Source organism: Cinclus cinclus, chromosome 9 (genome assembly GCF_963662255.1).
Source record: "Cinclus cinclus chromosome 9, bCinCin1.1, whole genome shotgun sequence".
NCBI lineage: Eukaryota > Metazoa > Chordata > Aves > Passeriformes > Cinclidae > Cinclus > Cinclus cinclus.
The window spans coordinates 4,485,048-4,556,941 of NC_085054.1; the positions used below are offsets into that span (position 1 = coordinate 4,485,048).

The 71,894-nt window shown below is 41.7% G+C and overlaps 3 protein-coding genes across 3 annotated transcripts in view; all 3 read right to left on the reverse strand.

The window, feature by feature from the left end:
- LOC134047390 (inducible T-cell costimulator-like) overlaps positions 1–10,571 on the reverse strand; it is a 10,639-nt gene extending 68 nt beyond the window's left edge. The window contains exons 1-6 of the mRNA XM_062498494.1: positions 10,493–10,571; positions 4,792–4,830; positions 2,925–3,263; positions 1,354–1,463; positions 660–750; positions 1–128 (exon numbers count right to left, since the gene is read on the reverse strand). The exon at positions 1–128 is cut by the window's left edge and continues 68 nt beyond it. Coding sequence (XP_062354478.1) covers positions 661–750; positions 1,354–1,463; positions 2,925–3,263; positions 4,792–4,830; positions 10,493–10,571 — 657 coding nt within the window. The 3' untranslated portion in view covers positions 1–128; position 660. The remainder of the gene's footprint in view (positions 129–659; positions 751–1,353; positions 1,464–2,924; positions 3,264–4,791; positions 4,831–10,492) is intronic.
- Positions 10,572–28,511: 17,940 nt separating this feature from the next.
- CTLA4 (cytotoxic T-lymphocyte associated protein 4) lies at positions 28,512–32,234 on the reverse strand. Its single transcript, XM_062498524.1, has 4 exons — positions 32,177–32,234; positions 30,642–30,992; positions 29,611–29,720; positions 28,512–28,682 (listed from the first exon to the last, which is right to left on the reverse strand). Exons 1-4 carry the CDS (start codon positions 32,232–32,234, stop codon positions 28,512–28,514), a joined length of 690 nt encoding a protein of 229 aa, XP_062354508.1.
- A 30,358-nt stretch (positions 32,235–62,592) lies between these two features.
- CD28 (CD28 molecule) overlaps positions 62,593–71,894 on the reverse strand; it is a 9,866-nt gene continuing 564 nt past the window's right edge. The window contains exons 2-4 of the mRNA XM_062498496.1: positions 65,778–66,131; positions 65,404–65,522; positions 62,593–62,733 (exon numbers count right to left, since the gene is read on the reverse strand). Coding sequence (XP_062354480.1) covers positions 62,593–62,733; positions 65,404–65,522; positions 65,778–66,131 — 614 coding nt within the window. The remainder of the gene's footprint in view (positions 62,734–65,403; positions 65,523–65,777; positions 66,132–71,894) is intronic.

A 71,894-nucleotide genomic window follows, 5' to 3' on the forward strand; every position in this document is an offset into this window, starting at 1 on the left:
GAGCACAGGGCCTGCATGAGAGCTCAGGGAGGCTGGGAAAGGTGGGGAAATGCTGATTTCCCATTGTCCAAGTTCATGTAGCTGGAAAACTCTGCTCCCAAAATTTCCATGCCACAAGCAACTTATCCCTAGAATAGAAATGGAGAATTAGTTTTGTGCAGCACCCTTATATCTGAATAAGTCCAAATTCTGCTTCTGTTCTGTATCCAAAATTGCTTGTGTAGTAGCTTCTGTAGGGCTTAAGTAATTAGGAAGTTCCTCGTTATCTACAGAATATTTCCCCTTAGCCAGTAACACTCATAAATTTAGTAAATCACTTCCCCACAGAGGTTTTGGGTACCATGCATCATCTCAGGAATCTGAACAGAACAGTTGTGCATGTCTTCCTCATGTGTTAGATCATTACTTTGCACAGATGTGAAGCAGTGGCTTTTCTAGGAACCAGCCCACCACTATGATTCAAAAGGTTCCCAGAGATTTTGCTTTTAGTCTTGTCTTCCTTTGACAAGGCAGCATGAACTCCATTAACAAGGTGTTGTAACAATCCCACCTAATCACCCACCCACCCAGAATCAGTGGCAGACACGGCAAGCAGTTCTTCCCCTCCCAGAGAAAGCCTCAACAGACACAAGCAGAGGTACAACTGGGCTTAACACAACCTCAGATTCTTGTTTTTTTAGCTGCGTTCACTGCTGCCATGGGCATGTATTCACTGTTGTACTCATGGGAGCTGGATTCACACTTCTGATTCTGCCAAAAGAGAGAAAATGCCATGAATTTAATTTGTGGTCACTTACCTTTGACACTCCTGCCTTTGTTCATTAAGTAGGGCAGTTATTCTGTTTTCAGTGGGAACATTAAGGTCAGAATGGACATGTCAAACTCACATAGGAAACTTGGAATAAAACAAACTGAAAATTAAAAACACATATTGCCTAAAAGAATAGCTAATGTCCGTGGTCTTTCTTCTTTCCTGAGTCAAATCTAAGTGGTTTTGAAGGAGAACAGTGTTGGAATTGCTCCACTGATGATTGTTTCCCCATCTTAAAGAAAACAATCGGGTGAACTGCTTACCAAAGTAATTTTGCTGACCTGTGCAGCATTTCTCCTCTTTCCTTTGGTTCCAGGCCTTTAAATCAATAAACAGTTCTGTGTCAGAAAAACTAAATCTGAGCTACTATCATCGGTGACTTGAATTCCAGTGGTCAATTAACAACTCAATCTTTTTGTCAAAAAACACAGCACACAGTGAATGAGTATGTGCCTGTTCCACTCTCTAAACCTCATTAAATCAAGTTGCCTATCCATTACCTTTGGTAGAAGGGTTCTGAATAACCTCATATATTTGCTTACCTTGTTCCTTAAGCAACAGGCCACAACACAGCAGACACAGGAAATGGCAAAAATGATCAGGCCGATAATTATCCATGACACGAGTCCAAGTGAAAAGCAGTCCTCCTTATCTGAAGATAGGGAGGGAAAAAAAAGCCATTACTGATAATTTTCATTTTTGCCTTCTACGTATAACTTTAATTCTTTTCGCTCTTCATATTAATAAATTAGCAAAAGTGAGCTCTGAAGAAGGATTTTGCTGAGGTGAATTGCCACCTTGGTGAAGTGTATTCAGTAGGAAGCAGAAGATGGCATTTTTTCAGAAAGAGAGGGGAAACTTGGTACACAGTGCTGAAGGTGTAGACTGAAAAGAAATCGATCCAGGCTTGAGAGTATGATGAGAAAGAAAAGCAAAATAAAAAAACAGAAAAATCCCAACCTCCAACATGGTGTTTCATATCTGAACAAGGTTTAAGCTTATATGCAATAAGTACCACGGGTAATTTAAAGGGCAGTCTGTTCAAGAGAAGGGTAGGACTTGGCAGTTGTGTTTAGATAGGGAGGCAAGCCAAGGTACTCAAGATTGCCCTTGCCTGGATATGGGAGAAAATATGACAGGATGTGAAACATTTAGAAAAACTCTGAACATCTGGCTATCCATACAAGTGGAAATGGGCACTGGAGACAAAAACAAGTGTCACAGCTTGTTTCTGAGTAGCTTTTTAAATACAGAGAGGATTGGGAGACAACTTGACTCAACCACGTAATTGCTATAGCATTTCACCTTCTATCTCTGTTTATTCCTGGTGTTGGGAGAGAGGAGAAAGAAAGGGAAGGACAATAGGCAGCACCATGCTACAACTGAACTGTATGCAGAAACAAGAACTGGTGTGAGCAAAACCACTATTAACTCTTTCAGTTTAGTATACTAAAGAGCCACTGAATGAAAGCCAGGATCAAAATTAAAACCTGGGCAGTTAGTCTTCTGGAGTTAGTCCAAGCCCTTCTCAGTAAACAGCCAAAAATTCTCAACAGCTGTGGATCTCTTCTGCTCTAAGAAGGCCCTAAAGCTGAAGGTCTGCTTCACAGAGGTGAACAGTATCTTCTTCACACCTCAGTGGCATCCAAGAGTTCCATATACACTACTAGTATGGATATTTGAAGATCAATTTTCTTTAATCCTAGGCTTTTGAAGATGGCTCTCAGAATGGATTTTTTTTCCCACTAGCTAGACATAATCTTAACATTTATACCCGGCAACTTTAAAAATGGACAAGAGAAATTGCTATTGCAGGCAAAGGAGAGACTGCAGTACTCAAGAAGCCGTAGTCAAGCTAACTTGGGTGCCACCACCACTACACAAAGCTCAGCCTGGCCTGCACAACCTGCCCAAGAAGATGAATAATCATGGAGAGGACATGTTGAGCAGTGTGCCAACACAGCTCCACTGTTACCAGCCCCCTGCTAAGTAGTATTAAGCTACCTGGTAATTAGCTGTGTGGGCTCTAGTCACATTTTTCACTGCAGCATAGCTATACCCACTGTCTACTTATCACTAAACCAAAGTGAGGGGAGAAGAGAACTAAACTTACCTTGGACGTACAAATAAGTTTCTTTCAGACAGCAATCTATGTAAGGAGGAGGTAAGAATATCTCCAGGTAGTAGGTATAAACATCAATATGGTTTCTTTCCAGATTTTTAAGAATGAAAGTGGTGCTGTTACTTGAATTCTGTGTCTGACAGTAGCTGACATTACTGTTGGAGATAACTTTCTCTTTGCCCAAATGGAGCGCACAGACTTCCTTCTTTTCATGCCCTTTGTAAAGGGTCATGCTGAAATCACTCACATTTTTGGGGTTGGGAAATGTGAAACTGAAGTTTCCGTTTTTAAATTCCACCATCACCTGGGCATCAGAGACATGGACCTGATCTGAAGATATGAAATCAGTAAGTATAGTCACACACACAGCAGTGAAAAGAATTCTTGAAATGCTAAGAAACTCATTTAAACAAAACAAATGAACCATGTGATTGTAATTTAAGTCATGTAGGTACTCAGAACAGTCTGGCTGTGAAAAGCAGTCCTCACGATGAGATACCAGTGCATTATTCTGGTTGTGCCAGACATTACTGATAAAATAAATGAGACCTGGCCTGTTATCGGCTCTAAGGCTGGAGAGATCACTGTTAGCATTAGATCAGTGACCTTGATAATATTACTTACAACGTCAGTTACCAGATATTGTTTAAAGGCCCCCCTGGACCAAACACTGTATAGACATATAATACCTGCCTCAGTGTCACATTGTCCTATTCATAGATAAAACAAGTGGGACAAAGATGATACTGATAGTAACTATCTCTGGTTTATGGTTCGTAGTCTGTACCCTACTGAACATGGAATTATAAAATCATTTAGATTAGAAAAGACCCTTAAGATCATCAAGTCCAAGGATTAGCCCAGCCAAGTCCACCACTAAAACAGTCCCTAAGTGCCACACTGTCATGTCTTTTAAATTCCTCCAGGGGTAATGACTCTACCACTTCTCTGGGCAGTCTGTTCCAATGCTTGATTGCTCTTTCGGTGAAGAATTTTTTCCTAATACTCTATCTAAATCTCTCCTTGTGCAACTTGAGGCCACTTCCTCTTGCCTTGTCACTTGTTACTTAGGACAAGAGACCGAACCCTACCTTGCTGCAGCCTCCTTTCAGGTAGGTGTAGAAAATGGCAAGCTCTCCCCTGAGCTTCCTTTTTTTTCAGGCTAAACACCCCCAGCTCCCTCAACCTCTCCTTTCATCAACTCTGTTGCCTCCTCTGGACCCTCTCCGACACCCCAATGTCTTTCCTGTAGTGAGGGGCCCAAAACTGAACACAGGATTTGAGGTGTGGCCTCACCAGTGCCGAGTACGGCATGACAGTCATTGCCCTGATCTTCCTGGTCACACAATAATTGATACGGGCCAGGATGCCACTGGCATCCTTGGCCACCTGGGCACACAATGTCTTCTGTTCAGCCAGCTGCTGAGCAGCACCCTCAGGATCTTTACCAGGCAGCTTTCCAGACACTCTTCCCCCAGTTTGCAGGGCTTCCTGGGTTGTTGTGATTGCTCAGATAATGGAAAACATAGAGGACAAAGGTTACTGTGTGCGTGCACCCACATGCAATCCAGAAATCCCATTTGACCCTCCCAAAATCTCTATGAAAAGCTCTCAGGTGTTGTGTGACTCTCATTTTACAAACTTCTTGGAGAAGCAAAGAAAGTGAACTGGCCAAAGACATCCTGCTGCCTCACAATTTCACTTTGTAAAGTCGGCAACCAATAGCAGAGAAAACTCCCTCAGACAAAAATATGCTAAAATGTGCAGTAAAAAATGAAAGTTTTTTCCTTTAATCCTGTATTTTCAGGGGTAGAAAGGCATTTAAAACCATAAACCAAATTAGGCAAATGCATCTTACCTATATTTTTGCATGGGCGTGATGAGCAGCTGTCAACTCCTGAAAAATACAAAATTGTTTTCCGTTTAAAACTGCAAGAAGAGCAATGCAGGTTAACCATGTAATGTTAAGATGCTGAAGCTATTTTATAATTTATATCATTATCCTCTCTGATCTTTTCTATGCTACACTCTAAAGTCATACGATATGATAAAGGAATGAAATATAAAAATCAAAGTAGAAAGAAAATGCCCAAGGCAAGAATATATATTGATCATACATATAACATTCACAAATTCATAAAACACCTTTGTAAAAATAATATGTGTACTTCCAAAATAGAACTGACATGAAAGTAAAATTCTTTCACCAAGATACTGAAGAAATCTGCCTGAAATAAAAAAAGCATATTTTTGATTTCTCATGAGTCCTGATTTTGCAAAAAGCCAGCATTATATTTTTCCCAGAGCTAAGTACTCATTTCCATCAATGTTTGTTCTTCTTCTCCCACTGCTTGACACAGCACCAAAACATCTTATAATTATCTCGATGATATTCCAATGCATATATCAAGAAAACATTCAAGCAATGCATACAGTTTTGTTCCTTTCCAAGAGGTGATCTTTGTTACAGAACAAAACGTATTTTTAATTATTGTTCTGGTTTTGTTTTTTAAACTGCTCCCTCCATCACCATATACTATGGCAACATTTCAGAACAGTTTGTATGATAGTACCAGCAACATAGCACAGTCTGATAGTGTTTCATTTGGAATTTTTCATTTTGCAGTGCCCTAAAATTAAATGGTCAGATAGGTAGACAGATAAACAGAAAAAACTTCTATCTGCTGATCCTGTTTTCTGGTAGCCTGAGTAAATTCTTCACATGCTTCAGAATGAAATATATTGACATCAGGATTTTATGATGCTAAGGAAATGCAGGGCAAATACTTAAAGACTTTGATGCACTATCCTATTTTTGTTACAGCTGCATGGTAGTCTAGATAGATCCACACAGAGCAGACCTCCCAGCTGTGCCAGGTATTGCACTGATTGTATAGTAGAAATAATATTTTTTTTCCAAGGCACCTGTTACTTTTGACATTTGGCCTGTAAATACACAGAGACATGGGATCATTTTCTTTTGGCTACCTTTATGGGATCTCAGTTCTCTCAGTCTTTTAGTGTTCATGCTTTTTTCCTGTTTTGAATTCTTTTCAAGAAGAATTCTTGCTCCTCAGTTACTGCCATTGGCAAGGGCATTAAAATGAATGATACTCGTTTAAGATACCTTTAGTGTGAAACAGAAGCTAATGGACTTCTGGAAGATGCTTTGCAATGCTCAGAGAGCAGTAGAAACTGTTAGCCCTTCTTGATTGATTTACCATTTTCCTAGTTATCAAATTCTTCCTGGTTTACTGTGCACTGTCAGTACACTCTGTCTAATTCAGAGACAGTCCTAAGAGTACAAGTGCCTGTACTTCTCTCAGGACTATTACTTAAGTGTACGATAACAGACAAGATATTTAACATCTTGTACCACTGGTATAAAGATAAGGCAGGGAAAATACAGAGCTTGCCAAATCACAGTGAAATAGAGCTCTAGAACCACTGAAGGCACAGACAGAAAGTGCAAGCCCTTGAAATTTTATATAGTATGAAAAGATGAAAGCAAAGGTCAAATAAAGAAATCATTCTTGATTACTTATATGTTTCATGATGAAAGAAGACAGTTGCTATGAGAACATTATTTGAGATAAAGGTCATTTAAAATGCTCTGTAGTTTGACATCCTGTAGTTTGTTAACACGTACCTTTAAAATTAGGCCAAACACCCAACAAATCATTTAGGGAAGGGAAGAACAAATCAAATATACAGCAGAAGCTAGGCAGCATGATGAATGCATAAACTTATCTGATACTTTTGAGGAGCATCTACCTGGAGTTGAAACCTCTACATTTGTCACTGGTCTGGTCACCTGAGAGGAAAGGCAGATGCTGACTCTGTCAGGGCAGCTACAGAGTAAAGTGGTGCCTTATTCCTTCAGCGTCCCAGAAGGGTCTGGGACAACCTTGCTCTGAGCACTGAAGTAACAACATCAGATTTGTTTTCTCTGTTTGTCTCTGAGAACAGTTCAGTTTGGCTGTTAGCTAATGAAATTGCCCTTTCATACCATGTGGGTTAAAATGTTTGTCAGGGATCATGGTTTTAATCCTTGTTTTTAATGAAAAAGGGCAGAGAGAGGTCATTAAGCATTTAGTTCATGTGACCTTGTGACAAGCTGAAAGATTGTTTTGTATCCTCTCCAACCCAGAAGCATAAAATGCCTGTTTTCAAGGAACACTCAGTAATACATTTCTCTGAATGAGCATTTTGATAAATGTGATGCAATTAGTATTCCTCTGAAACAAGTGCCCGTAGAGAAGAGTGTGCTTAGCATAGGATAAAGTTGGCACATTTTAGAATTAGATTAACAGTGCCTGAGATTAAAACACAAAATTGTCTACATGGATGACCACAATGGGTCAGAGCTGATATAAATTTCCAATTCACTAGCTATTCTGCATCAGCTCCTAATTTAAATGCACTTGCTGAATACTAAAAAGTTGCTCATTCCCCCTGCCAGTGTCTGACTGCTGATCTTCTGTGCCCATTTGTACCCATTTATTCCTAGGTAATCATAGGGACCTGCAGCACTCTGTTGTTAATGGCCAGACACATCTGGGATGTTTCTTGCCAAGCTCCAGTCAGAATGAATGTACATTCAGTAGGATGTGAGATAGGAACCTGGGCTTTAAACATCTAGTAATATTGAGAGGTTCACTCACTAATTCTCCCTAATTCTACCTCAAAAATATGTGAATAAAAGTATACATTATGGTATTGTTGAAATTGAACAAAAGAATTTCACTGGTTCAGCAGTAAAAATGCTTAATTGGGCTGCAGAAAGATTCCTTTTGGTTATTTTTCATAAAAAGGATTATTCAATTGCATATAAAGAAAAAAAGTAAATAAATCTTTAGTTTGTTTCCTAGCAATGTCACAAAGTGGAGTTGCAAGGACTTGTTCCTGGCTCACCTGATGTGAAGCAGAGTGCCAAGACAAATATTGTGGTTTAGATAGAAATATAAGAGATTAACATGTGTATGAAAGTTACGTCTTGTTATGTTAAACTCTGAAGGAGAGCTTGCGTGTGTGCACACTTGTGTATGTGCATTAACAGTCATGTACATTTCCATCTCAATTTTGTCTTTAGTGCAGCAGGAAAACCTTTTGGCAGAAGTCTTGGAATTTCTGTTGTAGTGTGCTTGGATACTGAGGCAAATGGAAAGCGTGTTGTTTTCATTTTAATGGGATTGCAATTTTGAGCTTTCTAGTTATTCTTTGGCAGATCCGTCACTATTTGAAAACACCACCAATCCACTATGCATTTTGGTCCTAACAGGAGTTTAAAAACCACTTTCAATCACTTTTCAAGCTTGGGGTTTAGGCCAGTAGAATAGAATAACGTTACGTGATTTTCTCGCTGTTTGTATGATCTGCCCCAGCTCTCAGAAAACTAACTCACTGATAAAAAGAACAAGCATAATTTCACTTGTGTCTGTTTGCCTCTGAAGATGAGCAAGGAAATCGCAGACCCCACCTTTAAAACAAACACGCTTGTTTTGTTACTATTAAATGCATAATGAAAATACCCATAGTTTTTAAGTAGTTAAGGTTTTGAACTTTCAAGGCACTCTGAAAGATGACACTGTCAATTTAGTGTCACTAGTCATATGCCTAAAACTAACACGTTTCTATCTTTCAAGAATCCAGGATTAAGTGAGGAAGGAGTGCTTGAGGGCAAAGCAATAATGGCCAGATTTATTCTAGGAAGCCATCTTTAATCGGAATTACTTCTATGGTATAACTTATGTTGAAAAATACTGAAATTCATATAAAATATACCACAGAAAGAACAACCAGTGTTGATAATACTTCAGGAGCCCTTCTAAGAAATTACCATGGTTTCCTCCTGTATTGACAGGAGGAGATCTGTGGGTGAAGAGTGATAATGCTTTCCAAATGTTGGTGTGCAGAAGCTCATGTGGCAATGTTTCATAGCAGGGGCCTCAAGTGCTGTGGAATCCTACCTACAGCTCTGTACTCCAGAATCCCATTGCCTGTGTTTCTCTGCAGGCAACACAGAGGCTCCCTGCTCTTATAAACAATTTCTTTATCATAACTGGGTTATCAAATCATAACACACATATGCACACATACGTGTCACCTCCTGTGGCCTATTTACATCCAGAGGTTACAAGTTATGCTGAGAACACAGTAGGACAAAAGACATGAGAGACACCGTTTCTTTTTACACACAGTCTCTTGTCATCTGCCTTCCCCAGTCCCCTGCCCAAATCCTTCCCTCCATATTTGAAGGAAGGAAGAAAGAAGGGAGAAATGCTTGTATCAGACATGACAATTATTTGCACCATTAAAAGTACAGTTTATTTCTTCCCATGAGGAAGGGCTTTCTAGATATCTTCAGTCATGTGTAAAAGCATGCTGGTCAGGTATTCATGCTAAATTGACTAGGTGAGAAGTGACAAAACTGAAAGTGTTTTTGTCTAGTAAATTTAGGAAAAGATTTCCAAGGAGAACTCCCTTTAGAGATACAGATTACAATTACTCTTTTTTTGTGATTTCCCCCATCTTTTCATTCTATCTGAAAACTCAGCATACTATCCATATATTAGTTAGCCTTCAAAAATATATCTGCATTACCTAAAGAGCTGAAACCTAGTTTTTATTTATAGGAAAGCTAAAGTTCTTCCTGAAACCTCACGAGTACTTAAATTCTATCCCTTTTTCATTTATTTTGGAAACAAAATAAATATGAACAAATATTTAATAGCCCATGGCATGACCATCAAAGGAGCATATTTAGATGATGTTTAGTAACTAACTGTGCACACTAAATCTCAGCTCTCACTTGTAAGATGCACCGTATCAAATTCTTGGACAGAATATGTGTGGAAAGAAAAGATCTTTTTAATCTATTATCTGTATTTCCATGCTGACCCACTCATATGTGGGTTTCAGAGAGGTTACAGACAAAGTTGTGATATTTTACTTTACACGGGTGGGATAAAACACTGAATCTTCTGAAATGCTACATCCATATTTAAGGCTGGACTGAGACAGGTGCTATCACTGTGCACCTTCTCAAACACAGCATAGGAATTTCATGCTTCCTTTTAAGTCTGTGTTTCAAGCCTGCACCAGAATTATCTCATCTACTCTTCTATGCCATATACATTTTTCATTGTATGAAAGTTCCCTGCCCAAAAGAAAGCAGGTTTAATACTGATAATTTGGTTTCTTTTTGTTATTCACCATCATGCTGCTGTGAGATTTTATATCCATCAAGGGAAGCTGGCTGGAGCACTACAGTCTAAACAGCTAAAGGGTAAAACTCTGCAGATGAGCTAAAGAGCATGAACAATGAAAACTTGTACTTCTTAGTTTCAGAGCAAATGTCCTGTGCTGGCAGGAATTCTCTTCCCACCACCTCTAGTGATATTAAAGTTGAGAGCAGTCTTTTTGCAGCCGTTACCCTCCATTACCTTTATTCCTCCAACTCCTTGCTATCATGCCTCATTTACTGCCTCCCATCATCGGCTAATTTATATTCTATGGAGACACCTACTGCAAGGAGAATAATCCAAAATGTTACTCACCATACAGTGCTTCAAACTGAAAGCAGAAGACACAGAAAGTTACAGCAACTGCCTTCATGCCTGCCTGACACAGAGACATCAGCCTTCTGTCTCCTGTGAAGATGGGGAAGAACACATGGGTAGAAAAGGAAGTGGTTTGTGGGCTCTGGGGAAAATTGTAAGATAATAAAAATGACTTTTAAATTGACTGACTGCATTATAGCTATGTCAGCATTAGCTGTTTCACATACCTGGTTTAATGCTTAATTTGTTTTCCTACCTAATGGTTTGTTGTCACAGACAGGAGGATGAAAGACTTTTTGACATTACTTTTGATGACTTTGCAGAGACTGTTTCTGGTAAACTCTATCACAATAGAGGCTGCAATCATCACAGTAGACTTCTGCAGATTGCCCATGGTCAGCAACTAGTATTAACTAACAGTACATGGATATTTGTAACTGGCAGTCTGCTTCTCCCTACCAGTTGCAACTGATTTTATACAGCTAATGGTCTTGCTGTATGTGGAAACCATTAATTAGTGGGGTAGGAGTCTCTCGTGTGTCCTGGTCTGAAATCCATAGGAAAAACATGATTGCAGAAAGACCCCTTTGGCCCTGTGACTTCTAAAAAGTTCACTCCAGCGTGACTTCCATCCTGGAGATCAGGCTTGTTTTGCCTGAAGTTTCATGAGAAACTTCATGTGGTTCTGTGTGAGGAGATTCCACTAGTGCCCTAGGGCCTAAGGTCAAAAGGTTCTCTCCTTCCTTCTTCCTTGCCTTTGTGCAGAACACTCTATCCTGGCCTGTAATCCATCTTTATCGTGGGAATGTTTTAGGACCCTTTGTAACATGTTCTACAATTATTTAATCCTGGCTGCTTATTTAAGTGTTTAATACTAATTTTAATGCAGAAAATACGCAAGAAAACCAGCTTCTAAATAATGTTTAATATATTAGATAAAGTTTGCATTTCTGATTGCACAAAGAGAAAACACAAAGGACTGCTAGTGGTGCCTGACAGACACTGCTGAGGTTGAGTCCTTGTAATCGTCAAATAACTGGAAAATAACAGGACTGTGTTACAGATTCACTCCTACTTTATACTGTGTAAGTAAATCCTCACATGTTGGTTTACTCTTCTTCAAAAAGTGATTTACTATCTTTCACTATTACTGCTAAAGATCTGTTCATATGGACATTAGCAGAGTTTTACTTTCTTCAAATCTTTCCAAAGCCCTGCAAATCTATGCATTTTTAAAAATTACATTCAGAACTAAGCTTGAGTCAAATCAGGTGTTGATATAAATTTTAATCTCTAGTCTCTGGGGTCAAAATTAAGTAACTGTAAGTAGAGGATGTTTCTGCACCATGTGTTTAATTCTAAAGCCCAAAAGTATATGGAGGTTCAAACAATGATACACCTATAAAACATGCATCTTACTCCTGAGATTTGCCCTTGAAGTTATAAACTATATTGGGATCTACTGATGTTCCAGGTAGGATCATCTTTTCCATCCCCCATAAAAACTAATGGGAACTTCTGAAAGAACAGAAAGAACTCTCTCCTGTGATATGACCTTTACTGCCCCCAAATAAGCTTAAAGGCTTAAAAATTTAGACATTTTGTTAGGAGAGTAATTTTGTTAGAGAGGATTTTTGGTTTTTAACCAACATAGTTATTTTGGAGCAACTTACTCCTTCCCTCCCTCCTTATGACCAAGTTACACCAAGGTAGAGATGATTTATACACATCTATTTCACTTTTGGGGGAAGAATAGCTACCAGCATAGCTTGGCTGATATACATCTCACTGAAGTAATTGAAGAAAGACTCACTGTCCAGTTTGTATATGTCAAGTCCTCTCTCTTTACTGTAATTACAGCTTCAAGTCTACAATTACACCTTCTCCTTTTCTGCTTCTTGGCACTTGGGATGGCTAGAACACACTGACCACTTTATTTCCAAAGGGCTGAGCCCAGAGAAGACACTGTGGTACCTTTGGCAGCACTCTGAAGTTTGATCTAAACAGCGATTCAAAGTGTACTTGATGATGAGCCGGCAAAGCCAGGGGCACCCAGAGAGAATATTTACAAGTGAAGAGATAAAATCAAGCTCTGCGGTCAGCGTGAGGGATGCTCCCCTTCTAGTCCCACACAAACAGACTCCTCCTCTGCCTTTCAGTCTTTCCATCTTTGCCTTGCTCCCCTACTTCACAAAGACATTGTTGCTGCAGTGTAGAAGTGTTTGTTCTAAATACCACAGTGGGTTACGGTTAAACACCTGGAACGAGTAGTCTGTTTCCACAGGCTTTCTACAACTGTAAATATTTTTGCTCACAAACACGTGTTTCCTTTTTCCGTCCTCATTCTTTTCTCTTCTCTGTGTCTTGATTTTCACTCTCCCATCCACATACACCTCTCAGAGCTGATTTCTTTCCTCCTCCAACCTGACTGTCCCCTAGTCCCTGAGAACCCTGCTCCTCAAGCAGTAGCTTCCCTTCACCATGTGCAGTAACTCCTGTCTGGAATGTAGCTTTTCCTTCACCCCATGCCCTGTTCTTTCTTCATGTCCTAATCCCAATGCTAATTTACAATGATAATCTCCTTTTCTTCCATCATCTTGGTTCTGACTGTTTGCAAACTGAAAAATCCTTATGTGAATATTTGTGCCTTTAAAAATGCATTTAGTGATACACTGAGCTCCAAAGAGAAATGGGCTTGCTTACCCCTTGGTAAGTGTTCTCTACTGCATAGTCTTCAGTGCTTCTCTCTTCTAAGTCCCAAGTAACTTGGAAAACAACATTTCTGAAGTTCCCCCAAGGACACAGCAAAGAATTCACATGTGTGTATGATGTATATTTTTCTTTGTTCTGTTTAATCATATAATTACTGTTATCACTCAAAACAATGTCCATGTTAGTGAAATGATACTGCATGGTCCACTGTGAAACCAAGGTGCAGTGAGGACTTTTATTACGTTTCACCAGCATTTTTCCACTTCTGCTCATGGATGAGCAGTTGCCCACAGCAATATTCTCTCCATAGAATGTTTTGCAATTCTTTCTGCAGAGGCTGCTACAGACTATTCACACAAATTATATCCCACTGTCTCCTGCTGCTTCTCATTCATTGCTTCAATATCTGGCCTATATTCTCATGACTCTGGGTCATTCCCTCAGGGCTGGAGCAGAAAGCCTCTATACTCATGCGTTTTCATTTCCTGTCCTCCTAATTGAGAAGGGGAACAATGACTTTCACTGTGCTATTTTTAAAGTTCTGTGATGGGTTTAAATCCCACTTCCCATCTGTACCACTCCCCATTAGGTGTGTAAATAATCTGCAGTCATTCAGGATGTAGTGATTTCAGCCGAAATGCAGCTCATGTGCTCCCTCATTTGTTCTGATGCTTCCTTTGCTGATACATTGGTCTGGTCACTCCCCCAGGCCTGTGGCATGCTGTAATATTCTTTCCATGATCGTGCCAGCAGAGGCAACTGGGGCTCAGCTCAGCCAGCTCAGCAGCTGGGCAAACCTTCCTGCAGAGCAGATCTAATGAGACAGTCCCCTTTGGGGTGGGACTGTGTGGCTTTGCTTCCTGGATACAAGCTCAGTTACCCCATAAATCACTTTTTTTTTTCCTTTGGATGATGCTTGAGAATATTTGTCATTGAGTTTCCTAAAAGAAGAAGAAGAAGAAGAAGAAAAGTATGTTAAGGAATTTAGCCCAGTTCTAAGGCTTGCAAGGTCATTGACCTATAAATTCAGTCAACAGGTGTTAAGTGACAAATTCAGTCAAGTCTAAACAGGTTGCCCAGAGAGGCAGTAAATGTCCCCTCCTTGGAAAAAGCCTGACCTAGTTGAAGATGTCACAGCTTGTGGCTGGGTGACTGGACTAGATGGTGTTTAAAGGTCCCTTCCAAGCCAAACTGTTCTATGATTCTAAATGCCTCTTCAGATCCTGGGACTAATGCTTTGTTCTGGCTGACTCACAGCAACTGAGAGCCACCCAGGAAAAGACTGTCTCCACCTGATCTTAGGAACTCTATGCCTCTGTGTATCCAGCCCTGTCCCTCCTGCAACACAGTTACCTAAAAGAGGTACTGAGGGCTTCTTCAGGATGTGGGGCGCAGATAGAAAGGGCCCAGTGAAGCTCATGTGTGGTGTGGACTGCCGACCCACAGGGGTGCTGGGGCAGGGTTACTGTCTTCAACAACAACAAAGGTAATGACCACGCTCCTGCCATTCGAGGTGTACTAGGAAGAGGACTGGGAGCAGCAGGTGCTTTTCACTGGCATATGCCAGAGTGTGCAGGAGGTATTTAGGTTAATACAAGGGTTGTAGATGGCCTGTGTTCATGGGCAGTGTTCCAGAAGGAGGAGTGTGTTTTCTGAAGCTAGTGCTTCAGTTCCCTGTGGCCAACATGCTGCTGAGGGCCCCTTATATCTAGGTTTGGAAAAGAGATCTTTCAGAGCAGATGGCAAATATATAAAAACCCAAGTGCAGTGCAAACCTGGAGACCAAGACTGTTACTGCCTGGCACTAGGGGGAGCAGTGCATGACAGATATATGTCGATGTGCTGGGTGACCATGGAGGTTATTCTGGGTGTGACAGTGACAAATTATACACATTTTGTAAAATTTTCACACCCCAAGTCTTTCAAAGCTCACGGTAGGGTTGAGACCCCTATTATGTGGTTATCTGGTCAGCTGCCTTTGAAGAGTTAGGATAGAAAGAGCCACATTCTGTGGTGATGCTTGGGGTTTGTGGTGTGGTTTTGATCTCAGCATTGCTGTGATTACTTTTTAAAGTTAAACTCTTGCTACCACTGCTTTGACAGTGTAGCAAAGATAAACTTTCTGCAACACAAACAGTCACCAAAGTTGTGATGCGTTCTTGCAGACAACAGATAAATGAAAAGTTATGGTGAAAATTGCAAGGACAGATGAAGCAGCACACCCCTGTCTTGGACTTCCAGAAAAACTGAAGTGGCTAGGGACATACACAAGCTTTCACCAGCTGACTTAAACTGCTTTTGGTAACCCTGTCTTTCAAGTGTCTCCAAGCCAGACTTCACTACTGTTGTTAGTGGTTAACTGGAGCTAGGTATAGACAGCTCAGAGCTTGGTAGATTTGGGGAGTAAAAAATGAAATCACAAATAAGTAACTAAGTCTCCTCTACTTTATGTCTGTCATTTAGAATCTCACAAAGAGCAAAATTATTTGTACATGCAGGCCAAGGCTACCGAAGGCAGTACTCCCACCTGCAAAGGTGAGATTCCTCACTCCGTCCAGCCACACTGCTCTGATGGGTGCCAGAGCAAAGACAACCAAAGCTGGGTACCCTGCAGTGCTGTGTCAGCCCCGGGTTCCTGCCACGAGGGGCTGGGGGAGGAGAGGCTTCCAAGAGCTGCCTTTCAGGCTGAGTTCGCCTGGGCGCTGACTCGGGGGGAGCAGCATTGCTGACCCGTAGCCGAAAGCCCGAGTGACCGCTCAGCCCGGATCTGCAGCGGAGCCCGCGGACCGCGGCGAGCCCCGGGTCTCCGTGTCCCCGTATCCTCTGCCCCTTGTCCCCCCGTCCCCCTGTCCGTCTGTCCCCGTGTCCCGCTGTCCCTCCAATCCCCCTCTATCCCCCAGTCCATCTGTCCCCGGGCCTCGGGCAGCTCTGCGGCTCTGCGGCCGCGCGGGGGCGCTGCGGACCGGCCGGGTGAGGCGGAGAGCGGGAGCGGGGGCCGGCCCCGCCGTGGGGATGGGGCCAGGCAGGGAGGGATGGAACCAGGCAGGGAGGGATGGAACCAGGCAGGGAGGGATGGAACCAGGCAGGGAGGGATGGGGCCAGGCAGGGAGGGATGGGGCCAGGCAGGGAGGGATGGGGCCAGGCAGGGAGGGATGGAACCAGGCAGGGAGGGATGGAACCAGGCAGGGAGGGATGGGGCCAGGCAGGGAGGGATGGGGCCAGGCAGGGAGGGATGGGGCCAGGCCATGGGGATGAAGCCAGGCCATGGGGATGGATCCAGGCCATGGGGATGGATCCAGGCCATGGGGATGGATCCAGGCCATGGGGATGAAGCCAGGCCATGGGGATGGATCCAGGCCATGGGGATGGGACCGTGCCGTGCAGCCGGTGCCGCACGGGGCTCGCCCTCAGCCCGGTCTCGGCACAGCCCAGCTCCTGCCTTGCAGTGCAGCCCTTTAGGGTCACCCTGCAGGGCCCCGCTTCGGCCCTCACGAAGGTAGGACTGCTCTCGGTGGTTTCCTAGAATCCCACAGCAGCCTCTGCACGTGCACGTGGCTTTGCGTGTAAAAAGGTTTGGTGTTTTGTTTCTTTTTTTTTTTTTTAACCAGGGGGAAATTCTGAATCCGCACAGCAGAGGGCAGTGCAATGTCAGGGTCGCCAGTGTCTGCACGCAGAGGGACAGAACAGGTTTATTAGGTCTCAGGAGGGTTTGAAAGCGTCATAGCCGAGGCCGGCCGAGAGTGAAGGAGCAACTCCCTCGAGGCCAGACACAACTCGACAGAGTTTGCTGCCACTCAGAGTAACTGAGTTAACCAATTTTAAATCCGGGAGCAAATTCTCTCCTGCGGGAGAGAGGATGGGATTCGGCTATAAACCTTTCTGACGTGTTTGCTGTTTGTTCCAGAGTACTTTTAACCAGTGAAGCACAGCTTTAAAACCTTTGGTGTGCTTCAGGATATCACTGTAACAGAGGGGTCTAGGCACCCTTCTTTCAGCTAGCTTAGATACTATCACCACACGAAAAGGAATTTGCAGGAATAACTAGAGTGACAAGGAGCAGAAAATAGAAATCAGATATCCATATTCTATAGAAAATATTATTGAAATGACTACTCTAAAACATTAACCACAGTGATCACCTTGCACATCACCATAGGATATTCTGGTGATTTGGCCTTTGTCATGTAAAGACTCTAGATTTCCTCACTGAAGTTCCCAGCTGCCCTGCACCTCTCTGCTCCCAGGAGACACAGCACTGGAGCCAAAAGAATGAGCTCTGCTGCTGCCAGGCTCATGTCAGTATCTAGTTACATTCAGATAAGCTTCCCAGTAGCTAATACACCCTTGTGCTCAGAATAAAACCTCAGCAAGCTCTGCTCAGTCTAAGCTGTTCCCAGCTACTATTAAGTTGGTCTAGGCAGATGTGTACACATTGTATAGGAATGTGCAGTTCCCTGTTTGCCCATGACTGACTGAAAAAACACACTTTTCACACTAGCTCTCTTTGATCTCCCCTCCGTGTTTGCTGGTCATAAAATGTGAATGTTTGCTTAGGGAGGCTTTCATTGTTTTCTTCATTTGGGTCTCATGTGATCCTGACTGAACCACAGCAAAGCACACCCATACCCAGAGCAGAAGTCAAGCAGCCTGCTGGAGCCTGCTGCAGCACAGTGAAGCTGGGGAAATAGAGGTGTCCATACTGTTTCTGTTGACACCATAGAATCCTGGATATTCTGTCTCCTTGTCAGAATCAGACAATTCCTCAACCTGAAAATTTTTGTAGGTTATGAGAGTCTTTCAGGATAGCATTACCATATGTTTTTCCTCATGTTACATTCCTCACTGGGCACCCACTGATGGGTACTTATCTGTGAGGTAAGATGCTTGGCTTCTGATATTTTTGATTCTCGTCTGGTACAGCCTTTACATTTATACTCTTATGAATTTAGATGACTGTCAGAAAAGGTGGAAGTTGGTGTTTCTCTGTTCTCACTGTGTTGATACTGCTGCTAAACACTGTTACATTAGCATCTGGGGCTAATGGTAGTGCTGTTCACAAACCTAATTTCAGAATTCTTCAGGAATCCCCTTCTGGCTGGAAGCTGCCTTGCTTTGCTGCCAGGCCAGGAATGAATCTTGTTGTGAGCCAGAAATCTATAAGCACTGTTTTGTTGGTGATCACAGCATGATGGTGAAGGTACAAATGTATTACTTATGCTGGGTATCTTGCTACACATGCAATCAACAAATACAGGATTCTGTAGTTACAAGATCATTAATTCCTATTATGTTGGTTTAGGCATGTACCTCCACAAGTCATAAGTTTTTCCCTTCCCTGCTAGGTAACAAAAAGCTGTTAAAAAAAAAATACAAACCAGTCACACCACTCTACTTCTCATTGGGTTGCTGTGATTCTGTGGTTACACTGTGTTTTCTAGTGACATCACTGAAGGCTCTGTAGTTCTTGAACGACAGACTGTTTTGGTGCTTCTTTTGCTTGAAGAAGAAAAATAGTTGAAAGGGAAAAATTTATTTGGCCATTTGCATCTTTCCTTTTGGTTATGTTTTCATAAGTAGATGATTAGTACTAGTGGTTACAGAGAAGAAAGTGGTTATTTTATTACTTGCTTTATATCAGACAGGTACAAATTGCTCTAGTTGATATGGAAACATAACTGGCTTTCCACTATGAAAAGAAATATTTCATAGTTTCCAGACTTTTAAAACTACCCCAGAGATCCCCTTTGCTCTCTCTAGGTTTTCCCATTGTTTTTCAAGGCTGTTTGTGTTGCTCTGAGTTCTTCCATTCCTTCTGTAATACAGAACAGCTGATTATCCTTGTTTATGTGAACTCAAAAGTTCACAGGGCTTCAAAAAGTGACAGAGCAAATTCATTGAAGAGAAATCCCTTGAGGCTGTTGAAGACAAAGTCACCACCCTTTGAAGTTCCTGAGCTGCTGGTGAAGGAGGGCTGGAACAGTATTTTAGGAAGGTTTCATAGCATGCTATCACTGATTGTATATTCTTCCCTGCCATCTGCTCTTGGGCACTGCTGGGAAGTGGACAGCTGCTACTGTGGCTTTTAGCATCACTCCCACCTTTTTTTTCCCTGCCTTCTCTGTCTGGTCTTGAATGATGCCTACAGACACTATAGAACAGGTCCTGTTTTATTCATATTCATTTATATTGTACTCTTACTGATTATTGCAAGTAATAATGCTACCACATATGAAATGAAGAGTTACTGCTGCTGTGCTCTTCTGTTAGGCAAAAGTAGAAGTGAGAGTCTTTTGGCATTCCCAGTGAGTTAACTGTGACTGCAGCAGGGCTGGGAGCCAAGGGCACAGCCTGCTGTGCAGTTTGCCAGTTTTGAAAAGACGAGCTCTGATACTTCATGATTAACTGCTTACAAATAAGATACCTGACTGAAGTATGTGTGTGACTTGGGAAGGGAAAAGGAAATCTAAACACAGTATTACCAGCACACCTAAAACTCCAGCCAGAAACAGATTCAAAATACTAATCCTTGGTAGGTGACAGCGCCTAAGTCATTGAAATTTATCATCAGTAGAAATCAAGAAGGCCTGCCAGCCTTCAAAGGTTTCCACTGGAAGGGCAGAGAGACAGGATAGTCAGTGCTCCAGGCATGCTCCTGCCTTTGGTGTAGGATCAGGCAGCAGCAACCCGTGTGTCTCACTTCCCAGCAGTACCACTGCCTTTGGGCAAGTGGATCTTCTCCTTCCTGTCTCTGGTGCTGAGCACAAGGTCTTACTTTGACCCAAGGAAAGTTTTGGCTTTAATGCGTGCTTTAATTGCTGCATTCACACATGTGTGCATGTGTACAGAGTTTTTTTCAATAGGTTCAGAGCATTCCCTCTGTGAGCTTTCTGGACAATTCTAGTTAAGTGAAGGTGACTAATTGCATCAACTCACCCCTCACTGGAAAGTGTCAGCCTTGTACTCATACATACCTAAGAAGAAATTAGGGCAGGAGCTAAAGAAAACTCTGCAGAGCTTGCAAAGTCTCTTGATTTGAAATTTTGCTGGGGTATTCTTTTTAAACATTTTATTACAAAAGGGACAAGGGATCTCTAGTGATCACATATCATCGATGTGCATCAGTTTCGTGCTGGAAACGCTGAAAGTAGCACTTTAGCAAAATATGGAAATATTTTCTAGACAGAAACTAGCAACACTGATTTTCTGATGATTTTTAGGTTTTACTTGAGAACAGTGTCAAGGCAATGTATTGCTGAATAAGTGACAAGTTTTGTCAAGAGATTTTTTAATAGACTGTGGGTTTAGGTAGCAAGGGAAGCCTTCAGGCATACTCAATAGAGAGTTATGCATATTTCATAAGCATATTTTTAGATTACTATATTTTATTGTATATGTTTAATAGATTTAAATCCTAAGTCTACTTTCCCACACTACCTGCTTCACAAGCAACAGGCTATTTCCAGCTTTTGTTCTTCCAGTTCTGGTGCAGGGACAGCTTTCTGCTACACCATATTGTTACCATTACATGACAAGTAAGATTTTGTGACTTATTCATGGGCTTAAAGCCACATGAACAAACTTTTAATGTGAATCTGATAGTTGGCTGCACATGGCAATGCTTTTAATCCATATACTAGCAATTAAATCAAGTAAAGAAAGGATTAAGTTAAAAGGAAGTTAGAAAGACCCAGAAAGGTCTAACTGTAGCTTCTAAAGTTCTATTTGTTGTTAAAATTACTTGAACTTGGAATCGTACAGTGGTAACTGCCCATAGCATAATCAGAAGAAGAATGGCTGATTAGTTATTGAAAAGTAAATGTACTTCATTAGCCACTTAAATGTCACAAAAAAACACAGAACACTTCTGGTTTCATTGCAAGGTGGAAAGATCAACATGAGAGTTTTTGTTACATATGGCCTAATCTGGATTTTTTTTATATTAAAACTTCAATATCTTTTTTCCTTACAAGTTTAACACTCACATCAATAATTTCTATTCTTCTGCAAAAACTAGATTTAAATTTCATTTTAAATTCACTATCTAAACTGAAAAGCTGGAATTTTGACAAACTAAGAAGTTAAGAAAAAATAATTTAATGTTTGGCAAAAAGAGTTATTTGATTATAAATTTGATATAGTTAAATATAAAGTTAAACACTATTTCAAAGAAGTCAAAGTACTTCATATAAAAATACCAACAAATTTCCTTTTTTTCCACAGTCTTTCCATACACAAAAATTTGCCACAATAAATATTGACCTATTTACTGTGAGTAGAAGAAGTTATTAAATTGAAGTACTTTATGTCTCTAGAGCATACTGAGTGTTTCATGTTCCGCATGTTGAAAAGTAAGAGCCAAAAGCATCCATGTTGCTGAATCTAAGTCAACCTTTTGAGGTGCCACATTTGGAGGTGTCATTCACACTGTGTGCAGGCAGGCTGACTCCCTCTCACTTCCTGCAGCCTTTTCCTTTTGCTGCCCGACTCCCACCAGTGCTGTGCAGGTTGTTCCCACTCCAGCAAGTCACCCACCCCCTGGGTAAGACACAGCCTGCATCCCCTTCTACTTCTGGGCCGTGTTGGATGAGACACGAGCCATCAGGTGCTCTGGAGCATCCAGCACTGGAAAACAACCTAAGAAAACACATGCACACACTTAGCATAGGGAATACCCTCCTTCCAGGAGCCATAAAGCAACTGCTTAAGGTGTATTTCTGACTGAGGCATCTGAAGCACCGCTGAAGCTCCTCTGTCAACTCCCATGAAAGAGCCATACCTTCCTTGTGACCACTGACAGTAAAGCAATTGCTGTATTTAATGAGAGCGTGTGGAAGCCTGGTCTTTTTTAGTCATCAAATATGAAGTAAAAGCATGATAAAAAAACAATGCAAGTTTTTCTCAAAATTGCAGTTTAAATGATGGCATTAGTGTGAGGAATTTTTACAGCAGATATGTCCCTGTGGCGTGCATAAGAGAGGAGGAATAACATGAGTTTGGAACCTATTGGTAAAATTATAATAATGATACTATGTTATTGCAGAGAGATGAAGAGGGAAAAGAGCTTAAGAGGTATTTCATCTTAGTGAGAGAGTACTATAAAAAGACCAGAAAAATAGTCATATAATACAATATGATATAATTAATTCATTTGGCATTATGAGAGAATGGAAAATATTATTAATTTGTGAAGCAGACAGTCATCTTTGCTACAGAATTAAAAGTGAGAAAGCTTTTATAAATGCTACCCACACGATCTAACACCTCACCAAAGATCAACTACGAAACCGCCTTATTCTGCTGATTACTGCTGTTCTAGCCATCTTTCCTGCATATAAAACATTGTCAGCCAGTTATGAAGCTGTCAAATGTTTCCAAAGTGTCACTTACCAGAAGGAATTGATAACTTACAGAGAAATGAACTGTTTTGCTTTCTGATCTCGGTTAAGTACTGCTAACATACCGCATTTTGTGACAGTTTCAAATGTGAATTATTTTTGGTACTTCTTTCCCCACCACCTAGTGTTTTTACAAGTTTTATCCAGCTGATTGTGTCTACATTTTTTATCTGTATGATGCAAATAATTTAGACCATAGTACCACCTAAGATCCTTTGTAGCACAGGAGAAGAGAAGGCCTATTTTTAATCACCTATTTGTTTGGCTTCAAACAAAGTAGAAAGATGACAATAGCAAGAACTAGCAGCTCTGTCTAGCAGGTACAAAGGCCAGCTCTGAAAGCATGCAAGATGAAAAGAAATCTTATCAAAGCATCTACAGAACTTCAAACACCTCAGCTGTCCCCACACACCAGCACATGGAAAGACATGCCTGGAGTTCAGCTGAGGGCCATCAGAGACCCAGCTTCGAATGAGAATTTTCACAGGGAGGAAGGACATTGAAATATTTCTTACAGCTGATGATGTTGCAAGTGCCCAGAACTAAGTACTGTGGAAGTTAGTACATTTCAATCCCCTCACACTTTCTAGTTTGCACAAAAGTAAGCTGTACTTCTCCTGGCCCCTTTCATCACTAGTTCAAGGAAGCTACAAATTCCCAAGGAGAAATTGTACAAACAAGACTAAGGTGTAGTAAGTTAACAATAACCCATTTAATGTAGTGCAGGATTTGTTTACTGCCTGTGATACTGAACTGTAAGAGTCTTTGGGGTCTGGCTACTGAGTTTCTAGTTTGGAAAAAAAAAACCCATGGACTATTTGCTCAGTGCATATATTTTAATTTATACAAAACCAGCAATCCTGTATTTTTCATGTCAGTGGCAATGTTGGCCCAAACTTTAATATTCATTTCCTATAGAAAAGCTACATCCCAGGCACTGATCTGTCTGGGAAGAATAAAGCACCCCACTGCTTGTTCCAGCTTTCCACACAAGCTGCTGCATCACAGGCTAGAGCATGAATGTCAGTAAATCACACCCACAGCACAGCACAGTCCAACCAGATGTTACCCAGTGTTTCAAGTTTTCCCAGTTGTATCATCTCTTTTGTTACAGGATGTGGTCATCTAAAAGTACCACCTATTGGAATCATATAATTATGTGAGAAATTCCATTTTCCCTGAAAGCAAAGTCTTGCTTTTTTTTGAATGGTGCAGGCCAAACTGAACATTTTCAAGTACTACTCTTTATAAACAGCAGTCAGAAAAGAATGAAGAGGAAAAGCCATCAATGAAGAAACCGAGAACTTTTTGTTCAACTGGAACTTCATAACCACAAAAAGAAATGTTCAGTAAAATATAAAAATATGACTGTGATTATGACAGCTTGCTATAGAAATAGAAAGAAAATTACATTTGTGAAGTCGAGAAAGGAAAGAACAGTGAAACATTGAGTAGGTAACAATCTCTTAGCTCATGGAAACATCTGCCATGTTACCTTGGCTGCAATTACTAATGATTCCCAGTGAAGTTTTGTCCCTTACCTAAACTCTTCCTTGCTTCATCCCTCTAGTTAAGAACCAAATTTTTTAAACTGACTTCAGGCACGAGTTCTACACATCCCTCTTCCCACAATTTCTAAGATCTTTTATCAATAACTGCTATGTGCAGGGGTCCCACTGCTTAGTTGTGATAGTAGCTACCTCAAAATAACTTCTGCATGTTCAAGCAAGAATGCAGTTTGCAAATGTCAGCAAATATGGTTTAGTAATGCATAAATCCTTCTGCTATACACCAGCCTGCTCTGGTTTGGATTTCATGTTGCAACTCTTGGATACATAATCTAATTCCTGTTTATGCCTCTCCTAGAGGTAGAGCTCTTTAGTCATGGTTCAAACTGTTCCTGTCACAGGCAAAATAATGCTTTTTCTGGTTAGTTTTTCAGAACTTACTCCCCAGCAATAGCTTTTGTCTAGTGAAAGGAAGAAGCCTGTTTTATCTAACCTTCCAAGGTACTTTGCCTCCAAACCTCCCCTCAGCTCCTCACACACATACACTTTTTGGACTTGCAAAGCTCAAAGTTGGTTCTGAAGGCAGGAATTGTATCAGATCCATTAGGAGTTACCTGGCCAATGTCAGCCTTGGTTATTGGAAAACAAGAAATTAGACCCAAGGGAGTCTTGAGTAAAAGTCAGGAGGTTAGGAAGGATAATAATAGGTCAAAAATGTCTGCTCTTTCATAGCCTAGGAGTCCTTGATAATAAAAAAAAAAAGTGATTAAGTATCTGTGGATAAATGGAATGAATGAACTTTCCCTACAGACCTTAAGGCCTGACAGAGTAGTGAGCTCAGATTCACACATTCCTTCAAAGAGTGGGGAATCTCTAATCCTAAAATGATAGACCAGTCATTGCCTACTCACACAGTAGCTGTGTGGGAAACCTTTGTAATATGTTTTTCTGTATCAGATAGGATTCTGATTATTGAAAATTACAAGGAAAAAATAAGCTCAGATAAAGTGGATGAAAATGAAAGAATATTGGGGGTTGGGAGTGGTATATGAATATACCATTGTCTTTGATGGGACAAGTATACCTGTGAAATCCCACCCATCTAGCCAAAACCTCACACTCTCTGTTTCACAAACAGGCTGGCAGATCTCCTAAAGGGGTGAAGAGCACATCAAAAGAAGCTCCTTCTGAACTCACCAAGCAGTAGGTTCTCATAATTTGACTGTCCAGGTAAGATACTCAGTTGTGTTTTAAAAGTCCCCATTCTAGTGCCCCAAGTTCTGAGACCAAATCCTTTCATCTTTGCTTTACACATTCTTCCCAGCAAGAAGCATGATTTCCTCTTTATTGCATTTTCTGAGATGTACAGTGATCTAGCATTTGCACCTTTCATTTTGGTACTGCTCTGATCTCACAGAACGCTATATTTGACTTGTATATGTAAAATTTTTTGGGGTGCTGATAGTGAAAGATGCTCCTCCCTGCTATCAGGGAAAAGCACAGACCTCGAGGTTCTGGGGTGCGTCACAAGACAGTGAAAATTCCCTGAGGTCTGGGGTCTGCCCTCATCAGAACTAGCTGCTATATGAACCATAGGGAGATAGGTATAAATATCATCTCTGCAGCTATTTAGGCTCCACTCATCTCTGTAGTGCCAGATATGAATTATGAGAATATAATTGTCAATACAATCTGAACTGAAATCTCAGTTCAGTCTTCACTGCTTCATCTGGTGATTTGAGTGCACCTATTACCCTGCCAGAAAATTCAAAAGGGGAACCTGGCTTAGAACAAAAAATGATAAAGCATTATATAATATTTAGCTCAGAAAAGGCTGCCACAGTGGTAAGGAAAGCAAAAGAAAATAAGGCACTGCAGCAACAAGAGAAGGGTGGAAAACGTAACCACTAAGATGAAGAGAAGATGAGAGCAGACAAAGAATTTGGGCAAAGTAATTTCTAATAAGATAATTAATAAACTTTATACCAATATTCATTTAAGTGCAAGAGGCAAACACAAAATATTGCTACTACTGTGTGTGAGAGTATTGTTTCTGTTCTGCTCTCCCATAACCTTCATTATTCAGCTGTTTTAGTAACACGTTGCTTATTCATGGCAGAATGCTTCCCTGGTTGTTTCAGACTGAATGTCTCAAGGAAACAAAGATGTACCAAGAGGAAATTGGCCAGGTGGAGGCAGAAAGCCTAGTTATGGTCAGAAATGGGGGTGAATTTGAATATTCACAGGTTCTGTGGTGACACAGATTCACAGCTAGCTGTGGCCAGATGTCATAAGGTGGATACAGATCCAAAGCATCTCTTCACCCAAGAGGGATAAGCTTAGAAAATAATCTACTTGAACTGCTTTTAGATCGCTTAAGAAAAGTAAGTTCTTGGTCCCAGTATAGAGGAATTTCCAAGGAAAGGGGAAAAAAAGAAACAGTTTGATTAGGAGTCAGACACATGATTCACTACTTGCTGTGGTGGGAAAAAAATTGCTCTGGATAATTATTCATGCTTTGTACAGCTTCTACAAGTGGATGTGTGGGTCAAACCTGTTTTTCATCATGGAGTCGTGGAACACACTTGCCTGATCAGGCTGCACTTGAAAGTGCAGAAATGTAGTCATTTTGCAGCAACAATAGATATGTGATCTTTTACCATTTTTATCCCCAAAACACCAGGTAGTGAAAAATTAGCGAAAAATACCAGCCTAATGTCAGAATACTGAAAAAAAAAAGGATGTGTCATCAGATGCTACTTCTACTTAATGCACACTTGTGTATCAACACTGAGGGAGAAGTTAGCACCTGCAAACGCTGGCAAAATGAGAATTTGAATGTGTTTCTGCACAGTTGGAGGTGGTGCCAGATGAATGGGCAAGAGAGGGAAAGCAGACTAAAAGAGCTATGAGATTTGGTGTTCTGGAAGCTGCTGCCACTGCAAAAACATGCAATACAGGGCTCTGGGGTTTGGCTGCACAGCTGTGCAGACAAGAAGATTAATTCACAGCTGCGAAACAGAGGCACATGCTGCCAGTGTTTTGGGTTGCAAGGTCAAATTTTGATAGGAAATAGTCAAATTAATGGATGGTAGCTGGAAATTCTGAAACTGTTTTATGCTCCAGCAGCTTTGTGTGTTGACTGCCATTTAGAGAGTGGGAGTGTCAGAGTGGAGCAAAGAAAACAGAATTTGAAACTAGGACAAGTTTTTTGTTTAAACATGTACAAGAGGTGCTGTCAAAGGCATTACAGCTACCTTCTGCACGTGAGTAACTGCTGGAAGTGAAAACTTGATTGGTAGTGTCTCTGAAGCACACCACAGGAGCTGTAACTAGACAAATAGAAGAACTGACAGATTGTAATGGTGGCTGGCTGAGGAGGAGAGCTGAGAATGGAAGTGTTAGCATGAGCACACAGGTTGTCTCTGAAGGGCAAAACACAGGGTCAGAGAGGAAAGGTACCTGGTGTCTTCACTGCTTTCTAACATGTAGCCACTTCCTGTTTCTTCTGAGAATGGTGAACAAGAAATGAACTCGAATTTGGGCAAAGCTTCAAGGTTTTTATTGAATGATACATAACTAATAAACAAGATTATACACTGTCATGGAATTACATGGACTTTTTTTTCATGAAACAAAGTATTTTCATGGAAAACAGACTTTGTTAAATACAGCAACATACTTCTGCCTTTTGGATAGATGCTAATTTAGCATTTGTAAAACACAAGGCCCCAGCAGAGCTGGAGCATTCTCCCAGCACAGCCTAAGAGGGCTGCTGCTGGAGCCTTTCCTCTAACCAACCTGTCAGCATTGGCTCAGAGACATCCATCAGCTCCATCACAGCACTTCTGGGACACAATGCCACTCAAGGGAGCGAAGATCAGGCCTCTGGAGCAGCACTGTCACCTGTACCAGCCTATGGGGAGGCCTCTGTGGAAGTGCAGAGTACTAATGCCAGAAATGGAACTAATAAATACCAATGCAGGGAAAAAAGTCAACATTCCTTTGTACACTAGTGTGCTCTCCTACCTCTGCCCCCCAGACTTGTAGATCAGCCTTGCAATGACACACAAACCTCTGTCATAATAGTGTTTGGATTTCACTTGATCAGTAGACATGATGAAATTTGACAGTAAAATGCTCAACTGCCTCAGCAATAGCTATTAATGCTACACACACACACACACACACACACACACACACACATATATATATATATATATATATAACATATTGGTACAATACATCTCCAAAAAGTCAATGGCCTAAAGTAGCCATTTTTATGTGTCAGGTTAATCTTCAAATATGAATACATACACTATTTATTCTCCTTCAAACCATTGAAGTTACAAAGAATATTCTCTCACTTTCCTGTACACCTTTTGTAAAAAGACAGTTAATTCATTTCTTTAACTGAAATGAATTAGCAGGCTCTCCATCCCAGCTAGGAAATGGTTTCTCTCTTTCCTTGTTACAGTTAACAGTGATGTGGAATGGAATCACTTTTTTCTCTAGCTTTTCAGAAGGCATTTTCACATAGACTCCAGTAGTGAGACATTGTCTTCTCTTTATCTGTAACATAAGGGAAGAAAGTAAAATAAATAAGCAATCATAGCATAATTATTGACCAGCACATTTTAGAGAAACTGATGGATGTTCTTCCTTTGCTGAGTAGAATGTATTCTAGGCACCTTTCTCTGCCTCTTTACAGGGGATCTGTTAAGAGCATTTGAGGGAGGATCAGGATGTACAGGGGCTATTTATAAAAAAGAAAAAAAAAAAGAGTTCTGCCATTCATTTAGCCCTTTGAAGGTGCTCCTGCTTCTGAGTTTAGTCTTGGTTCAAAGCTAGGAGTGTTCACACCTGACAGCTTCATTTAACTTCTAGGGACAAGCACTGCTTGAAAAATATGGGACAGAGACATTGTTTGGTTTCAAGCTCAGGTACATTTCTAACAGACTATGAGTGCTGCAGATCCCTGTGGAAAAAGGCAACCCAGGTTTACATTTTGCATGTTTTTGTGCAGACATTTCTAGCTGTGAATTTAAAAGTGCTTAAAGTTATACTTCCCCATCCAAGGAGAAGGCTGTTTAAATTTGCTTTGCAGAGATGAATGATGAGAAAAGGAAAAAAATCCAAATTCTGGGATTTTCTGTGAATCATTTGTGAAATGAGAGTACACATGAAGACTGCTGCCTTCAATCCCAGAAGCATCCAGGACTTCGCCTGGTTTTAAGCATCCAGCCCTAAACCAAGGCTCAGTCCAGCTATGGAAGCTGATTGCTTTCTAGTACACTGACAAACAAATGAGCCATAAATAAATATAAGAGGCAGCTCCAGCAAGTTCTCTTGGTTTGCTTTGTTGTAATAATATTGCACTAGTAAAATGGAGCATCCCACTGGGTTTGTTTCCAGTGTTTTTCCCTGCTCTCATTTCTTCTTTTCCTCATCACACAGAGGGGTATTATTAGCAGAAGGGGACTGAGTTGATGGGACTTACCGCTTTGCCCACAAGAATGGCTGAGATGATGATACTGTAAAGAAAAAATCCTGAGGCAGTAGCTCCTAATACCCAGAGATATATGGCAGTGTCTGGACAAGGTTCTGGATCTAAATTAAAAAATATGATGTCACACAAGTCATGTCACATATGAGCCTCATAAGAAAGGCCCTAGAGTTAGTAAGTCAGCCTCTACACTGCTTTTCTCTAAGATGTGCTATCCCAGTGATGCCTAAAGAGGCTACCTAGAACCGAGGCTAGACAGTGTTAAAGGAAGAAAACAGGTATTTATTAAAAAGGCCTTCAAAGGATACACCTTGGGCAGTACAAGAGCCTGGCTGTGGCTCCATCCAAGATGGACCCAAGGTGGATAGCGTGTCATGAGTTTTCACACTTTTACAAGTTTTGGTCCAGTTACATTTTGGGGTTAATTGTCCAATTACAGCTTCAGGTTGTGAAGTCCCATCTTCCCAGATTGCTCTCCTCAGTTCACTGCTGTTTATACTTTTTTGGGCCCAAAGCTGCAAGAGTGTCCTTGGTTCTCAGGCTGGAAAAGGATCGTTTTGTCTAACTAAACTGCAAAGAGAACTTGCTAAAACTTTATATGAAGTTCAGAGTTATATACTAATGCAGTATAGAATCTGGAAAATATGAAAGCTAAAACTTAAGGCATCACCAGGGTACCACCAGGACTGAGCTCTCAGTTGCTTCCTACTCAACCTCCAATGAAAAGAGTCTTTATCTGTAGAAGAGCTCACACCTTACTCTGTTACTTTTGCACTTCTGTATCTAACTGCCTAGACATATGTGTACACTGCATGGTGTTGCTTATGCTATCATTCCGTGGCTATGACTATGCTTGCTTTGGGTGTGTGCAGGGACACCTGAAAGAAATGAGTTAATCAAGTTTTCAGTGCTGAAACCAGCATTCCCCCTCACTTCTTACAAACAGAACTCTGAAGGCATTTGAGACATAATAGCAACTACCTTAACTTGGAAATACCACAGCACTGTAAACCTGCTTTCCTTACCAATGACATAGAGATGTGTCCCATTTCCCTTGTTCATAAAATAGGGTGGGGGGTACATCCGCTCCATTTTGCAGATGTATAGCCCGGTGTCATTTGCTTGCAGGCCAGCCAGGGTGAGGGTCACATTGTTTTGGCTGGGGGTAACGTGGCATTGAATGACCTCTTCCACAAAGAATGTTTTAAACTCCATGGTGTATGATGAAGCACAGATTTCTGTGAACCGGTCACCAGTCTGTTTAAGCAAAGTCACTCGGATTTCCTTTGCATTCCCGATGTTCTTGTATTTACACACCAAGCTGGCGACTCCTTGCCTGTTGGCCAGCACCATTGCTGGCTGAGTCACTTCCATTACTGTAAGGAAGTAAAGAGCATGATGGTGAGTGAACAGTCAAGAAAGGATCTGGAGTCATTTGCCCCAAACCTGCACAGTAGGAAGGGAGTCCTGCCACTTCCTATTATCCATGGGTAATTCCTAGAAAAGCTGCTTTCAAAGAAAGGACTCCAAGACCACAGCTCATGTTAGCACTGCATTATTATTCTTTAAAAAGCTCGATAAATTTTTTTATTACTAAAAATGATATTATAAATCTCAGCGATTACTGGTTGTTTAAATAGTGGGTTATTTGGCCCACTTAGTCAAGCAATGAATGACCTGCGTGCTTCAGTTTCCCACAACACAAACTTTTTAATATGCGTAAGCATAAAAAGTAAACCAGCCTATAGATGATAAGGCTGAAATTTGAAATCTAAAATCAGGCTTGTAAACCACAATTTCTGCCTAGTAGAAATAAACATGTTTACATTTAGGAACAAAAAAATTGACATCCTGTATGGAGCACAGAACAGAATTATTAACAGTAACAGTAAAACTGAATAGAAAATCTGTTTGCATACTTCTGTTTCTGATCTTTTTTTCTCCTTATTCTTAACTAGCTACTCCCAAGCCACAGTATAGCAACAATTTATACCCCAAGCCAATATAGCAGCACACAGCAAGGCCTGATAAACAGACTATCAAAAAAATTTTAGGGGGAAATTACTGTGCCATGTACAACCTCACTGACAACTTTTTGCAACTTCCACATTCTATCCTGACACATGACAGAAAGGCACTTTTGCTTTAGTAAGCTGTGAAGATGCAGCATTATTTTTTCAGTCTCATTTTATATCAGTCCATTTTGGGGCAGGGTTTATCTTCTCAGTTCTGCAGTACAAGAATTCCAGATGAAGAGTAAAATTTCTCCATGCATTCAAACCGCTATAGCCATGTTATCAGCTGTTACAACTTCACTTGCAGGGCCTGGTTTTTCAAGATCTTTTCTTCCTTCTTGAGCTACTCTGAATGTTGCCCAGTGTCTCTGCAGATAGTACTGCTCTAAAGCCTGTGGCTAGTTTTCCAGACACCTTGCAGTGCACCAAGACCTCTCTCCCATTAGTCCTATGTCACCTTCCTCTCCCTGTTGTACCAAGTCCTCTCCTGCAAGGACATGAAACTGAAAACAAGTCAACACCCCTTGCTTCCTTCATCTACCCACCTTCAGCAATGGCAGTGGCTGTGCAGAGAAAGCCCACGGTGACCAAAATCGAGAGCATTCCTGTGCTGGGACAGATGCTGAAGAGGTTGAAGGTCTGATGCCTTCAGACTTTAAGATAAACTGGAACTCTCAGGACTGGAAAAGAGGTGACACCTTTCAGGATACTGAATCTTCGAAATGTTTGAACCCACACAGAGCCAATGTATATATATAGCTTTGATCCCAGATGCTGTACCTGAAAGTAGTATGAAGCTTTGTTTTGGTTTCACGAGAAAGGAAGTAGTGGGTTTGGTTAGTACGTGCACAGTTAATCTCAAACACCGTGAGCAAAACAACTCTTTAGCAAATGGAAAATATATATTCAATCTGAAACTCTTGTCCTTTCCGCTTTAAGAATTGTGAGAGGAAAGGTAATCATCATTAGAGCATTTCAGGCCCTTTGAGGGTGCCAGCTTGCAAAATCATAGCACTTAATATTTTAGCAATCATCAGGTATCTCCTACCAGGGCAACGTGCAGAGAACTGTACTTCTGCCTACTGTGGCACAGTGAATCACTGCACGCTAGCTTTTTTATGGAGGACTTGCCTCCACCCCCAATTTCTTTGCTTGCTTTAATGTTAGTGCTTTGGATGTTTAAAAATTGCTACCCCTTTCAAAATACTGGTTGCACTTGCAATTACTTCATCTTTTTGTATCAGAAGCTTGACTGGAATCATAACCCAGCCTCTTTAAGCTTTCCTGTTTCCAAGAAAAATTTATCTAGGTTTATAGCTGATGACTTCCACATCTGTACAGAACTTTGTTACCTGTGGACTTTACTGCCTAACTACCTTGACATCAGCAGATGAAACATTGCAGGAGCTTTGATTTTTGCTATCTCTGCTTAGAGCACCTGCGTCATTTCAAATCTCAGTGAAACAGGTTTTGCTCATGGACCTCTTAAAAGTCATGTAAGCTCTGAAAATTGTTTTGCTTTTTCATGTGATAAGCTGTCACATCCATGAATCATTGCCTAAAGAATTCCATAAAAATGAAGGTTCACTTCAGTTATCCTGAAGGCCAGCATTCTTTTTTTTACCCACACTTTGAGAAGTTCTTTTAGAAGGTGCTTCATCATTTATATATGTAGATCTAGTAGATTGCAAATACCTGCTTTTGCACTGTGACCTAGAAAAACTAACAGCATTAGTTCTTGAACACTAGCCCACCCAATCGAAAGATCCAGGATAAATACTTAGTCTTGAAATCACAAAAATGCCTAGTGATGTAAATAAATTAGAGCTGTGAAGCTTTGGTTATCCCTTCCAATGACAGAGATTACCTTGCCATGGTGCCTTCTACCCTTCCTAATCAGACTTTGGCTCTGGACTTAATGTATGCAGACAGCAGGTAGATCATGCAGTAGAAGAAATCTTGCTCCAAGTAAGATCTCACTTTCACTGCTCCTATCCTTCCCAGCTCAGTTATGGCATGGAACAAGGTATTGATAATAGAATTGAGTTTTCCACTAAAATAAAATCCACAAGAATCACTGGGAACACTTTTCTCTCCTCTGTGTCCCTTATGAAACTACTCTTCAGCTGGTCAAGAGTCTCCAGACTTCTGCTTGCCTCACCTTCCCTAAATATATCATATGAAAAATACAGGCCATGCTTTGTGGGCTACAGCCACAGGACCTATCTCACCTAGTTACTGCACCTTCTTGTTTCTGGAGTCTGGTATCTTCCTGCCCTTCTTTTTTTATCTTGGGAACCCTTCCCCTTTCGCACTTTCCCATAAATGGAACCTTACACATGATCTAGTGGCCGGGCAAGGGAATGGATGAAAGAAGAGCCCTAATTCTGACTTTGAAATTCAGGTCTTTAAGTGATGTCATTCCTCAGGCTGTTCCTAAAATCTTGTGCTTTGTGCTCCAAAAGATCAACATTATATTCTTCTTTCCTTTAGCGCACATACTTGTAGTGGTCTTTGTTCTTAGAGGTGATATTAATTCCCATGCCACAGGGAAAAAGTATAAACCTTAATACTTTAAAGTATAACCTTTGTACTTTACATATGCTACCCCAGCAAAGTGTCAGAGGAGAGAGAGCTGAGGGCCTTGCAGTGCAAAGCTGCAGAACCTTAAACAAAGAGTTCACCTTAGGAGTGGCTTGGGCTTCATGACCTCTTTGAACTTAGCTGAGGGAGGGACATGTGCTTTTACACTGGACTACACTACTGTGATTACTCAGATTGCTAAGAAGTTAAATAACTCAGTTTCTTGTGTGAGTTTCTTTCTCATTTTTGTCGTAGTCACTTGCATTCTAGTGATTTGCTTTTCTTCACTGAACGCTTGTTAGGGTGTCCTGCTGATACCCTGTCAGAATTCCCATTGCAAAATGGTTTTATTCACGACATTATTTTCACACCTGTAAGCCATGGTATTTTTCTGTGACAGGAACTTAGTTGGTAAATTGTTTAAGATGTAATGGGGAGAAGTAATTCTTATAATTTGCATAACTATCTGGTTTCAGGATATTTTGCTAAATTCAGATGTGAGATCATGTCTCATTATGTTAAGCAGTTCATGTTTTTTACCATGTTCCTTTGCCACAAACATACTTGAGTTTTGAAATGCACCGTCATTTGAAAAAAGTCCAGACCTCTGAGTGGTATGGCTGAAGAAAAAAATAATCTATTGTACAAAACAAGAAGTAAAGATAAAAGGAAATAACAGAGTGACTGGGAAAATACAATTTCATTGCCATTAAAGGAGTAAAACCTGGTTAGTTTAAGTAAAATCCTAGATATAACCAAGTTTGGTGGATCAGACTCAGTTCCTGAAGGAATCGCAATTCACATCACAAAACTACTGATTTTTAAGTCACTCAGAGTTGTTATCTTTTTCTCAGCTTCTAACCTGGTTTTGTAAATGCTGCTCTCCAGTCCTAAGCCTTTGCCCTCAGTCCAGCCTCAGAAGAGGTGAGGACAGCACTAGCTGAGGAATTATCTTTCCACCACTTCTTTGGGCACACGGGCTTGGTCTTCTTGTGAGCATCTGCTGATGAGCAGATTATCCAAAAATATTTGAGATGGGGGTGGATATGTGAGTGTCCTTTTTCTTTGTGACACAATCACTGATATTTCTTTTCTGGAAGCTAGGCTTTGTTTCTCCTACTATAAAGTCAATTATACCCAAGCTTTCCTGATATGCACAGCATCTATAATTATCAAACACAGAGGGCAAATCTCTTCCCAACTTTTTAATGCTGCCAGTTCTCAGTTAGCCTTGAGTGCCTGCATTCTAGCCCTTCCCTGGCTGGGTTTGCTACATGTTATTTGTCAGAAGCCATCTATATCTCAGTAGCAGCCAGGCCTGTGTGAATGTACTGTCCCCATACCATCCCCATGCAGCTTATGGTCAAAATGTAAGATCTGAGATGTAGGGAAAGAGATACAGACAGAAGAAAGAGGAAATAGAGACACAGGCCTGAGAAACAACACAGGCAAAAGGTCTTCACACACTAACTTCCTTATTCTTCTCCAGTTTCCTGCAGGGGGTTGTGGCAAAAGAAAGATTTTATGACAAATATTTTAGGACAACTTTCTTTTACCGGAAGGAGTTCTACAGAGCAGAGGTCCATATATTTGTTGTTTCTAGACCAATCACTTGTGATTGAGCACAGAATAAAACAGGTATCTTCACCCCAAAGCAAACACTGAAAACTAGTCTGTTTTTATGAACAAGAAGAGAAGGACCAAAGGAACCCCCCAATTCTAAAATTAGGCTATTAAGTGTACCCCATGACTGGAGAAATAATGGAGAAATGTTTTGCTTCCACTTTCCTTTATTTCTTAAAGCATTGCAAAAACGAAAAACAGAAAGAGGTAGGCATATTTCTGAGTATCTGGCTCTGACACTGCAGCAGTTTGCATTATTGAGGGGCAAGAGAATAAATCAATGCTGAAAACACATGAGAAATTATGTTCTAATAAAAAATGAGATGGGTAAGAAATATTTTTAAAGGTTACAGACGAGGAGCATAATTAAGGGCCTACTTCCAGTTTACATAAGGCTAATGAAGTCCCTGATATAAAAAAAAATAAAAATGTAGTATTTGAAACTATTCAGATCAAAGCAGGACTCCTGGAAAACCTAGAATTATTAAACCTTTATAAAGCAAAGGACTCAATGAAGTTTATATAAAGGAGAGAGTGCTGTAGCACCATAGACTTATGGAGAATTCAAATGTTTGAAAGGCAGGAGACCTGACAAAGAAAAGCATTTTCATAAGCTCAAAGTGTGAAGTTCATCCAAGGAAGGGCACGGAACAGATTCTAAAGTACTTCTTTGAATTAATGATAAGTGAGGAATGAAGCTCAGCTTTGTTTGCTGAAGTCTGGAGGGTATTTCTGAAGAGTGGATGTGAGCTGATAGAGTGGGATGGGCTAGAAAATGAAAGTAAATTAAATTAAATTAAATTAAATTAAATTAAATTAAGGGAGAAGTGGGTAATGTAGCAGAAGGCAGAAGTCACTGGATAGGACAAAGAGAATGACAAGGTGTTCAAACTGACAGATTCACACTAACACTTGGAATATGCAGCAGTGAGACAACGTTCAAGGCCAGCAGAGATTGTTTCAGCAGTTGAAGGGAACAAGAATCATGAGCTAAGGCTTCTAAAGGTATTTGGTCACATTCAACCACATCCATATTTTTGTCTGGTTTGCCTTTGCAGGAACTAGACCTCAGAAACAGCACAATATGTATCTCTTCCCAGGGACATATACCAAGTTTGGGAACACATGCCACAAGTCTTGGACATTTTAGGGGAGCAGCTTCTCCATGGAAATCTCACAGGGCTTGTGATGAGATGGAGGTAGGGAAATCAGAATACCAAGGGGGAAAAGGATATTTTGGTGGAAATATGAGTGGCTGGATCAGTGAAAGGTGCATGTAGCTTTTTTGTGGTTTCAGATGTCACTGTTGGGCTGAGTGAAGCATATTCTGAGACAAGATCTGCCCAGAAGTCTCTTACAAGTGAAAACATTAGTGAAGACCAGATAATGCACCACCTGCATCTCTGTCAATAATGCTCTTTAAACACTGCGTGACAGAGCTAGGCAATACAGAAACACAGTGCTGAGGGATGGGGACATTTCAGAATCCCTCCTTGCTATAAACCTTGCCTTGCTTTTCTGTTTCTGACACCTTCTCCTTGCCTCTTTCCTTGCAGTTTTATCTACAAAAAGCATAGAATGAACAGTGGCTTTATCACAGATTGTTTGTTCAGGGCTTGCATGAGAATGTAATCCTGGGAATTTTATCAAAGATCTGTAGGGTTGATACCCTGATTTAAGGAACTTTAATGTTCAATCTGTTTGCCTTTGGTCCATGCCACCACATGTTACTGAAAGTTTACAGTGATGTATGCAAGGATTGTGAGCTGCCATTAGAATAGTTATTAAATCATAGGCTGGGGGCTCTGGAAAACAAAGATACAGAATTTCTAGCAAAGGACTGTAGAATAAATCCAAGACTTTGCAAGAACATTTCTGATTCTGGAGTGTAACATTTGCAAAAAAAATTGTCACTCCATAAGGCAGACCTCTCTGCAAAAGGGACACTACAGCCAGGCAGTGGCTTTGTGGCTGGCATCAGCAAACTAAAAGCAGGTCCTGTACCTTCCAAAATGTATCAGCTACAGGATTTGTTGTTCAACCCACTCTTCCCAACAGAATCTGATCTCATGTACAAAGCCTTACTCTTGGATAATTGATAACTGAAACTCCCTTTGTTTTCCTTAGTTTATGAAGTATTTGAAACCTTATTTCTAGGACTTGGCAATTGCCCTTTCCCAAAGTGCCTACCAGGGCTAAGTACAAAAACAAACCCCTGAAATATCTGAAAGGCCAGATGTGCAAGGGGAGAGCTGAAGTCTTTCTTTAGCCAAAGGGAGGTTTGAAATAGCTGACAAGTCTCTACCTCTCTGCTCAGAAGCTCTTTCTTACTCTCCTTCTTTGCTGACAGATATTAGTGCTCCCTACAAGCTTTGTCATTCTCATATTTTTAAACAGTCACATCATAGCAACTAAAGGATATTAACTTGTATGTGTGAGTGTGGCCAGCTTGCTCTACTGGCTTTCTAAGCTGAGCACTGATTAATGCCTGCTATAAAGCCTTTGACTGCAGTGAGCATTCAACTTAAGTGCTTCATCACAGCTCTAGCTGGTTCCTCCCACTATCATACCTGAAAGCCAAGCTAGGAAATCCTGCAATTTAAAATTCAAATCCATCCTCCAAAAGAATTCTTTATGTTTTAGCCACAGGGACAACACTACTACCTGTGATAGTGATCAGTTTTTTTTGGCTAGGGATGAAGGGGACAATCAAGGAAGTTTGCAAATGTATTTCTAGAGGGGAAAGAAATTATTTTAAAAAGGCTGCAAAATCAGTAAGAGAGGATGGGCTTGTGGGTAACACACCACTCGGGGAATTCTTCTTTTTGATATCAGTGAGATTGTATCTGGTACATACAAAGAAAACAAAGGTGATGGAATAAAAATTGAACTCTAAGCAAAATAGGAAGAAATGTTTTGAATTTTACAATTTTGAATAAGTGTTGAAGGAAAAGGGATTTTTTTTTAGAAAATGCATCTACCTATTTTCATAAAACTTTTTTTAAGTCCCCCACAATTGATTTAATTTAAAAATCATTAGCTCTTTTGCAAAGAAAGACCCAGCAAAACATATTTTTTCTTTTTTCTGTCTAGAACCAATAATGGGTGAAATGAGCAAAAGGTGAAGTGAACCCTTTTCAGCGAGAGCAACTGCAGTTAAGCAAAACTTTCTTGAGAAAGTTTCACTTCCTAAGGTTTTTTGCTACGTTTGCTCATTTAAATGGCCATTGTATTAACCCACTTTTTGTGAATTTCAAATGTCAGCAACTAACTGATGCCTTTTAGAAAGAGTAGAAAGCAGACTACCTGATTCTCATTAATCTAAGTACATCAAGAAATTTTGCTGTTGCAGCCTTGTAATTGGTGTTCCCGCAATACTACGTGCCTGGTGTATCAGCCTGTGTTGGGCTATTGCCAGGGGTCAAAATTCAGTGAAAACCGACCATATCTTTGTACCAAGGGCTTTGGGCTACAGGGGTTAAGCAGGACTCGGTCTCCCTTCATTACCATTCCTTCAGCTACTGAGCTACAGCAGTGCCCATTCCTGCCTTGAAGGTGTTTAATTACAAACGCTCTGTAAGAGCGCTTTTCTTGCTGCTCTTTTAATACTGTGTCCTACGAACAGGGTCATTTCATTCTCAAGATATTGAATGATAGGTTGTGTACTAAGTCATAATCCACTGAGCTGGCAAATGGGGGCTCTGGAGAGGATGCAGCTATAATTTCTGTCTGTGACTTGGCAGTGACTGATTAGTGTTTTAAGTCCCTGAGCCACTGAGGAGCTGGAGACACATGGAGCTGCAGGATCAGAAGTCTTGAGGAATTTGGATTTGCCTGATATACTGTCAAGCCTTGGAATGGGGCTTTTGTTTTTGAAATAAACTTCTGCAGTCAAAAAATTAGGATAGGAGATTGTAATACACTTCAAGAGCTTGGCCAGTACAACCTTATTCTTTAATAACAAGAAAAAAAAAATCAGAATTTCAAATTAAATAATTCGCAATGTTTTTTTAGAAATTGAATTATTTTTATTTTATTTCAAAGCATCATTTTCCTTCCAAAAACCCTCTGTTTTAAAATATTCAATAATATTTAAATAGTTACCATCCAAATCAGTGATTTGGATGTTTTAGGATTAAATGTCTGTTGTGAAGCTTCCAAATTATTGTTTTACTTCCCTATTCACAAAAAAACACAAAAAACCCAAACATTTTTTTCCTTTCAGTTTGACTGAGTCCTCTTGACTTTCCAAATTTGCCAATGAAACACAAAAAAATAATTATTCATTGAGTTCCAATGAACACCCTTCATAAAACTTCTGAATTATGCAAACTAATCACCTTCTGGGAAATAGTTGTGGATCATTTTATGGTACAAGCTTGAAACATGACTCAGTGACTCTCCACTTGCACACTGTAACCCTCATCACCCATCTGATTATTTAGACTTTTGCTTTGTCTACGGTTTTGAGCTCATTTCCACCCTCCCTCATACCACCATCAACCTTCTCCAGTTTTCTTTTGCTTACAACAACATGTTCTTTATCTTTTGAGATATCAAATGCTGCCATCCTATGAGGCAAATGCACCCGAGAGGACAAAAATGGTTACATGATTTGGTTCATGTAAGTTCATGCAAGTTCCTTGCAAAGGCTGTTACTACTCTGATGGTGTCAGCAGAAAGGACGAGGAGCAGCCATCTGTCCCTGGGGCACCCATGGGACCCCCCAGGTAGCACAGGTACAGGGATGGCAGGGATGGCAGGGAGAGCAGGGAGAGCAGGGAGAGCAGGCCTGGCCTGCCAGCTGATGTTGCTGAGGATCTCCAGCAGGGCAGGAATTGTTTTTGGCAAAGGGTGGAGGGATTCTCTTCACAGAGGTTTGTCCTTGCAGGTGAACCCCTAGGGAAAACAAACACCAAGAAGCACAACAGAACTGAGACACACAAGGTCAGACTGAGGGACCAGGGGCAGAGGAGGGAAAGGAAGAAGCTTTGATTTCCATCTCCTTTTGCAGCCACCCCGATCTCTTCATTTCCCTCCTCTCTGTGCCCTGCGACTGCCAACACTGCCACCAGTGAGCATGGTGGGAAGCAAGGGCTGCCAGCTTCCTCCTTACTGTCAATCAACACCTTCCTGAAGTAAATCACAGCCACTCCCTCCCCAGCAGCCTCTCTGAAGGAGAACCCTGGCCTCATTCATCCTCATGCTGCCAGGCTTTTCAGCTGACCTTGAAAAGGAGCACACCTGCTTCTTGCTTTAGTATTGCCGCTTGCAATTTGCACAAGAAATGTTCTCTTTCTTGCACTTCTCACTCATGCAGAGGACCAGTGGGTCCTCGGGGTGGTATCCCAGGTGTCCCAGCTGAGTACAGCCCCTTCCCTTTGCACTGAAATGGACAGCAGCCACCAGCACGCTCTTTACATGGTAGTTCGCTTACTCTGCACTTTCAGAGATTAACTGCATTTTTAGTTAACCTGCATTTGCTGTTACTTGGATTTACTCAAATAAGTGTCCACAGTTTCTTCAAGGCTTTTGCTCAGTTACCCAATTTAAGAACAAATGTCATAAAGGCCACATCTAGCTTGTACACTCCTAGCTGTTTAAGTGTCTACCATAATTGTCCGTGTCATTGTTGGACATTTTTTCCCCTTGATGAATGGAAGTTTTCTACAGGAGTGTGTGCCTATAGCAACCATCATTAATTTAGCAGGATAGGGAAAGCAGATGATAAGGCATTTTGTTATCAAGAACAGATTGGTTCTTCAATTTCAATGCCATCAACACCTTCAGTCTTTGAAGATCCAGCTTAGCCATGGCATCTTATCCTCTGAATTGCTTGTGCTAATTTCAGGGAGATTCTGAAGCCCAGACAATCAACATGTCTTAGTGGCAAATCATGTTTCATGTGACTTGATTTCTGGTGAAGACATGACAAAAAGTTTGTCCTTGTACTCTTGAAACTGTAAGCAGCTCTTTGCATTTGCAATGGCAATTGTCAACCTTCAAGAGGAAATTCTCCTCAGGGAGCAATTTTGTTTACCAACCAACAGAGCCATCTCTGCTCTTACATTGTGGGCACATATTCAGGGCTGGCACTGTGGTGCTGCCTTTGAGCTGCTAAAAAATTCCTCTTGTGACAGCAACCTTACAAAAGGCAGCAAAGGGAGGACTTGGTCTGCAGTTGGGTGTGTGCTACTGCCAGGTGTCAGCTCTTAATCTATTAAGCTAAAGTAGCTATCACCATTCCACCTCATCATTTCCCTCAGGCAACGCCAAGCCACCACCTTTTAACTGATTAAACTAATGGGATTTTACTGTATAAATTACTGTGATCCAAGCGTGAAGACACTGCACAGTGCCTGAATTGTCTCATAACACAGAGAGGCAAGGTCCCTGTCTTGTGGGTGGGGTTTCACCCACATCTTGATCCCATGGAAGAACAACTCCATCCAGAATGTGCAGGATCATTCCCTGCACCCGCCACCGCCCCCCAAATCCCCACCTGAGTAGCCCAGTGCCTCTCTCTCCCTCCTTGAAGCATTAGCCCTTGTGCAGCTGTGTAAGCTAAATCCTTTCTTTGCTCCAGTTCATGCCACTGCCAAATTTATCCCTGTGCCACCACACCAGAGTGGTGGTGCAGCTGGAGGCCAGAGAAGCAGCCTGGAAGGTGCTGCCTTTCCTTGACGATGCTGACTGAGATCAGGTAAAGCATATCATGAAAACATGTCCTAAAATACTACCTAGCACAAAACACTCCTGACAGTCAAGACAAGACTGGAGAATTCCTCAAGGCTTTCTCCTCAACCACGTACATTTTGTTCGTGTTTGAATCTTTCTGAGTCTTTGACTCTCCAATACACCATATATAGTACACCTAATACACAGTGAAGATACTTAAATCCTAAACATGTAGTTTATGATATGGCTTGACACAAGTGTGCTATGGCTCACACTTGTGAGCAGCGTCACCTCGGGGAACAAATGGATGGGATTAATCTTTGAAATTGAAATTTATTTCTGCACTATTGCCTGGTGGGGCACTTGAGGTCTAGTCAGCTTTGACCTCAAAGGTCCTCTAAGCAATGACTGCTATAGTAAAGTTTTCTAGCAAAATGTTATTTTTGCTCTGTTAGAAAGGACTGAAGGAGGGGTGGTGAAAAATATCAGAAATATTTAATTTGAACAGGGGAATGTCTTTCAGAAACACACAGTTTGCTACAGAGACAGACAGATATATCAAGTGAATGTGATGGGGTTAAAGCAGGGCTGAGTTCTCTCTCCAAAGGATAAGGCAAATCTAGGCATGTTGGGAACTTCAGGAGGGAGGTCAGGGAAGAGGAGTTCTGAGTACTCAGAATTTCACTCTAGATCTGTTTATAAGGTAAATCCTGTTGGATCAGCCATAGCCATAGCAATGATGGAGATGTGAGGAACTCTGCTACTTGTCTCTGTGAACAGCAGATGCTGCTTTGGGTGTTTGCCACAAGATACTTGTTTCTCGAAGGAATGGCTCTGGGCTCCAGGAATATCCTGTCTGTCCCCACACCATTCTCCAGCAGCCCTGCCTGAGTGTTGTAAGGTATTTAAACTCAAAGATCAAGTGTTAGTTACCAGCTGAGGGTTCTGGCAGGGGGCGGCCAGCCCTTACCCCAGGGCAGCCGGCAAGTGCCCTCACCAAAGGGCCCCACACTTGTGGAGTGAGGATGTTCCAGTAGCAGCCCCAGGCAGATAAGCAGTTTGGATGCAGCCGCCCAGCTCAGGAGGCTGAGAGGATTTCACAGGAGTGTCCTTGATTTACATTTGATTTACTAACAGACACAGAGCAAGATTTAGCCCCAGGGAAGTGGTGCAAAGGGAACTTTTCTTACGAGCTTCCTGAGCCAGTGTTCCTGTAACTCTGGGGGTTGGAACCCTCAGGCTTTATAAGGAACTCACGAGGTTCTCTCCTTCTAGGAAGAACATACCTTTTACATTAAAGAGTGGGCCTCAAATCTTAAAAAGCATTGTTAGCTCTTCTGCTAAAATACACCCACACCTTCCAGAAGCATTTGGACAACACTCTCAGGCACATGGTATGACGTGTGAGGGTGTCCAGTATAGGGCCAGGAGTTGGACTTTGATGATCCTTGTGGGTCCCTTCCAGTTCAGGATATTCTATGATTCTATGATATTTATCTATGACATTTATGGTGTTTTCGCCCTCACATTAGGACCAGGTTTGTAATCTTGTATCTAGTCCTTGGAAGTGGGTGTGCAACAAGAAACAACAGCTGCTGACCACTATAACTTGACAGCCCCAAAGAAAAAGGTAGATGGGTAAAAGAGATGGGTAGTGAATCTCAGCCTAATTTCTCTAAATTCAACATCCCTCCAAAATATTTAAACATAGCAATTTAGGTAAAAACTCTGGTGTAAATAGGTAATGAATAAAACAACTTAGAAGTAAAAAAATGAGCTGAGTGTGCAATAATGTCCTTAGCAGATCTCCTTGATAGATCAACAGGGCAATATATATCTTTGGCCTTTCCTCTTTGGCAAGAGTGTTATGTGTTATCGTGCAGTATATTCTTAGAAAAGCCTCTGCCATACCTTCCTGAAGAATTCATTTCCCGCAAGCCTCCCCCTTTTCAGTTTGAGAGTTGTGGGTTTATACAAAGCATCACTGTAAAGTAGGTCTACCACAGCCAAATGTCACTTGACATGCCACATTCTCAGAAGCAGCAATACCGTGCCTATGGCAGGAATGATGAATATCGAGGGTAACTATGAAGAGCGTGTGAGCCAGCCAAGTCTTTCCTTTCATATTCTCCTCAGCAGCAGTGGTCTCTGCTTTAGTGCAGAGTGGCTGTGTGGCAGGATGTCCCTCTCAGGTGTCCTCCAGGAGTGAAAGTTCTCCCTGCTTTTTTTACTCAGTGTTGTTAACAGTTGTGCTGGGCAGAGCAGAGCTGAAAGCTTGGTGCTCTTCTGCAGGTCACAGACCATTTGCACCGGGGTCCAGTCGCAGAGATTTACGCGGCCACAGGCAAGGCCCACAAGGCATATTATGGCAGGCACTGCATGAGATAGGGAAAAGGTGCCATCAGTATCACGGGGGTCCAGCCCAAAGCTTGAACAAATCCGATATGTCAAGTTCATCTCTCACTGCACAGTCACTACTCCATTCCCCAGTCAGCAGGTGGGACATGCAGGTGAGGCACGGAGAGTGTAGCATCCTGGCAGGTACTCTGGTGGGAGCACCACACAGGAAAACAATAGTGGCTTTGTTCCTTGGCCAGCTTTGTGTAGAGCCCAATTCTCCTGCCAGGGAACATCTTGTCATTGCTCAGTGCTGGTGTCTTCATAATTTACGAGGCTGAAGTAGTATCGTTGTATAAGAATGTGAGGTGAAAAGGCCAGTGTTTATCAGTAATTTGAGAGCTCATGGGAAATGTAGGGAATATTTCCTGCTGTCCTAGGATGGAGTCATACTTTGTCTTGCACAGTCTTAAACTGGGAAGCAGAAGTGTAAATCTGGAATAGTTGACTAGATCAAGTAAAGCTTATTCCTGGGGTTTGTACTATCTGGCTTATTTTATCAAACGAAACAAGTGAGCACTATGGAATGAACAGAGTTGTAAGAACTGTGGTGAACCTTCTGGAGCCTCCAGCTACCTCATTTGGCCTTCAAATAAAGAAGGAGCAAACACACCCCTGACCTCTTTCTCTCCTCCCCAAATCCTCTCATGTGGCAACAGTCCAAGCCAGTCCTAGGAGACCTCTGGTACTCAGCACTGAATGTCACTGCTTTCAAGAACATTTGTTACTTTCGGAAATGCATCCAATTCCTCTGGACCCTGGGGAAAGGCTGCATGAGATCTCAGCTGAAGAGGCACTTCCCAGCTCCTTTTCCCACATGCAGTTTTCCTCAGCTCAGCTCACAAAGTGCCCGTGTTTAACAGAGGACTGCAGCCCCTTGTGTGCAGCAGCCCATCAGAGTAGGTGGTTTTCCAAAAGGGACGCACAGCTTTCCTTCCAGCTACCTTAGCCGCCTTCTGCTTGCAGCAGAGCAGTTGGATGCACAGGCCAAAGCTGAGTCGAGGCACATCCCAGAACCTGTGGGGTGCTGCTGGATAGTTCCCTGTGGGCCTGTAAAGGCACGAGAATTTTGATCCACGTGGATCAGCAGGTAGAGAAACATTGCTCCTTGAGATACCAGCGACTGCCCCCTTTCCTAGCTGCCCTCCTGTCCCCAAGCGCTTGCGGCAGGAGGGCCGTGAATCAGCGCGAGTTTGAGGAGGGGCAGAACACAGAACGAGCGCCGGGCTGCGCCGGGGGCGGTGCGTACCGGCGGTTTGCGGGCTCTCGGCGCGGAGCGGCAGCTCACGGCTTTCTGCAGGGGCAGCTCACGGCTTTCTGCAGCGGCAGCTCACGGCTTTCTGCAGGGGCAGCTCACGGCTTTCTGCAGCGGCCCCGGCGCGGCCGGAGCACGGGGGGGCCGGCGGGGGCTCCGGCCAGCCGCAGCGGCGGGCGGCGGCCGCGGGGGGGCGCTGGCGGGCGGCGCCGGCGCTCGGAGCCGCCGCCCGGGCAGAAGCGGCGCGGCCCCGGCCGGCAGCAGCGCCGCGCGCGGGCACGCACCGGGACGGCTCCGGACGGCTCCGGACGGCTCCGGACGGCTCCGGACGGGCCCGAGTGCCGCCGAGGGCAGCGCGATCCTCGGCCCCGTGTCACGGGCTGCCGCCGCAGCGCCGGAGCAGGAGATGTCCGCGCGAACGCCGCTTTCTGTAAATTGCGGATGCTGCTATTCCGTCAGCACACCCGCAAGCAGACCGACAGCAAACAGGAGCGTACTTAAACCACATTTATTTAATATCCATGACTCGAGAGCTGCTGCGCGAGAATTGAGCTTTTTTATTTGTTTATTTATTTATTTAATTTTTTCTCCCAGGGACAGCGGTAATGTGCTGTACGAGCAGTACAAGTTTAAAGGCAGGGGAAATGGTTTGCAGAATTTTAAAATATAATTTCAGTCATTAAAAGTCACTCTCCCTTGCACACTTGTATCACTTACACTTAGTAAGCCAATTAAATTTCCAGGTGTTGGGCATACTGATCTATTTAATACTATGATTGTAGCCACTTTATTCTGAAAGCAGTAAAGCCATAGGTGTGTATTACATTTCAGGATCATATTCTGTATTTTCTCATTTGTTAGTATTAGATGCTCCTTTTAATTCTTGATTCATTTATTTCCCTCTGGCTTTTTCTATTTGTCTCCTAGCTCAAAGGCTACCCGTGTGTTCCAAGGGGAAAGCTGAATTTCCATGCAGCCAAGTAAAAACTGAAAGCATAGATAGAGCTGTTGCTTGTGCCTTTCCCACTGTGACACAGAACCACTTCAGGCAACACCTTCAGACAGGCCCATTTGGGTGTTGTACCTCTTAGAGCGTGGCTGGGCTTGGATGAGCAGTGTACTCCCATCCCCCAAATGACCATGTAAGAGCTGCTGTACCACTGACATGGTTGGCTGAGCAGTCAGCAGCGCAGACACATTTTGTGAGGCCACTTGAGCTGATTAGCTCTTTGGCAGCTGTCTGCTTCTGTCGAGCTCTGCACACTGCAAAGCCTTTTAATTCTTTTTCTCTTTGCAAGCACACAAGCCCATTGAGTTTTCCCTCTTAAATTCCCTTAACTGTGTCAAAGAATAAAGAAGTCTGCAGATGAAGGATTTCTCTTCTAATCTGAATATTCTGCACCAGCTTGAGGAGTCTTGTTTGGAGAAGCAGCAAGCAGTTTTTTACCCACCTGTGAGGGAACACCTGCTCTGCTGCAGACGGATGCCAGCAGTGATAGCTTACTACTCCCTGCCCAGATCACTTTCCCTTTCCAGCTGGTGTTCTGGACTAGGGCAATTATATTGTTCTCTTAGGATTTTTGGCAGGGTACCCAGCTCAAACTGAAGATGAACCAAACAGAAGTTAGAGTGCAGGAGGTGGAAAGGTGTTTTTTGGGAAACTGCCCAAGGCAGGCTGCTAGTCAATGCAAGTGTCTGCATCTAAGGTAGTTTTCCAGAGCCCCCTCAAATCATCAGAAAACAATTATCTGTTTACTGATGTCAGATGTTAGATGAAATAAACCTGGTTTCTTTAGGCTCTCTCATAGACCATGAATGAACTCACTGTAGTGCCAGGTATAGGTCTACGTAAAATTACTAAAATGAGTAAAATACAGTCATTTTAACATGTGGTTTGGCAGCTTGCGGTCGTGTCATTTTTGTGAATGAACAGAACAACCAGGAAAATGGGAAAAAAATATGTCTCTGTATCATCCTGATAAGAAACAGGATCAACCTGGTAGGAATGAAAGAGTTGAGTTCAGAGAAGGTCACAGAAACATAGAGCAGTTTGAGTTGAAAGGCACCTTTAGAGATCTCTAGGCCAGCCCTTGTGCAATGTGCAGGGAGATCTTAAAATAGAACAGGTTGCCCAGAGCCCTGTCCAATCTGACGTTGGATGTTTCCAGAGCTGGGACATCTCCTCCTTCTCTGGACATCCTGTTCCACTGTTTCACCACCCTTATTCCTTATGTCTAGTCTAAATTTACCTTAATTTAGTTTGAAACAATTGCCTCTTGTGCTATTGCATCAGGCCCTGCTAAAATATCTGTCCCCGTCTTTCACTATTAGTGAATGCAAAGTACCCAGGTGTAGAAGAAAGCTATTACATATTATGTGATGAAATCAGTATAATGAAATTGAGAAACAAAGGAAATACATTAACTCCCATGAATTCTATGAAGTGCTTCTTCACTAAGGGCCCTTCCCCTATTTTCTTCTTTCTCCACATCAAATTTTCCAAATCTTCCACCAGGGTGTTACTTTATTGTGCACCAGAGGAGGGAGATACGTATCCACAAACATTCTGAGAAATACATTTACAGGAAATAAAAAACAAACGAGCAAGTCTTTCTGCGCCACTCTTGGTATGAAGAGGCTGTTCAGTCTCACACCTGTTTAAATAGCTTAGTTAGGGATTAAACTAGTTCTGGCTACTGAAAATGTAGTGAGCCACATAGTGATCATCACATGGTCTTCAGGTGCTGCAATGCATGAGTGTTACCTGTGGGAATCAGAGCCCACTGAGTGTCATACACAAATTACAATCAATGCTGTTCTAAGAAGTCCATCTTTTTAATTGCTTTGCTGGCAGATGGATTCTGCACAGTCTCATTTTCTCACTGCAGGCTGCCTTTGCTTTTTCTCACTTTCTAATCAGATAATTCCGTATGGTTTGCAGACACATCACTCTTCAGAGACGTACACCACTAAAAAGGTCTCACGGGTGTTTTTCTGCAGTGTTGGAGTTGCTCCATTCTGGTGACTTAACCCTTCAAAATCTAAAATATTTCAATAGAAAAGGAAACAGATTTCACATATGTGGGGGTTGCCATTTTGTTTTTGAGATAGTGGAGCCATTTCCATTTTCTCTCCATTCTCTTTGATTAGAAGTCATAGAAAGTTGATGGTCAGCCTCTTCATTTACATGAAAGACTCAAGCTTCAAGCTGTCTCCTGAAATACTTTTCCAGTAAGAGCATCTGGAAAGTTTTTGCAAAATTATTTGCTTTATTCCTCTAGGAAAAGATGACGTGACATTTTGACTCTTTCCAAGTGTATGGAGAAGTCAAAAGCTTTTAAAAGAACCCATGCCCTAAAAACTTAATTGATTACTTAGGTGGTATGCATAGTTCAGCCTTGTTGTGCCTACAATGGTCTCTGTACATCCAGTTGCTCAGGAGTTCCTGATTTATTTAAACTGCTTTCAGGTACTTGTCCCTGGAGAAAAGAGATCTCATATCGATTTGTGGGTTTGCTCCTTCAGAGTACCAGATCTCCTGAAGATCTTCCGTTTGTCCTTCTTTTTTCTTGTAACAGCAGAAGGTTGTTCTGATGTGCCACTGTTCTTTGTCTCACTCTTCATAGTGAGGCTTCACCTTCTCATGATACAGGCTGCTGCCCAGTGGATGGTTAAATTTCTTCTGAGGTTTTGAAGGAATGGTTGTTCCTCCCATGGTTGTCCTCTCTGTGCCCAGGGCTCGCCAAGCCACATCAAGAGGGCTCTGCTTCAGTAGCAGAGACCTCAGATTTGAGGGCAAAACAACCATTACTCAGCTTCTGTATATTTTGTATTAGTTCTTCAAAACAACTTACATGTTGCCATACTATTTCCTTTGGGGATGGGATTCCTGCTATAATGTAGAGATTTCCTACGGTTGATGTCAGCAGTGAGATTCTGTATTTGCTAAAGAAATACCAGCACATGCTGACATTGCAAAGAGGGCACAGTACTTGTGCTTTCATTCCACATAACTGTAAGCAATTTCCCTATTTCTTTCAGTTAATGCTTGTGAGTGCAGCTGGAACCTAGAGGCCAATGGGCTGGAGATGACAAATTTGTTTTGACCCAAGGAAGTGAGGATTCTTTTGAAATCAAAGTCATTGGTGTTGAAATCTAAATGAAAATGACCCAATTGCCAAGGCTTCCTCAATGGAGAAGGAGGTTAATTAGGCAGCCATCCTTCTGAGCACTCCCTGCTTTGAGAGAATGAGTAACAACATCAGCTGGAGTCTACCTAATACCATTAGGTTTACTGTTCTGCTTTTACAGCTCACAGTAAAGAGAACTGTTGCAATTAGTGAATAAAGTGAATACAATGCTGCAGTCAAGATCTGGGTGAGGCATAAAATACAGAGCCTAGTTCTGCCAGTCACGTACTGGCGGGAGAAAGCACGATAGTTTGTCAGGAAAAGAAAATGGGATCAGCTCACCAATGAAAAAAAATCTCTCCCTCACATGTATCTGACAGCATCCTACCAAAACTGTCCAGGAATGATAGCTGGGAGCAGAGATGAAGTTAATGAGCTCAGAGGAAGAAAAAGACTGTTCAACCAATTAGCCAAAAACTGGAGACACTCCTCTGCAGATTGCTGGCTGCAGCAGGCAGGTTATATGTGGTGTTATTAAAAAGAACAAAACCAACCAACCAACCAAAAAAAAATCCAGTTCCAAATTTCACACTTTTACACCAGTGTAAATCCCAAACAGCCACTGCTGACTGTTCACTGTTGTGTAGCAAAGAGATGTGGATTGTGTTCCTCTTCTCAAGCATTAAACTGGTGTTTGACTGAAAACAAAGCCAGCTAACTCCAAAAGGGAGTAACAATATATAGTCCTCTCTTTTCATTCCTTTTTCGTTGGTTATACACCCTATTTAAAAGCAAACAGCTACACATGCCAATCGCATTACAATTCCTTACATTTTCTTGTATTCTATTTCCCAGTCAATCAGTTATCATCTGTTTTGCCTTTCCCCTCTAAACTCTTCAGGACATGGAGTATCACTTTTCAGCTTATACAGCATGGAAAAAAATAGATCTTTGATTATTACTGTGATATCAATGTGTATTTGTGATCACAATTATTACAATTTCATTAAATTAAAATCATAAATATTATTTCTCAAAGCTCCTGTAAAAGGCCCTGAGATTATTGCTAGCTAATGACAGAAACACATTGCTTTTGTGGCAAGCTAGGCCATCATAAAGGTTTAATATCCTCCACTGGAGCTGCTAGGTTTGTTGGAAACTGGACACCATTGCCAGATGGAGCACAGGTCTGTGTGTCTCTGTTCTGTTGCAAAAAGCCTCATGAGTTCTGGGTCCCCCAGGACGAGGCAAGAGAGTTTATATAATCTAGTTTGCAAGAGGAGTGGCTGATGTATTCAGGAAGCACGTTTCTTCAGGCATGTTTTTTTTCCATTTCAAAGGGACACTCTTTGCCAACCAGAGAGCAGGGCAGGCAGCAGTCACTGAGTAGCATGGCAGTTTGTGCAAGGAGACCTTACACTGAGCAAAGCTGAGGAAATAGAAAACCATGCTGGGATAACTCTAAAAAACATTATATTCTCACAGAACTGATTATATTTGTAAATGTTTTCCCCCCTCTCAGCCAGGTACAGATATTTCCCATGGAATAAAGCATTTTCAGTATGTTCTAATGGTGGGATTGGGAGCGAGGGGCAGAAGGGGTGTGAGGTGGATCTAAAGCTTCCTTCTGCCCTTTGAAAAATACTCATTTGTCTTCTGGGTTGTGTACATGTGCTTGATCTGCACTCTGTTTTTCTTCTTTTGTCCCCAGTACCATGATGTTGCAAATTTGTTGCGAGTCAAGCATCAGCAAAGCTCTCTCTTGGTGGAACTATTTCAGAACAACGCTGTGGTTTAATTCAGTGTGAGGGGATCACCTGTGGTTTCTGAGTTGTGCAGTGAGACAGATCACTTGCAGAGCTCTCTCTGTTGATATTGTTTTCTTGGCTTCCCTTTGATGTTAACACGCGCAGACATATAAATAAGTGATAAAGTGAAAAATAAACTTTGGAAAGACCACAGCTCTGACAGCTAGATGTGTTCCAAATGGTATGTAAGAGATATGTCAGAAAGGAAGCAAAATGTGTGGAAGGAAGAAAATAAGAACATTTATGTGTTTCTGTCCCACCCCCTGCAACTTTGCAGGTTTGTTTTTATACTTTCCCTTCCATGGTTCTTAGTGCTGACATTTACAGAAGAAGGGAATGAAGATCTGATATAAAATCTTCTGAAGTTGTCACTGTCATTTATACTACATTATGAGAACCTTGACCAAGACTTGGAGTCCCAGGCACTGTACAAAAAGGTAGTCACCAGTAAAAATAGCCCAAAGAGCTTGCAGTCACAATAAGGAAGATACACAGAAAGTGCCAATGAGAGCTCGGAGGCAGTGCTGACAACAAAGCTCACCTATCTGCTTCTCTGTGTCACCTTTACATTACATTGCTTCTGATAACCTCTCAGCACAGGTGATCTTGGCCAACAAGTCGTTGAACTGTAGGGACAGCAGTTACCCAGAGCTGCAGGGCATCTGCAGGAATAGGTGAAGGAACAGACTTCAGTCATTGTCCTTGCTGTGCATGAATCTGCTCGCGATCTGTGCAAGAATAAATTGCAGACTAATTTACCCTTTGCATGCAAAGGAAGTTCCACAGCTCGAAGAGGGAATGTATGCCAAGGATGCTTATCAATTCCCTGGCAATCTTCTTGAGAATAAAAAATGTGAGTCAGTCTGAAGCTTCTGCTCCCGAGTCTCCTAAGTCAGACTCATCACCTTCACTTGCCTTCTTGCTGTGTAATTTGGTGTATTCCCAGTCTTTCCTGGAGAGCAGTGGGACAGATGACCTTCACAAGGGTCCGGTCTGGTGGCACAGGCAAATTCTGGCACAGATCTTTGACTTCCTGCTGCCTTCAATTTGCCATACTCTATTATCACAATGTACAGCCATGCTGCTTTACTACTTTACTCCCACAGCAGCAGACATTCCTTTTTACATGGAAACATGTTTCCCAACTGTGTCGTCTGATAACCAAAGGTTGTCCTCTGTTCATAAGGTGCTAGGGGACAACTTGAGTTACAGAAAGCCTGTGAGAGATGGTCAACTCTGTGACCATAGAAAAACTCATTACAAAAATTCTCAATCACAGAGTTTTACAAGTAATGAAATTATTATTCCCTCTAGTTCCTGTGGAGCAGTGACTCCCCCACAAGATGCACTTGTGCCCATGGTTGGTACAGTGGGTAGAGTTTACAAGCAGTGTGAAGAATGTCACAGTAGTGCTTTCTGTCCTCACAACTGCTGAGCTTCATACATGTGCATAAGCACCATACCTCTGCTTCCCCCTTCACTTCCTTTTTCCATTTCTCATCTCCTCAAGCAAGGACTGGCACATCACTCCTGTGTGTATCACATGTATATTCTATATATGTCACAACTCCAATGTCTAGTCCATCCTAGTGCCAGCCCATATGCTTTCCAGATGATACCCTAGCAGAGATGAAACATGGAGAGGCCAGGCAGGATAAGCCAGCTGGCTTCGGCTGGGATAGGAGGGACATTAGAGTGCAAGCCAGTGTCACAGTGATGATGAATCCCCCAGGTATACACAGTAACTACAGTGGTGGCCCTTCCAACAGCCAGGACACTTTGCACTGTCTCTTGGTTTCCTGTTGGCAGCATGAAATCAGTTTGCCTTTAGCAAGCAAAACCCTTTTGTTTCTCTGTACTTTCCCACTGTCTTGAATCCTTTAGAATTTTACTGTGTCTTTGCAATCAATATGTGTATGAGATGCTAAACTTGGAGAGATTACAGTGTGAACTCAATCCTAAAAGATCTGAGAGTGCTACTCAGCTGCTAGTTCTCGTCATTCAACAGAGGCAGCACTGAATAGATCAGTCCCTCAAATTTCACAGATTTTTGGTTCTGATATTTTTCTTCTGGTCTTGTGTAGTCAAAAGTGCTAAACATTAGTTTGTTGACCCAGATTACAACCCAGCATTTACATGAGGGAAAAAGACACTCCCACACCAAGTAGCACAGATGTGCAACTTCCTCACACAACTAGTGATACATCAACTGGATTCCTTCCCTCAATAAACTGACACAAGAACTTGTTTGCAAGAACAAGGAGTTAATCTTTATTGACCAGGCATTCATTATAGCAGCTATCAAGAACAAGTGAGTTTAATTTTTATAGAAGTCTGTTTAGTGGGGAAGGTGAATGTCTTATTTTGCACTTGGGATGAGAAGGGTTAATCAAGCTGTGGCTGGGATGCAAGAAGAGTGCAACATGCAATTTTTGACTATTAGAATAGCTGTAGCAGAGCCACAGGGAACCCACTCTCTGATATGCAGTCAAAAAGAATGGTTATCAGTGATCTCACTGGGTTTAGTGATAAAAGTCATATGAATATATCTCAAGTCCAGGGCTACAGCAAATTACAGCAAATTTGGAGGTGTAGGAAAGTCTTACTTCTAAATACAGATAGTCTGAATTTATACTTTTTCTGATAGTCCTTATATATAAGTGGCTGGTAAGTTGACCTGGACAAGTCAGCACACAGCCAAGTCAGACATTATTAATCTAGAAATACCTTAGACACAGTGACCATACTGTGCTTGATGTGCAATCCAAGACATATGTTCAGTGGTTTGGGATTTTTAAATTTTATGTTTACATATGTACATAATAATGGAGAGGAAAGACTAAAGCTTGCATCTGTGTTTGTACAGTTGTTTACATGCCCATACGTGTAGTATCCTTCAGTATCCAATGTAGGAGATGCCTTTGCTTTAAATCTCTTTTTAAAGTAGTGATTTCTGTGTTTCACACAGTGTTTAACTGTGTGAAGAGGTTCATTCTGTCACAGGCATAAACATGCAAGGACAGAAAAACCACATCTTCTACATGGATGCTAACACTTGTGTCATGAACCCAGCGCTTCCAGTTTCTGCTACCATCCATCAATAGCAGACCAAACAAAATGCTATTCTGGAAATTGATTGCACAGCAGATAGCTTTTCTTGTTGCAAATCTCCATAGTTCAGCAGATTGGAGGAGGGGAGAGGGAAAATCAAACTCCATGCCTTGGGAGCCAGTCTATCTTAGTGATTTACAAATGACCTCAGTGATTGAAGTCATTCCGGGTGCTTAATATTGCTTAAGTCTCTCTGTCTCCCTCTCTCTTGCACTCTCTCTCAGCATAGTAAAGCTAAGGAAATTCAGGAGACTAAATTCAGTGCTGCAGATTAGTGACAGGAAGGAAACTGGATATGCATGAATTAAACAAGACCATTTGCCTTTTTGGATCTGCAGGTGTTTTTCTCTCAGTAATGCAACCTTTTTTTTTTTTTTTTTTTTTTTTTTTTTGCAGGTGACACCCACACATCTCCTTCACTTACTGGCGATGATGAAAAAGGAGATAAACAACTGGAGCTTGTACAGTTAGGTTTAATCTTTGTATGTCATCATCGCCAAGCCACAGCAGTAGGAAAATAGAGTGGGTTTCTGCTGCTTGTTTCTAACTGACATTTCTTCACCAGGTTGCTCATGTAACCTGTGGACTCTTTGAACTCCACTTTGTACCTGCAGTCTTTTCACAGCATGTGGGAACTGCCATGCTGTGACTGGACTGAGCTGCAGTCCATATATACTCTGCCCTCATTTTGCCTCTGCCTTAGTGGTTTGAAATCAGATTGCAGAACTACAACATAAACACCTGAATAAAAATAATAAAAAAAGAAAACAAATTAAAAAGGGACAACAGAAGAACACTGATTTTAAAAACCTCATACTGCAGGTTAAATGTAGGATTTGTAAGTAAGTAATCATTTAGTACAGAAAATAGAAAAGGCAAAAATAAGGATATTTAAAAATATTTTTTGCATATATATGGTTATTTTGACTTAAATGCCCTGAAATAATCACTTCATCCTTCCAAGACCTGCTTTTTCTGGAGGAAATCCACTACAGCTGCAGTTCAAACTAATGCATTTCTCTATTTGCTGGAGGAAAGCTCTGGAATTGCTTAACTTCACTTTTCCTGTAGACAGCCATTCATCCTTCCTTTCCAGCCAGTTTGCTTGTCCATTAGCTCTTTGAACATAATCTGTGCTTTCCTCTTAAGAGTTTCCTGGGAGTCGACTGTGCACCCAAGTCTACGTGCAGGACCTAACCTGGCTTTCACCATCAATGCAGCTTCTGTCTCGATGCAGAGCAGCCAAATAGTAAAAAGTACTTCTTGAGGCAAGAAGGACTAGGGAGTTTTGAAGAGTTATTTCTAGTGTAGGGCTAGAGACAGGCAAAAGTCTGAGTTGTCTAGCACATCCTGCAGCTGGTTTGCTAATTTCCATTCCCTGAGGGACTGTTCCAGAATTTCACTGAAGAGGTGTCAGAGTGATTTCTCCTTTAACCCCTTTTGCTTCTTCCAAGCCTTACTGATGAATTGCTCCCTTACGGGGCTGGACTTGAAAGTACAGTCAGCTCTGTGTGTTCTCAGGAGGGAGAGAGGTTATTCCCCTGCTGGCCAATTCTGGATCTTCATAGGTCCCATTACGTTTTTGTTGTTGTTAAACTAGAACATTGGCATCACTTCAACAATCAGCTAATGAGAGAAAGAGCTACAAGGGGATAATGCTCCCAAAGGCGTCATTCCACCCTGGACTTCAGCCTCTGTCCCTAAGTATCAGGAGCTGAAGAGCTATCCAAACAGAGAAACAATTTCCTTTCTGCAGCCAAATTTGATTTGTCTGGGGAAGGTTGAAAAGCCCAGGAAGAAATGTGAGCAATCTACTTAATCATTTTCACGAGGAAAAAAATAATAAATCAGCTCTCATCTCGACCACTGGTGTTCGAAGATTAAAGTAGCCCAAGGGCTGTCACAGGCAGCGAGCATAGCAGGAAAATTAGTTCGTTGTGACTCACGACAAGAGCGATCTAATTTAACGGGGCACTGACGAGGCTGTCGGGCACTAATTTGGCTATTAGCTAAGCTAGCCTGCTTGCTCCTCGTGCCGTGCTGCAGCCCTCCGCGAGAAGGGCTAGAGCTGCTCTCGGAATCTGTCCGTGGCCCTGCCGGAGCCTTCGTGCAGCGCGGTGAGCGAGCGGGGCTGGGCTCCGCGGGGGAAGCGCCGCGGGGCTGAGGAGCCGCTCCGGCCACGCAGCGGGGCACAGGGGAGGCTGCAGAGGACAGCTTCCTTCTGGCGTTTCCTGCCTTTGATTTCTTTCTTTCGCAACCTGAGCTGTCTTTTAAGGCGCTTTAGTATATCATTTCTTAAGCGTCTTTATTTTAGAGGAAAACGATACTATAAAAAGGCTATTTGATCCTCCTACCAGATTGAAACCGCTAGGTTAATTTCCACAGAACTGTTACTAATTGCTTGCTTGCATCTTTGATTTTGCTGGTTAGGTAGTAATGTTTCTTGTTTGCAAAACTAGATTTGTTCCGACCCATGAGAACATTTCAACCAATCCAGAATAGTTCCCTTGAAGGAATAAGAAGACAACGAGGAAAAGGAATTATGTAGCTACATAATGATACAATGGCTATGGAAACCGTCATAAAATATTGAAATTCCTCATAATTTCAATAGTCAGATGAATGAAACTGAAGAGGTCCTAGTAAGTTTATGTAGCCTAAAGTTATATTTAATTTTTAATAAAACAACAACAACAACAGGAGATTCAGGAAATAAGAACCAATGCCTTGATCCTGAAGATACTGTAAGAAAAAAGAAAAAAGCAAACAAACAACCCACCATGAATTTGAGATTATTCATTTTTGTTACTTTGCAAACGGGTTAATATGAAATTGGCAGCCTCCTAATACTTTGTCAGCCAAATTGGCCACATCATACTATCTGCATGCCCTTGAGGCTGGAATAGTAACATACTGTAATGTGATGCTTGAACAAAAGCACCTAATTGTGAAGAATAGTCCATTTGCATCAAGATAGGCAGCTAGTTTCCCTCTCACAGCCACTTAAAGACACTGACTTTGGCTACAAATTACTGCCTAGTGCTGTTTTCAGACCTTACCAGTCTTCACTGGACCTTGAAACAGGATCACAAAGCTAATCCTGTTCTCATCACCCTCACCTGTTTTCTGGTTAGTGTGAGTGACTAACAAAATTATGTCTTGGCCTGTGATTCATCTTTCTTAATGCATTTTCCAGTCACACAGCAAAAGCCTTGCTGAAAGTGGAAAGATTTGATCTTTAGCACTGAAGCCTTCACCTGTGTGCTCTTAAAACTCAAGCCTTTTGTACCATGTTTTTATTAGTCAAATATACCATCAGTAGCCAAAGTTGCTTCTGCTGTCAGAGCATGTCTACAGGCATAATGAACTTGGCAATAGCCAAGAACCTGCTATGCACAGGAAATGAAACGTACAGAAATTAAATGCGCTGTGGGAAGCATGTGGTGTGTGGGATCCCCACGTGGCTGGTTGGCAAAACTGAAAATCTGAAGATGGGAAAAATCAAAGGGATGAAGGACCCCCAAACTCTTCAAACAGAAAACATGCACCTATCCAGTCACCACATGGCTTCAGCCTCCTCCTACTGAGGAGTAATGTAGCAAACAAGACAGCCTTTGTGAAGCAAGTAACTTTGTGAAGCAATGCAGGAAGTAAGGCAGGAGTACATGTGGAAGGCTGCACGGTTGTGTTAGAGATAACAAATAGGATGGGTTCCTGAACATCGGAGTCTGGAACAGAAACGAAAGGGAAAAGATGATGCAAAAAGAAGGAAGATATGATAGCGTTTGCAGAGATGCAGGGTCGCATTTATAGCTACAAAAGAAATAAGAGGCATTTTGGAAAAAATGTTAAACAGGAGGATGATATTGGAATTTGGAATATTCAGACTAGAAGGAACATCCAGGACTTTTGGCTTTAGTAATCCTGACCTCCCCAATGGGGAAGGTTCAAGACCCTGTGGAGTTAACACAGGCTACCTCCTCGGCACTTATCTTCTAGGGCTTTGGCTCCTGGAAGCAAAGAAGAGCCAGGCTGTTGTTTTGTGCTGTGCTGGAGACATGCAGAACAGGAATCAGCATGCAGGGGGTTGGAGCTGCACAACCCTTGGTTGACCCCTTGCAACATATGTTGATTGCTGTTCTGATGTGATGACTGCAGATCAGATGTTCATTTGACACTGAGACCCAAAAGTGGGGGAAAGGAGGATGAAAAATTAAATCACTCTTTGGCAGGATTATATTTGTATTTGAATTAAAAATGTGTAAGGCAGAAAGCCCTACTGATTTACCTCTGCCCTCCATGAGAGCCAGTTTCCAAGTTCAGAGCTGCAGCAGAGGGAGGTTTCTTTATACATCATCCCATAAACAGCATATAGACCCCAAAGGCAGGGCCAGGGAGGGACAGGACTGTCCTGGCATGTTATGCATTGCCTAAAACCAGATGGAACAAATTAGGATTGCTGTATGTTGGATATGCTAATCCACATATGCAGACTCGAGGCTTAACTGGCTCATTTCTCGGCAAACATTTTATTTTAGTCCTTTGCAGTGGTGGATAAAAGGAATTTACTGGTAACCCATCTCCAACAGTCTGTAATTCATGTCCCTATAGAGCTTTAATGTAACAGCAATGTCCATTTTAACACAGTTCTGGGACTTCTCATGTCCTGATTCTCCACATTTTTTCCTTTCACATTTAGGGTATTTTCCTGTATCCTCCTTCCTTTTTGGTCAGTCAAACAAATTAATACTTGTTGCAGATGTTTCAGGACTTATTTTCCAGTATCATGTCCTGGGAGCTACCAGTGTGTTTTAAATATGGAAAGTATAATAGTGCTAGGGGAAAGAAAGCAAATTATACCAATATTTGCTTTAGAAAGTAATACTTCCCTCTGACTAGCCTCAGGCCTAATACATTCATTCAAGATTTAATTTACTGCTTCTATTTAATAATTTTAAAAGGAGATTGCAAAAAGTATAATAAGACTCTAGGGAATATAGATGCAATGAAATAGATGCATCCATACCTAAATATGCATATATGCAGTTTACTCAAAGAACATCGATTCTGTTTCGTAGGTTTGATAGGCATTTGCCATCTCACCTTATACTTGCACTAGAAGTTGTGATTTTCCACAGCAAGTGATCATACATGCCATTGTGTTGTACAATGGCAGCCTGGAGCTTGGTGAGACAGTGCCATACCCTGACAGAAAGCTGTGCTCAGCCTGCTGCTCTCTGCTGGGAGAGGCTGCATGCCCCAGCACAGGATCACTCCTATCTCCGCTCCACGTGAGGAGGGAGGTGACAAGGAATTAGCATCCTGCTGTCAGTGCCAGGCTGGGACCATGCAGCCATGCCCATGTGTCCTGCCTGGCTCCTGTCCCCCTGCTCTGTGCACATGTTCCCTGCTGCTTCAGCTGCAGCACTGATGTGCAGTGTGAGCTTTTCAGGAAAAGAGTGTAAAAATTGTAAATGGAAAAATGTCAGCTTTGGAGTGTTTGTGCATGCAGAGAGGGGAGAGGAGAAAAAATAAATAAGACCTTGTTTTGAAGTTCTTCGGTTGAATCATAATCTTTTGAGTTTGCTGAGCTGAACCAGATCAAGGCTCTGAGGGCCTGCTGAGTCCGTGACTGGCTTCTCATGCTGAAGGCCCAGCACTGCCTCTTGAGCTTTGTTTACCATTGCCATCGGGCTCTCCTGCCCCTGGCTGGGGCAGGGGGCACCCCACTGCTGCTCAGAGGTGGCACAGCACCCTCCAGGAACATGGCTCATGGTGATGGAAGACTCAGAGTGGAAGGTTTGGGGCCCAGTCAGCAAACTCAAATAAAATTTCCAATTTGGAAGTGCCAAAGTTGCTTTCTTGGCTTAGGAAGTCAAAGCAGATTGTTGTCGTGCTTCCATATCTCTACTTTTGTCCTGTCTTCTTTAAGAGGGAAAGAATCTTCTTATCCCACTTTGAAGGAAATTAAATGTTGTACAATCTGAATTTTATTTCAAGGTGAGAATTTGCTTTTTATTTCTTTTAATTTTTTATTCAGTAGTCTTTATAAAATAAACATTGTCTTCCTCAGTATGAAAAGGGATTTTATGCCAAGGCAACCCCAATTACAATTCAGGATGTCCTGTTGTTGTAAGTATACTAGATTGAAAGAATGGATCATGTTTTGCTAAAGACTTTGTCCAGCTCTGGCATGGACCAGCCCTGAAGAACATCTTTAGAGAGAAAAGTAACTTCCAGATAAAATGGAGTTCCTCAAAGTGCCCAGAACAGATCATGCAGATGTTTGAGAACTTGCAGGTCCAATTTACAAAGCTGGGAATCGAGAATCCCCTCACCCCCCAAAAACCGGACACTTATGGGAAAAGAAATTCAAGTGGTCTTTAGTTGCACATAAGTCAACCCAGATTTTTGAAAGAGCTCTGGTACAACCTGGGTGCCAGAAGATACGCATGAATTTTCAGGAAGACTCAGGAGAATACCTTCTGAATTCTCAAATTCAAAAAGTAAAAATCTTCTCAAAATCTGAGCTCTCTGTCTTCTAATGCTTCATATATGACTTTGCATTCTCTTGATTCAGAAGGCAAGCTAAAAAGAAATGGGTCGTTCATGATGAAGACAGATCTTTCTTCCTGTCCCACTTGTCTTAATTTTGTCTTCAGGTTGCTTGCTTTTTCAATCTATGGAGTTGCTTGGTCATGACTGCAGATGGCCTTAGGAACATTTACAAAGTGTCCAGCTTAAGGACTCGGCTGTTGAAGGTTATCTAGTTTTCTATCAGCTTGATTTGTCCTGGCAGATCATTTGTTCCATAGCCTAATAGCTTGGATGACTTCTGACTGACCTTTTCCTCTTTCTTTTAAGTATGTGTTCTGAACTTCAAACTGCATCCTGGTCTTGTAGAGAAATAAAAGATTACTTTTTGCATTTTGCCAGGTTTAACAACAACAATCTGAGGATTACACATACAGTGAAGGAAATTAAGGGTTAAATCTGAGGCAGTAGTTGTTGGAAAAGATCAGAAGTTGTGCTTCTTCCAACAGCTGAGCAAAACCACAAATGTTAGGAAGAGACCAGCGCTGAGGTCTGATGCCATCTTTCTGTCTTACCCACTGACAACCACCAACACAAGCTGGGCCTCATTTTCAACCATCATGGAGAAGAATTCTTTTTTTACTTCCCCCCTCCACCCACCCCCCTTTTTATATTGGTTTGTCAGTCTGGATTTTTTTTTAGTGGATCAAAGTTTAGTTAATACTTGCTGTGGTGTAGATATCCATGATCACTTGCAACAAACACGATGGGAAAATGAGAGGCTGTCCTTCCATGCCTCAGAGCAAGGGACTGCCGGGAAGCACACGAGGCTCCTGGTGGGATCAGGGCTGCCAGGACCGATACGCAGTGTAGTCTCGTGTTGGTGCATAGGATGGGTAGCCCTTGTTCTTCTGGTATATTGGGTGCCGGGGGGTCATGTTCATGTAGTCACTCTGATGGTACTTCTGATTTTTGGACTTTTGCTGTGGGAGAAGGGTGAAGACAACTGTGAAAACTTTTCATTTTTAACCGCCGACAGTTCTGGCCCTAGGTCCGTATGCAGGGAAGCAGGCATATTTGTAAGGCAGATTCAGGTTTAAATACATTTACAAAAGAATTGGAACACATATTCTCATCAAATAATCTATGGAATTTGCCCAACCTGAAAGTAAGTCTCCTGCTTATCTGGTGAGAGATTTACAGTGTTAGTTCTTCAGGTAAAGGAATGCTACACACATCTTTCCTCTCTCATCTGTAGAGTGATTCAGCAGAAACAACAGAGTTTGAGCTGTGAAAGCTGTCCTCATTTATTAGGAGGAAAAAAGAAATTAACTCAAACAGAATAAGAGCATGAAAAATCACCCCTGATTATGGTTTTCCTACCATTTACAGTAGTAAGACACAATGCATATGTTGTTCTGAACCTTCCTTCAAGGAGTGAAAGAATCAGAGTAGATGTTAATCCTTTGTCTACTATCTGGGCCTCAAGAATCTTATTTCCATTGTTGAATTCCTGCTTATAATACCCCTGTGAGAAGAGAAGGGAAGGGAAGCATTGGCTGTTTCAGAAATAAGAGTAGCAGAAAACTACTGGTGAAATATTATGCCTAAAATCACAGAGGAAATATGTGGCTACAGCAGTATTTCAGCCTCTGACTGCTGCAGGCTGTGTACAAGGTTGGTGGTTTTTACATTGCTTAAGGCTTTATTGATCAGGGATAAGTAAAGTGCTTCCATGTTTTTTTCCTTAATACTGATCATACCCTCTTTTGTAATCTCCTTTTTACTGAAATTTCCTTTCCATGTACAGAAATAGTTGTATGAAATATGCTGCAGTATACATGCATATGATGCTGTGGAATTGGAGGAGGTTTGCAGTAGAAAATTTGATGGCTGAGTTATGTTGTGTGTGCAGAGTGGGGCAGTTACTGTATTAATGTTATATATATGCAAAGTGTTGAATGTAAGTTACATACTGCTTAAGGCATGTAATGCAGTCAACACATGTAAAGCATTAAATACAAAAGCTTTATCTCTGTGTGTACATCTCCATAATACAGGATTTCTAATTTATCTAGGAGGTAGTTTTGCATGGGAGAAAGACATTTTTCTCGCATGAGTATTGTTAGGCTGTTACAGGATCAAAGACTGCTACTTTTGCAATGGAAAGCAGTTTTCCTTCAGGGAAGGAAGAACTGTATGAAAATAGACAAATCTTTAGCTGCTTTCAGGAACTGATCAGGCTTGCCATGTCTGTCGAGTACCACAATTCAGACTTTTTTTACCATTCACAAGTCTTCTAGGCAGCTGTATTTACATTCAGCAACGCACTAAATACATCCACAATCAGAATACATGTTATCTGAAGAATGCTACCAGCAGTAATAACAGCAGGTAAAAACTGATGCAGCAAACAGCACACATGGCAGTGCAGCCTTGTCACCCTTGCTGGGGACAGACATGTTAGTGGCAAAATGTGAAGCCTTTAGGTAACAAATGAATACAGCACAAAGAAAATGGTTCAGATTGTAAATTACGGATTTAAAGCTACAGCATCTCATCTGTGGCACAGCCACAGCAGCACAGCACTGTAACACCAGCAGCTGCTCGTAATCCTCTCAGCTCTCCTCAGAGTCAGCCTCTACAACAGGGCGCAAAGAAGAACCACTTAACCGGCCTTTGCATTTTCCTGCGGCAGTGCCCCCTTTGATTGTTTTCCATTAGAAATAGCCACAGACTGAGAAAGTGTCCTTTTGTGAAACACTTAGCAGATCTCAAGCTTCAGCTAGCAGTGATAGTGGCTTTCTCTATACATGGAACATTTAACCCGGCAGGGACTCTGATCCCTTTATACAGGCTGCCTAATAATTGTGTTGAAGATTTCTATTTAACAACAAAGACAGAGGGGAAGTCAGGGTGCAAGAAATTGAGTTCTCTTGTGTTCAAGACTTTCTCACATGGAGCAAGAAATGTAAGTTGGCTCTGGAGATCACAGTCCTAAGACTTGTCAAGGAAAATGTGCTTCTGCTACCCCTGTATCACACCAGGAGAACTGGATGTGACTTGGACCAGTCAACTCTCCAGAGAGATTAGAAAGCAAAAGTTATGAGCCGTAAGGCTGCCTCAGCTTTCTTACTGTTGGTGTACAGACAAGGGACCACTGAGATCCAGGTGCTCCTGTTCCCTTGTAGTCAAGCTGCCAGAAACAGTGGTTGCTCAAGGGAATTGCTGGATAGGAACAAGACACCAGTGCAGATGATCCTGGGCTGAGGGCTCCCTATGGATTATTTTATTGTAGGTGAACTCCTGTTAGTACAGTCTCAAAGGATTTTGCCAGAAATGCTTGTAGTTCTAGATTTTCCTGACAGGTTCAGCTGGCAGAGGTGTCCCAGTATTGCTGCTATGCAGGGCACTGCCAACTTTATGGCATTACTATTTGCTGCACGACTCTACTGCAGAGGCCTGACTGCCTGCCTGAAGAGCATCTGGTGTTTCAGCTCTTTTGGGGTACAGCACGGGTGTGCATACATAGCTGGGATGAATTGTCATCCTGTACTGAAAGGGTATCAGAGTTAGTGGTAAACATGGTTAAGTATAGCCTGAGAAATGAACTACTAGAGCATACAGAGCAAAGGAAAAGACAGGTTTCTTACCCAGTAGTTAATACAAACTGCAGTTATTAGCATACTGTAGAGTGCAAGAATTCCAGTCACTGTTGCCAGAATCCACAAAGGAATTGTAGACTGTGGCTCTTGTATTTGGGTGGGTGTCTCTTAAGGAAAGAGCAAAGAAAACTTTAAGTACATGAAATAAAAAAACATTGATCTCAGCTTTACTCCTTGTTCCAATGTATCATTTTTATCAATCATCATCTTAAGGTCTCTTCTTCAGGAAGTCCAGAGCAGGAATATAGTTTTACCAGTAAATCCAACTTTTTTTTTTTTTTTAAGGAAACAAACTGCCTCCAGACATTATGTAGGGAGTGTGTATAGGGAGGATACTGGCCTACAGAGGTTTCTCAGCTTACCTTTCACATGAATGACAGTCCCGTTGCTCTTCTCGTTGTAGACATATGGGGGTGGATACATGACCTCAATTTTGCAGAAGTAGATGTCAGTTTGGTTGGCATTCATGTTCCAAAGATTGAAGATGACTTTGTTTTTATCATGATCCCCCTGGCAGTTGAATTCTTTATTTGAATTGTTGCTGAATATGGTTGTGTTCCATGAAATAAAGCAAACTTCAACTGAACTGTCCGTTCCTTTGTGTAGCGAAGCTCGAAATTCCTTCCCTGTCCCATTGTATGTGTAGTTGCAAACTAGAGTTGCAGTTTGGTTAGCTACAATGAGCAAAGGATGCTGAGCCACTAAAATCTTGTTTTCTGGAAGGGAGGGGAGAAAGTGAGAAAAGCATTTGTTTATAAAGTATAGTAAGAGACTTCAGAACCACACATCCTCCCATGCAACTTTTCTCCATCTCTTCTCTCCCCTGTTGACACTCCCTGCCAAGGAGTACAAAACCACCCATCTGCAGAAGGCGTTTCTCACAGGAGCTATTGTTCACCAGTCCACCTGGATGTAAACAATTACATCGTCTCTAGGGGAGACTATGAGATCAAGATTGTTTTTCTTCAGAGTCAGAATGCTAGCAGAGGCAGTGACCTGTGATTAAGATTTAACATCAGAGCTCAGAAGCCTAGTCTGCATCTGTGTGCATGTATGAATATGTAAATATGCTTTACTTAGCAAGCAGTTTCCCAGGGAACATTATGGAGTGAAAATACTATGAACTGACACTGCAGCCAGATAAGACAATATTATTAATACATTTGCTTTTTAATTCAAGGACTCCTGAAGAGTTTGCAGGTGGATGTGCTGAACCATTTCAAGGGTTTGGACCTTGGGCAATGAACACTAAAAGCATGAACTGCTATCATTTTAATGTAAAATAAGTATTTTATCTAGCTAACAGCTGTAGTAGATTCTTAATCTATCAAAGGACTCAGGAGCTGACTAATTTGACACTGCACTGGCACTTAGCACTTGAATGGCCTGAAAAAAAACCATGTCACATGAATGTATAATTGCATTTTAATTGACCAGACTGATACATAAACAGGAAATGTTTTCTGAAGTGTAGACCTCTGTGCTATCATCTGCCAAACAATGAAACACAGCAAGGACTATGCAGAAAGACAAATTCTTCCAAGAAAAGTCATCCTGTACAAATGAGGCCCTTTTTTTTCAAGTGATGACCCCTAAGTAAGGGGAAGGCAGTTGTGGCTTTCAAGCTAGAGACTTGCCAAAGCTTTTGTATGAGTGCTTAAGTCTTTATGCAAGCTCAGCTGCTATGAGATCTGGAGTCTTTTACAGATCCCTGAGAATCACTGTGGCTGTTAGAATGGCAATTGCATCTCTTGTCCTCAGAATGTGGTGGAAACCTAGATTCTTCCTGCTTAATCCCTGTGGTGAGACTTCAAAAAGGCTAGTAAGAGAAATTAAATGGGAAGGAGGCCAGACCCAGAATGCCCAGAAAATTAGAGTTTGAAACGGTTGTTAACAATATTTAGGACCAAGTGATGCTTACTGTATTCATGCCTGCACAAGATGATGAAGTACCCCAGACTCTTGAGCAGGATACTCCTTTGGGATGAATATGGTCCAGGGAGAAAAGTAAACACAAAGAGATGCATGAGATGGCCAGGACTAGTGGTAGGGTGTGGGCAGTAAAATCAACCTTTGGCTAGCAGTTACCAGCAGAACTTGTGAATCTGCTGAAGTTGTTAATTTTTCTCATTGAAAGTCTCATTTACCAGCCCTTGCTTCAAATGAGAGGAGGAGATGTGAGACAGGGAATGCTCTACGGCCTCATCTTTAACAAAGACAGATTGTAGCCTGTCTTCCTTGTGTCTCTTTGCTCAACATTGTTAGTGAGGGGGTGGAGGAGAGCTCATAACAGCTCTGAAATCCCATGTTCACAGGCAACCAAAACACTGTGAAACTTTGAATGAAGCATAACATTTCCAGGCTTTCCAGCAGAAAGAGACAAAAATCTTTGAATCCTAGGATAGAATGGCAAAGTAAGAGCAGAGAAGGTGAGTCTTTACTCAAGGTGGTGCCCGTGGTGACTTTTCATCAAAACGAAGACATTTCAGCAAAACAGTTCAGTTTCCTTGAATCAGCATTTTCCGACAAAAGCTCTCACATAAGCTTATAAGGCATTCTAGTAAGGGGCAAGATTTGGATTCCACCTCTTCAGATAAGGTATTTGATCATATTTGTGTTGGCCAAAAAATTGATCTTAGGCCCACGTGGCAATTTACAAGTCTGCAGCAGAATTGTTCCACCTTTAGCACAGCAGAATTCTACCCATCTCATTTGAGACAGAGTTATTCTGCTGCTTTGCAGTATTTGTGCACTACTACAATCCTGATTGTCACAGGGACTGAATACACCTTCAGGGGAGACCTTTTCTGTCTCAGAGCTGACAACCAAACTAGGGTCCCAGAACAGACAGAAGCGTTACACTTAGAAAAGTGCTTGCCTGTTTTCATTGCATGTACTTACAGAAAACTAATGGATATTTATTGCTCAGCCTGATCACATTTTCTCTGTGGCCAGAGGAAAGTCAAAGAACACTGAAAATCTCATCACTGAGGGAATCCTTTCAGAAGTTATTTAGACTCTTCTGCAAACCATAATGCCTTCCCCCCATCTCTTTTGCTGTCATCAGCTAACCTGGATTCCTGATGTTTAGACCTGTGCTTCATGCCTTGAGCTCCACTGTTTAACTACAGCTCTGGACTATTTATGTCCCTGCCATGATGCAGTGCTAATTGGCAATCAGTCTCTTTTGATACACCCACCTAAAATGATAAATTCCTTCAACTTATTTTTACCTCTTGGATTTATAATCCAAGCTGTTTGCCTTGTCTTGCAGGCTAGACTTGATAACCCAGCTCTGTGCTGCTGATGCTGGGATGCAGGCTGGCTGAGCAGTGGGAAAAAGCTCATTTGTGGGTCATTAAATGAAGACAGCTCCTACACGTTGAAGCTAAGCACCCAAATCCATTTTCACAGAGTAGTTCTACTAGTTCAAAATGAAATTAAAGGACATATTTTTGTTTTCATTTATAGGATGAACTCATTAGCACCACATGAATTGATTGGTTGGACTGCAATGCCAACAGGGGCAAGGCAAGCTTACCCCACTGGCATGTTGGACAAGCCCTGCTGTCATCCTCCTCCTCTGGACTTGGAAGTTTTTTTGAATTGAAGAAAGTCAGTCATGCTAAAATGTGTGCTAGTTACATGGGGAAGACAGAGTAATGCCTAACCTCCCTCACTTCCCCTGTGACTTGTATAGGATTTGACTACATTCTTAGTAGCATCTAGCCCATTCTGAGCAAACATGGGCTGAGGCTGCTTTTGCCTTCATAGAGACAGTTTTTGCTCCTAAGTGTCACTCTGGGTTTGTTAAATGGTGAAACTCTGAAATATTTAGTAGGTGTTTCCATTCCCCTGAATAAGGTTACGATTGCCACTGAGCTGTGTTCAGAGCTGTGTTCAGTCATGCTGTGTACTTATAAATATCTATATGTTGGTCTTACACAGCCAGGAAAATAGCAGTTATGAAAAATCATTGTTTACAGTTTCAAAAAGTAGTGACTTAAAAAATTTAAAATTATTTCAGTCAGTGCACACAAACTGCAAGCCTTCTCAGGATCTTGGGATTTATATGCAATGGTGTGTAAGATCTCTGAATGCTTGTTAAATTATTTTATAGATTATTTGTAATGCTGGACATTTCTTGTAACCACATATGAAGGGGTTTGGGATCATGAAGCAAAATGCTGTCCATCTAGAATATCTGCAAACTACTGACTCTCTGACCATCGAACCTGATGCAAGCAAAACTTCATTGAAGGTTTCTATTTTTTCTATTTGCCAAGAAAGTGAAATAGAGTTAACAAAGTATGGAAAATAACTATTTTGAGGTGTTGTTTTTTTTCTTTCTCCATAACTCTTCATGAATCATCATCAGCTATTGGAAAAAATATTCTGCTAAAATATTTAGTACTCTTCTTCCTTTTTTTAATGCCAGTTGACTTCAAGAAGCTATTTTCCAGAGCGAGGTATTTAGGATAAGTTGACATTTCTATAAGTGCAGGAAAGAAATGGCCCACTTAATTCCCTGGGGGGATAGGGAAAAACCTAACTGAAAAAACTGAAAGGAAGTTTTTTAAGCCACAGGCAGAACGGCACACAGGTATATTATAAGCACAGCTTTGTTTTTTGTTTTTTTTTTTCTGCTGCTGGTCTGTTCAATTATGTTTACTCTTCTTTCCTAGGTACAAGGGTCCTTCTCATTTATTTTGGTTTGAGGCCACCCAGCTGTGTGTCTGATGTGCAGCTGGGGGATCTTCTCCTGGCCCTTACAGACCTGCTTTCTGCTCAACTTTCCTGCTTTGCTGAGAGTACTGCAGGCAGCACAGTACTCCAGAAAGCCCAGGTGACACTCTTGCTTTAATCAAACCCAGTGTGAACACAGGGCGTTTTCTTGCCAGTTTGTGATTTACTTTTTTAAAACAAGAATTAGTTGATGTCATCCTACCCTTGGCTAACCTTTCCTCATCCATCTTTTGCATTCTGGTAAGCTTGGTAGGTTAAAGGTTGATTTTAACCCCCAAAGACCATAAGCCAGAAGGTTATGTGGATAGTAAAAAGATGAGGTCAGTTGTGGTACACTGCAATGGGGACCTGCTTGTATTACTTATTTCACAAAATACCAGACACTTGATCTAGCTACCTCTCTGACAGACCACAGCAAGGTAATTATTTAGCCAACAAAAAGGGGAGGAGGACAAACTTTGTAAACATTAGTGTTTCTGCAAAATGGAAATGACTAAACTAATATTTTAAGTCCATTTCTATGATTTAAACTCAACCTGCAGCAGCCACTGATATAGTCTAACAACAGGACGAATTCTGTTTTGATTTTCCCAAACCAAAATATCTGAGGCTTATAATGCACTTCATGGCTTGAGGAAGTCCTGCAGGGTTTTGACCTGCCTTAATGTTTTCCATGTACTAAGGACCAGTCATCTTGAAAATGAAGAGTGAAGAAAATAGCTGGGGAAAGGATGAGAGCCCTGAGAAGCAAATGACCTCATGTGCTTCTCTTTAAGAAGCTGAACAATCTTGGTGAGTCTGTTGGAGAAACACAAGTTCTTCATGCAAAGCCAGCATATATGTGTCTATAAAGCCATGGTGTAATGCCCATGTCTGAGAACCACACACTGTAATTTATTTTGTTGCAGTTCAAAAGCACTGCTTAAAAGCTGTTCAGACCTCATGGAAATGTGTTCAGAGCTGTTAACCTACGGCTGATATTTATCCCCTCCTGGAATTAATGTCTTCTTTGATAATCCAGGGGCCTGCTGTGGAAATAATTATGATATTGCAAACACAGAATTATAAACATGGGAAAGGACAAGGAAGAAAAAAGCTATGATTTTTTAAAGAAATGTAGATCACGGTGTCATGCAAACTAAAATGCCCTCATTGAGGAAAAGAATTATGGAAAAATAATGTAGAAATGAGAAAAAAAATAGATTTGATTGAATCTCTCATACTAGAAAAAAGTTACTTTTTAAGATGTTCTCTATGTTAAAAAATTTGTACTGGAAACCAGATTTTTCTTCCTATCTGCAACTTCCCTGGAAAATACAAAACACTGATATTTGGAGAAGACACAATAACAACAGGTCACAGACTGCAGTCTGAAAAATTGTCTGTCTCAAGATTATCATAGCAAAATCCAGCATCTCTTGCCTTGCTCTACATTTTAATGTACCTATTGGTAAGGCATGTCAGGTCTGAACATAGGAACACTGCATCAGCAAGCCAACCCCAAGACAAATACCCTCAGCTACAACTACTGAAGAGTCAGGAAGATTCACTAAGACTCAGGATTTCAAAATCACAAAAAGATGTTTTTCCTGAAGATCTTCAGAAAGAAACTAGATGTTTAGTAAGTAGCAGAATCACTAAACAATGCACAAATCAGAAACTTGGCAAGTCCCATCCTCCCATGTTTGAGCTCAGTAAGCGACTCTGCTTTGGAGCATTTATTTGCTAATCCT

Coding starts and splice junctions, on each gene's coding strand:
- CTLA4 (XM_062498524.1), bottom strand. CDS start 32,234: ATGCTCTCGATTTTGGTCACCGTGGGCTTTCTCTGCACAGCCACTGCC. Junction 30,993..32,176: donor AGCCACTGCCATTGCTGAAG/GTGGGTAGATGA, acceptor ACTTCCTTACAG/TAATGGAAGTGACTCAGCCA. Junction 28,683..29,610: donor CCATTCTTGTGGGCAAAGCG/GTAAGTCCCATC, acceptor CTTATGTTACAG/ATAAAGAGAAGACAATGTCT.